The following is a 69,819-nucleotide window of genomic DNA, read 5'->3' as shown; positions in this document are numbered from 1 at the left end:
AGCTCAGATGATAGTCTTTTCATCTCCACCCAGTCGTGTGCTTTTGTTATGTTTCTTCAATGACTTATCCTATTTGAAATTATCTTGTTTATATAATTAGCCTTGAAAATTATGTCTTTCCTGCAGGGTATTAGCTCTACAAGGGCAAGTGATATCTGGATCCTGGTTCCCAGGACATAGGAGAGTGTCTGACACATAGTAGGCATCCTTTAAGTATTTGTTGACTTAGTTAAGGGGTGTTTGTTGCTGGGAGGGATGTCATATACTGCATCAGGAGTAAGATTTACAGAGGCTGTTGGAGTATACGCATTTATAATTGAACAGCAATTGTTGGCACGTAAATGGATATTACGATTGTGTTTTTTGAGTGGATGATTCTCTTTTGTGGGCTTAATCTGCTTCCAGCTACTTTAAAGAGCTCACTATTGCTCTGCTAATTACAAATCCCGATAAACTCTCCATTAAAGCATATCTTCTAAGTGTCTTCAACCTGATAATACTGGAATTAGAAGGAATTATGAATGGTTGAAGGTAGAAAACCATATTTACTTAATAACGATATTAAATTCAACTCGCCTTTCCGATGCCTGTACCTGAACTAGCAAAGCCATACTGCATTTACCTGCTTGCTTAACGACACAGGTCAGATGTTAGCAGGGGCTTGACCCTGGAAATGCGGATGCAGGGGCCACAAAGAATGCTCTGTGTGAAGTCCTTTAGAGAAAACTTGTCTTCTTTTGGGTGTTGGCCCATCCTATGTCCACCTGGCATGAACCTGCTTTGACATGGGCCTCATCGGGCCCAACACTTTGCCGAGGGCATTCAGGTAGAGGCAAGCATGTGTGTGTTATTAATCTCTGTGAGCCTTGATTTCCTCATTTGTAAAATAGATTTATAATGATTCCATACCTTGTGAGGCTCAGAGTTACACATGGGTGTAAGGGACCAAGGAAGCCACAAATTGCCGTGAACATATAAAGACTATCATTGTGACTGGCACCCACTGCTTCCTGCTTAGAGAGAGTCCTGTGTACATGAGATATGTCTCAGTGGTCAGGTTGTAACTGTGTGGCCCCATGAAATGACTAGAATATGGAAGAAGGCAAAACTCAGGCATCTCGGGGTTGGGTTGAAACACTGTGGAAAAGGCAGGATTTTCAGATGCCTGGAAAGCCACAAGGAGCAGGGACAATACCCTGAGGAAGCTGGGGCTGCCAAGAGGGCCTCTGAGCCAGGGAGCAAGTGTGCGTGTGCATGGTTGTATGCATATGAGCACGTGGTGGACCTGAATGACACGACTTAGGTTAGGTTAAGGTTAAGCTTAAGCTTAAGGTTAAAGTCTCCAGCTCCATCTGGGTATGGATCAGCTCCCTAGGTCACCTCCGCATTCATTAGCAGTATCGCATGCCATGTGATACTGCATGCCATGCATGGCTCCTGTGTTGAGCCAGGAGCTCAGCGTCCAGACAGGAAGGCAGGCTTGGGAATGAACAGCTTTGTTATAAGGCAGTGGGTGGAAGACAGGGGGGAGCCCACAGTGCCCGGGATCCAGAGAAGTGGAGCTTTGGGAAGAAGGGAGAAAGCCTGGCAGAGCAGGTGTGTTTGAACAAGAGTGGACACTTACCAGGGGGGTGAAACAGGCATAGAGCTCAAGTGCAAAGACCAGGGTGGGGAATCCAGGGTAGGGGCATAGAGTATACATATGGGGATACAGTGGCATAGGTTGTGGCCAGATTAGGAGGAATGTTGCAGGATAAGTTTAGATGACTGGGCAGGTCCTGAGGAGGGGGAATCTGTGCTGAGAAGCAGTGCAAAGTGCTGGTTCAGAATTGGAGTCCCACTGCCTGTGTTTGTATCCCACCTGCCTGATGACTAGCTGAGTAATCCTGGGCAGTTTCTCTGTGCCTCAGTTTCCCTATCTGTGAAATGGGGCATTGCCCTCTACTTCCAGGGTGTTGAGGAACAGTAAAAGGGCTAACACGTGTGAAGTGCTTAGAGAAGTGCCTGGCACACGGTAAAGTTAGCTATTAACCACCACCATTCCTCGAGGGCTAAGGGAACACCAGGGTTAAGGGATGAACAGAGGGCAAGGAGCCTCTGACCAAGTGTCTGACATCACAGCCATAGGGTTAGGAGGAAATCCAAGAAGGCCTGTCATAGAAGCCACGGCAAGAGGAAGTTTCTGGAAGGGTCAACACGGTCAAGGGTACCAAGAAGTCAGGCAAGACAAAGCCAACGGGGCCTTGCATTTAGCAAGAAGCAGGTCATGGGTGGCTAAAGTTGGCCACTGCAATTTCCGTGATGTCATAGGGTCAGAGTCCAACGTGTGGTGTAAGAAAAGGTGGGCGGGGAGGAACTGGAGCCGGGAGGGATGAAACATTGCAGCTGTCTGGCTGGGGAAGGACGCAAGTGAGAGGCAGTAATGGTAGAGGGGCACGAGGCTTGGTAGTCATCTGTTTTGCCAAACACCCATTGTACCCAGCCATTGTCTCCTGCAGGGCTCATGACCTCTGATCAGCTAAGCAAGGGGAGGATTGGGATCCTTCTAGATAAGGACACTTAGGTTGGCAGAGATTAAGAGCGGCAGAGCTTGGACAAAAACCAAGCTACCCATTTCCTCTCCCTTTTGAAGATGCTGGTAAGATTGTGTGCAAGAAGAGAACGGGCAAGAGGGCGTAGGGGGCTTAGTGCCATCTAGCTGCTTTAACACACCTGGATGTCAAAGGGCCCGTCCAGTGAAGGTAGCAAGGGGAAGTGCTGACAGATCCCTTTCATGAGCACCTAGCATATGCTGGGTGCCCAACGTGTTCCATCTGGCCGAATCACATCACATCTGGGTAGAAGTCTTTGGTGGAGATTTCTAGCTCCAGCTGGAAGTAGTGGGCAGGATGGACCTCAGATCAGCAGAAGGAATACTACCTATTTTCACATCTTCCCCTTCTGCCCAGTCCCTTCTCTGCCATGTGAGATCTGGCTGCTGGCAGTAGTCTTGGTTTTTGACTCTGCTGCAGGGGAGTTGGGGCTGTGACTTGAAGGTAATGTGTCTCTCGGAACATGCTTGTGGGAAGTGAAGTACATGCTTCTGGCTCATTTGGGAAATGTCTTTACATTGAGAACTTTGGAACAATAAAGCCATAATGATATGATTTGGGAAAGTCACCTTCCAAACCTGGGTAGAGGAGACCCAGAGGGGGCTGGAGGAGATTCCAGGGGGTAAACCAACAGATGTCCATCCAACATGCTGCAGAAACACGGCCAGAGGGCTGACGGGGACAGGGCAGCTTTCGTGGCATGCTTTCTGTGCGGTCCCTGCTGTTGCCATCTTGACATGCTTCGTTGTTGAACAAGGATCCCTTATTTTGCACTTGACCCTGCAAATGAGGTGACCTATGCCGGCCATGGGCACAGGTGGTGGGACACACAGACTGAGGACTTTGGCTACATCTGGCAGGCAGCAGCCCTGACTTCAGATGCTCCCCATGTGAACTTGGCTCCTGAAATGCACCCACCTCTGACCAAGCCCAAAGAGCCAGCGGTGGTGGAGAAACAGGACTTGGCCAGTTTAGAATCACCTCTTCAGTGCCTCACACAAAGCAAGCAGGGAGGGAGGAAACACAGAGCGCTCCCCAAAACCACGATAGATGAGTTGGGCTCTGTGCTGGAGGCCTTTGCACACGGGTCCGTATTAACCTCCTAAGACAGAGCATAGTGAATCCAGCTTCAGAGATTATGCCTCAGAGCTTCAAGATGATTAGAATTGACCAGGTGCTAGTAAATTGCAACCTGGATTAGAATGCAGGTGTCTGGACCCCATGTCCAGTGCTCTTTCCATCACAGTAGAGGATTGGGGTGGAGACGAGGAGACCTGGATGTCCGAGCTCTGCTGGCTAGCACGTCCGAGGCATGGCTCCCATTCTGAGGGATGAGGAGACTGGGCTCAGGGCACAATCTGTCGTCAGTTCTGCTCACTCAGGAGCCCAGGGGGCCAGACCCGGTGATGGGAGCACCCTTGGGGGAGGGCCAGCTCTGAGCTGGCCTGGGTTCACAGGGCTCTGGGCACAGGATGTAGTGGGAATTGGGCGGTGGGCCGTGGTGAGGCCCGGGCTGTCCACTTGCCACCGCAGGAAGAGAAAGGCTCCCCAGGGGGCTTTCCCAGCAGTTTATGGGTGTGTCACCTGAATCATGAGTGGCCTTGTTGGTTTTGGTGGGCATACCGTAGAGTCAAATTGCTGCCACTTCCTGTCCCTGCATCTTTGCACTGCAAGGTGGAAATGCTGGGGCATTTTTTCCACCATTCCCTGCAAAGTTGGCACCGTGCCCCGGCCTCCAGGTGGGCAGCGGGCTTTCCAGCATCTTAGGGGCCCTGATCATGCCCACCTTCTCTCTTTGGCCACAGTACAGCTCTTTGAGCATGAGCACAAGGCCAGAAAATCACAGAGGAAGAGCCTGACCTGGCAGTTGAGAGGTGGGTCTGTCTTTGGGCCTCTGTCACTGGGTCCCCATGTAACATCTCACTTTTCTTTTCAGGGCCTCCAGATCCTCGTCCATAATGTGAGGTGACCCACCCCAATTCTTCCTAGGAGCTCTCCCTGCTCTGTGGGGAATGGGGCCCAGAGGGAGAAGGGCAAAAGGGCTAACGTTCCACCAGGTGCCAGGCTATCTGTGGCGCACACCTGACCCATGCCAAGTCCTTGAATCCTCAATGGGGACTTTGCAAGGTGGATATTTCTGATCCAGGGTCAAACAGCTCAGGGACCACGAAACTGAGTCTACCACCCGCTTATGATCCAAGCCCATGTCATGCCTCCCAGGCTTCTTTGAGCTTCTGACTTCTGGGTACTTTCTAAGTTCCAAATGAGGCATTTTAAATGTAGCCCATGACTCCTAGAGTGGGGGGGTGGGGGGCGGTCTTAAAGGGCAGAGGGGCTAGCATTAGCCCAATGAGGCTCTGCTGCCCTGGTTCCTCACCAGAAATCCCACCCCCACCCAGCATAACAGGCTTGATCCAAAGACCAGTTCCACTGGGGGTGTTTGAGGGGGCTATTTGGGGGATGGGTGGGAGTCTGCCTGAACTTGGAGACTCGGAGAGCCATTAAATGCCAGACCAGAGGGGGTCTCAGTGGCCATCCAGGCTAGGGGCTTCAGATGGAGTGCAGCGGTGGGGCTGGATTGCCTGGGGAGGCATTTCGAGATCCTCCAGTTGCCCTGGATTCAGAATACACCCCTCCCTCCCAAGCGTGTGTCTTTTGATAAAAGCTTCCCAAACGACCCTATTATGAATCCCATTTCTGGGGAAAGAGTCCTTGACTTAGGTCAGCATTCTCACTTTCTAGGTGAGGAAATTGAGGCCCAGAGAGAGGCAGTGACCTGCCCACGGTCCCACAGAAAATGAGCAGCAGAGCCCAGAGACCTCATATCCTGATTGTCACACGGAACCTCCTCACCTGTCACCCCTTCTGGGTTCGTTCAAACCTTCAGGCCTCCTGCCTTTTTCTGCTCCTTATTTCCTTTGGCCTCTAACAAAAGCCTTCAGTCCAAACCAAAAATCTGGCTGCACCTTTTTCCTGCACAAAAGATTGCTTAAGACCTTCTCCTGCCAATAGAGTCAAGTCCCAAGGCCCAAGTCTCATAAACAGGATCTTGTGGAACCAACCCCTACAGTCCTGCTGGCTTCCCTCCCAGCCATTCCCTGCAGCCTACATGGTTTCCCCCATGCTCTAGAAACACCAGCCTACACACTGGCTACCCATCGTTGTGAAGCAATTGTTCATTTTCCCTTAAGAAATATGTCACATTTATTTTCATACAAGCCTATTACGATTTGGGGGGGGGGAGGCTCAAGGTTGAGCAACCTGAAAGAAGTCAGTCACACCAGCAGGAGCACAGAAGAGCTGGGAGTGGATACCGGGCATCTCCCCAGAACTCGCTGTACCCATCCTGTCCACCCCCGCCTGGCAAACTCTGCCTTTGCCCTCCCTGCCCCCGTTGAAATGCCGCACGGCACCCCAGCTGGACTGGGCGTGCACAGCCTGTGGCTTTTGCATGATGGCAGCTGTAGCCTGTCTGTGCTGCTTACTGGTTTTCGTGTCTGTTTCCCTCTCTAGGCTCTAGTTCTTGCCGTCAGGTCTCCTCCCAAACCTGACTGCCTGCACAGGGGCTGACAGAGTGGGTCCTTGAAGATGTCTGCCCGACAAATGGATGAACGAATGAATGAATGAACACATAAGGAACTGAGATGTGGCACCAAGGAGTAGTGCCAGCAGCACTGATGCCAACAGCCTGATGCGTATCCATGTGTGTGAGGCAGGAGACAGACCTTACGGGGTGCTACAAACACGCACAGCCCTGGGGCCAGAGCTCCCCACCCTCACTCTGTCACTTGCTCAAACTGTGCAGCTCCTATAAGGCCCAGGGCCAACATTTCTCATTGCTGGCCGGGGTCGATGATACAGATAAGACCTCTCCTTCCTCCTTCAGCAAACAGTCACTGCACACGCGCCCTGTGTTGGGCACTGGGGCATCAAAGGCAGCCCGCAACGGAGGGACCCTGCCCTCCGGGAGCTTCCAGATACGGCAGGTGTGTGGACCGCCAGGCAGTTACGACAGTGAGAGTCGCCTGCCCTGAGGAGCGAGCCCGGCTCACCCCGCGAGCTCAGGTGGGACAGCCGCAGGCAGTGAGCCAGCTGGAGACGGAACAGGCGGCCCAGGCAGCGGGGCGGTGAACCCCTGGCGTGTGTGCAGAACAGTGACAGTGCCGTGCAGCTGGCGCTCTGTCGGCCACTTCGCTCAGGACTTTGTAAGCCGAGCCAAGACATCTGTACTCCCCGCCCCCCTCCCCCCGGCACCGCGGTGCGAGCTCTTGTCAAGCCCAGGAGCTCAGTGGCTGTGGCTGCACGTTGAAAAGCCGGTGATCGTCCCCGCTGTGACATTCCTCGGGCCCCCAAGGTTCGCCTGTTGCTATGAGAGCAGTTCAATGTCTCCTTCACATTGTCGCTGAGAAGGAGATAAGAGAGGCCGCCTTAAAAGAAAGAAAGTGCTGGGTGTTAGAGAGCAATAGGGGACGAGGGGACCTAGGCAGAGTGTAAGAGGCACTGGAAAATACCAGGCAAGGCTGTGAGTTCCAAGGCGTTTGGGTGCTGGGGGGACCTTGCCTGGGCTGGCCTTGTGCTTGCTGATGTGAGGCTGGTGCAGGGCTGGGGCCAGAGGGGATGCTGTGCTCACGGGGTCGACCACAGCAAGCTTGCCTGGGTGTTGGGCAGCACTGATTAGAAGGGAAAGGGACTGGGGGAGCAGCCCTGGGTGGGGAGGCGGGGGCATCACCGGGGTCATGTGATGAACCTCGGAGGGTCCAGGATTGAGGGGTGAAGAGGAGAGGAGGGCGGTTTTACTGAGCACCTTTCACTATGTGTCAGGCCCCGTGGGAAGGATTTCCACCTACGATGCAATTCACAGGACACTGTGTCTCTTTTGGAACATTTACCACAACTTACCACAATTCTCCGTACCTGCCTCCCCGAGTGAGGCTCCCCGTGGGGCTCGGGGCCGGTGTCTGCCTTGTGTCCCCTGTGTCCCCAGGACCCAGTGTATAGTGGGTGCCTCACAATGGTTATGAATGATTCAACTATCTTTTCTTTTCCTCTCCTCCTTCCTTTTCTCCCCCTCTTCCTTTCTTTCTCCCTTGTTCCAAGACCAGGTGAGAAATCTCGTTTGCTCCTTCAAATAGCACAAAGCTGGGTTAAGGTGTTTGGGGAGCCGGTCTTCAAAACAGTGGGGGGAGTTTGTACCGGTCCAGCTGGCAGTGGGTTTCATAAGGATGGAAAGAAGGCTCAGAAGTGTTAAGTTACTTGCCTGAGGCCACACAGCTAACAGGAGGTAGGGCGGAGATCTGACCCAGTTCTCTTAGAATCCACAGTATGCTTCCTCCCTAAGTGAGGGAACGGAGAAGACTGGGCCCCTGAGGTGGACAAAGCTGGGCCAGTATTTCTGCAGCTGTGATGGTAGCAAACGAGTCCTCCCCCGTGGGTTTCTATGTCCTGGTTGGCAAAGATCAGGTAGAAATGTGACTGGAGAGCAAGCAGGCAGGGCCAGGCTGCAGTCCACTCAAGGTCACTCTTGGACACCCCTGGTGGAAATGAACTTGCGAGAGATCCACACCAGCTGAGCTCTGTCTGGTCTCTAACCATCCTCAGTCAATGGGCACCTATTTCACAAAAGATAACTGATAAGAAAGCCTTCCTGCAGGCACTTCCTGGTTGCAAGCTTCTAAGAAAGGGTTGCACCTCTGTGCCATGTTCCTCGGAGGGAATGATTAAGCCTTTCTGTGCCTCTTTTCCCACCCTGGGCTCGAGGTGGCCACAGGGAGGAGGAGGAGGGAAAGTAAGTTTCCGTCCCTTTCTTGAGTGGGCCAGGCAGCATGCCTGGGAGGAAGGGAAGAGGGAGGAATTTTCTGGGTGGCAAGATAGCCTCTCTCCGGGCCCCAAGTGAGTGAGAGCCCCGGGATTACATGGTTACATTCGATACCTTTATCTCCCTTCTCCCCCAGGGAGACTCTGCTAAAATGATGGGAGAGGAATCCAAAAGCATCAGTCTGTAAGGACCAAGGGAATAAGAGAGCGGCAACTGTGGGTTAGTGATTTCTGCTACTTCAAGGGCATTTTGGGTGGCAGGATGGAGGGGAGTTGATGGAGCAGAGCAGCCGTTAGCTGTGGTCCCTGCTGGAAATGTGTTCTCAGAGGCGGCCACGCATGGAGCTCAGATGAGCAGATGACCTCAGCGTCTTCTGTCCCATCTCCACAACAAATTCTCAGTATGACCTTGGGCAAGTCTGTTTCCTCTTTCTGAGGCTCCTGCTGGAGCCATACTGGACCCATGATTCTTCTGGTGTCTGAATGTCCTGGAGGTTTTTTTTTTTTTTTTTTGCCTTCAACATGTAGAGGCACCAAGTTTTGATTCAGATTCTGGTATTTGCATTTTTTTCAAAAGCTGTCCCAGGAAGCTTTAAAAGTGCCTGCTGCAGATGGTCTTTGAGGGCCCATTCAATTCCAACTTGTCAGGACTCCCACCCAGGTGTTAGTTTGGAGAACACACTGGGCTGGGGTGGGAGACTCGCAGGGATATAAGACCTTTGGGGGAGTGATCCAGGAGGCTTTGAAGGAGGCCGAGTGCCCATCTGCTGGGGATGGCAGAGGCTCTATACAGGGACAGTGGCATTTGTAAAGGGCAGAAAGTCCACTGAGGGAGACCGTGAGGACAGCCCTACAGGTGGAAGTCCCAGTAGGAGCAAGATCTTAGCAGTAGGGACACTTGTGGCATGTGGGGGAATTACAGATATTCAAATGTGGAGACAGCACGAGGAGCCATGAATGTCCAGGGGAGCACCTGCGCTCCATCCAAATGACAATGGGAAGCCACGCAGATCTCTGAGCTAGAGGGTGCACGAGCAAAGTATATCAGCCTCACCAGCCCTCTCTGGTTATTTAATGCACGTCGGCCTCATGGTTTTAATACATGGGTTCGGCCCCGCGACCTTTTCTGGAGCAACTACTGTGTGCTGTTTGTGCCAAGCACTGCTCACGGTGTCTGGCATGACCTGGCCACTCTGTGGCTACACAGCCGCATCTCTCTCCTGCCACTTCCCTACTCAGTCCACTCTCCTTACCCCCACACCCTCAAGGAGTGTGGTCCCCCATGCCTCCCTGTCCTTACTCAAGCCCCTTCCTCTGTTGGCATGCCCCTTCCTACTTCAGCCCTTCTGCAGGAGGCTCTGCGTGAAGAACATTCCCCTGGGTGGCCTTTCGGATGCCCTTGGGCAGTTCCTGGTCCTTCCCGTCCCCCTCCAGATGGCACATCCACTGCTGGCCTCACACTGTGTGGCTTTTACTTGTTAATCTGTGAGTCAGGGCAGCCAGGTCAAGATGAGGCACCACCTCTTAGTGGTAGCTGTCTTTCCTGGGGCTCCCTGAGGATTTAGGGCAGAGCAAGCTGTTGAGGAGTGTTGAGTGATTGAAAAAATAGCAATGGCAACGATCTGGGCCAGGCACGTGACATAGCAGATTTACCTCTCATGGCACACCCTCGGGACGTGTGTCACTCTCTCCACCTTGCAGCGCACGTGTGACTTGGGATATGTGAGTTTGTGCAACTTCTCTCCTGCAGAACGGGGCTAAAACACAGGTATGCCTCAGCCCTGGCCCTCCTCTCCACCATGTTCCGGGCCAGCCGCTCTGGCCCGGGCCAGAAGGATGTGGGGTCAGAGAAGCCACAAACAGGCAACTTCCTTTCTCCTGTCTCCACTTCCCACTCAGCTGGGACGGCTCCTACTCATTTTCTCAAGATCCTTATCTGCTCCTGCACTCGGAGAAGTTTCCCCATACCTTGCACACTACCCAGGAGAGGTGGGGAAAGGAGTGTTCCATGTGGTCACTGGGCGTGAGTAAGCATCTCTCCTCCCTGTGACTTCCCCGCCTCTGCACCAGGGGCTGGGAAACCCCACTCAGGTCATCGAATAAAAGCTCTGGGCCTCGCAGCATGGGCAAGGGAAGAGCTCTTAGCTTCACCAGACACATCGAGACCGCTGCAAGGAGGTCTGAGCCAGACCCCCCAGGATGAAGCTCATCACCGTGGCCCTGGTGTGCCTGCTGCTGGCTGGGATGTGGCTGCGCGAGGCGGACAGCAGGAGCAGTGAGTGTGGTTGGCGTCACTACGCTCCTCCTTGGGGAGGGTGCTCTGGGCTTGTGGGCAGGGCTTGCCCTGAACTCAAGGCCTCTGTCTCCCCTCCTCCTGGAAGAATTCTTCCTGAAGAGGGTGAATGGAGGACTTGGATGCGAGAGGGGCAAGGGGCTGGAGGGAGAAGGTGTTTAGGCCAGCGCCACAGCTCAGCTGCCAGCCTCAGCCGAAGCAGGCCCTGCCTCATCCAGGGAGCTCTGAGGCTATTTAGGCAAGCCAGGAGGCCTGAGGCCCAGAGGAAGGACTGGGTCCTGCCTCTACCGGGGAACAGATAACAGGCAGAGTGTAAAGTCAGGACTGAGACTAGAACGGGTGGCTAGTCACTGTCGGGCAAGTGTTGGCCCAGTGACTCAGGCCAGTCACTTTACCTCTCAAACTCTGCGTTCCCTGCTCGCAAAATGGGATTGATAATGCTTGCCCTCGGGGCTCTGGAAAGAAGACCGATCTAATTCCAGGCACCTGAAAAACTCTGCGTAGACAATGAAACGAGGAGGAAGGAGCCAGGATTGGAATTTGAGTCTCTTGGGGGGGGGGGGTGGCAAAGAGTGTGTAAAGTGGCCGAGTTGGGGTGGAGCCTGGACAGGGCTGAGGGCCTGGGTAAAGGGCATCCTAGAGAGGCGGTGGAGAGCACCTCAGTTCCTGAAAGCTCTTCCCTGGTCATCTCATCCGTTTGAACTCCTTGAACCATTCCTAGTCTTGACCGAAAGCCATAGACCACAGTTGTCCTGTGTGCACCAGGCTCACTGGGCCCCCAGAATGTGGAGTCCTGAGCCCCTGAACCCAAATATTGGGCCAGTACCATGCACTCATGGTGGGATGTCAGAACTGGAAGCTTCTTAAAAATCAGTCCAAAAAGTCCTATTAGACAGATGGGAAGTCTGGGGCCCAGATGGGGGCTCATCTTGGTCAAGGCCACACAGCTGGATTGGAGGGAGCTGGGATCTGAACCCCAATGTCCTGACCCTCTGCCTACCTACAGAACTAGGTGGCTGATGAGACAGCACTGCACTGGGCTGGATGTAGTCCCCAAGCCTGGGACTGTCCAAAAGGTTTTGTTTGTTTGTTTGTCTGTTTGTTTGTTTCTAACCACTTGGATAAAAGGAACAATGTCCAGGTGAAGAAATAGATGCAAACCGTTTTTTTGTGTGTTTTTCTTCTAGTGCACGTATCATCCTCCAACTGTTGCTTCACGTTTGTGGAGAAGAAGATTTCCTCGCAGAGAATCCAGTGTTACAAAAACACCAGCTCCGCGTGCTCCCGCAGTAGTCTAATGTGAGTGGCCCTCCCTGGGTCAGTTCCTGACTCCCTCCTCCAGGGACCAGAAATCAGCCCACCTGGAATTAGAATGGCAGACGCTAGATGGCGATGCTCCACCAGATTCTGGTTTCCGAACCTGGAGCGAGGCCGCCAAGATCTAGGTGTGCAGAGCCCAGCATGGGCGCCAGGGGGAGCGCCGCGCTTCTTAGCAGGTGCCAGGAGGGATGCCCCTGCGCTCCCACAGTGACTTGGGTTTCTGGGAACTCCAAGGCGCCAAGTATCATATCCTGATATTTTATGTCCAGAAGAAGGGACTGCTTAAAAGCTCCAGGAATTACTGTGTAGTGGGAAAAGTGAGGGGGTCACAATTATTTCCTGCCTTGGGATTTGCCAACCTATAATCTTGGTTGACCTTGGGCAGGTAACTCTTCTGCACCTCATTGTCTGGGCACTCCTCTGCACTCCTTATCTGTGAAATGGAGTTAAGATGACAGTCGCATCATAGGGTCATTAGAGAGTTAGACTGAGGTAGCTTACCCCCGCTTTTCAGTATCTAGAAAGCATTCACGTATATGATCTTGGCTAACCCTTTTGGGGCACCCATTTTCATTATCATGAACAGTGAAGTTCAGGGAAGTAGAGATATTTGTCTGAGGTCACCCAGATAATTAAAGTTAGAATTGGTCTATAGTTTGGTTGGACAACAGCCAAGTTAAAGAGGTGGGCAGGTTAGAAAAGAAACACACACACACACACACACACACACACACACACACACAGTGAATCTAAAGCAATGACTGAGGGTTCCAGATGGACACAGACACATGAAAAGATGGATCGAGGGCCCTCATAGATAGTCTAGGATGGAAATTTCCATACTAGCTAATCCTCAGAGTGTCTGCAGCCCTTACCCCGCCCTAATACAACAAATCACACTCTCCAGAAAAGGGAGAAACTCAGTTGAATAAGCTCTTCCCGAGGTTTAGGAGTTCTTCCCAGTGTACAAGCCGCAGGTCTTATGCCACAGTTTCATTTTACAGGCCCAGAGAGAGAAGCTTAGGGGAACCCAGCAGCAAGGAGGGGGAGATGGGACTTGTGTGTGGCACCCAGGGGGCAACTCAAGGTGATTCGGCTCCTCCTTTGTTCTTTTCCCACAGAATCAAGCTGAAGGGAGGCAGAGAGACCTGTGTCTTGCCGACAGCCGGATGGGTTAAGCAATCTTTAAAGTCCAAGAAACCGTGCCTGCTAAAGTAAACACGAGCGGATTTCCTTCCATCCTGGACTCTGAAGACCCCATGGCTTCACCTGTCCCCCGCCTCAGCCCCTGACCCTATGCCAGTCCTTCTGCCCAGCTTTGTAAGGTCGTAGAGGGTTGACTCAGTCTTAATAAGCTATGTTGTTGCACTTTATATATTTAAATGCTAGAATCTTCAATTCCTGCCTCCCTGGGCTTCTTGGATCCCACAGGGATTTCGGATGCAAACTTGATTGGCACTGAGAAGCTGGGGCCAGGGGCCAGGTGGGTGGGGGTGGGGAAGACTGGATGGTGCCAGAAGAATTGACTTCTTATCAACAGAGACAATAAATGACTTGCATGTCTCAGCTGACTGCCTTTTCTTGGGGCGTGGGGGGAACATTAATTCAGGACAGTGATGTAGATTCTCTGCTTCCAGGTTTGGCAGCGTGGGGGGAGGGGGGAAGGCACGGTGAAGCGGAAAACGGGAACTCAGGGTTGGGGTTCCCAAAGTCACAGCTGCCCTAGCTGGAGGGGATCTTGTGAGGTCATCTGCCTGTAAGACGTTGCTAGGCCCATTCTACAGATGAGGTGACTGAGGGTTGGAGAGGGACAGAGATAGGCCAGAGGATACAGAGCGAGTCAGGGTCAGGTCTGGTGGTAGAGCCTGGGGTTCCTGCCTCTCAGGCCGGAACTCTCCCGTGTGGCCCAAGATGGCAAGTGACGGCCTGACACAGCATGCAAGGTGGACACATAGGGGAAGCGGAGGCCCCGTCCCTGTCAAAGGGGTAATCACAGGCCCCGACTGGTGCAGTGTGGGACTCTGGGGAGAACAGCAAGGGAGGGATGTGGCTTCTGGGTCTCAGGGTTGGCACCCTTAAAGGAGTGGCCTTAGGGGAGAAGTTCTCATGCCTGCTCTAAAAGAGGCTTCTCTCCTTTCCCTGGCAGCACAGTGTGTGGCCCATTCTTCTTAAACTGCCTCTTCCCTTCTCCCCCCACGACCGCCCTGCTTCCTCCCATCCTCTCTTGTAAGGACCACTGCCAGTAAGTTGCTCCAAGCTCTCCTTTGCCAACTCCTTCCAGCCCAGGGTCACAGGCCACCCGCCCTGGCATGCCTCTGCCCTCTCCATGGCTCTTGAGGCCTTCGGCCCCTCCCTGCTGCCTTCAGAACAGACTCCAAACTCCGCCCGCCCGTTGATATTCCAATCCCTCTACAGCCCCGCCTCAACCTTCCTTTCTAAAGGACTCTACCTTTTCCGTCCCCGGAACCCCAAACTCCAACCCCTCTCCCTTCCTTTCCATCCTGTGCTTCCTCTAGAAGAATCTTTGCCGTGACTGCGCTCTGGCATCCTTCAGGGTCGCTACCAACTAGGACCGGGTCATTTCGTTTTCCCCTGGAGGTCAGGTGCACGTAGTGTCTGTATTACTCTGAGGACCGCTTGGAGCGGGGAGGCATAGTGGCAGAGAGACCAGTTAGAAGCTGATGTTGGGGCCGGAGTAATTGTTCTAGAACGTGCTGGGCTGCTGATCCAGGCCCTCTGCGACACTCCGATGAGCCCAGGTCGGCCAACCACCAACCTCGCGAGGGCCTCCCCAGGTCGGCGGCATTCCTCCAGCGCCCTCCGCCAGCCACATGCGCCTGGGAGCGCCCCCTACTGGTTGGAAGTGACGCTTCCCCAAGAAAACACCCTTAGGAGATTTTAAACAAAATGTGTTTTCTGCAACAAGCCCACAATCTTACCAATGGCCTTCTCCTTTCTGCACTAACCTAGTTAGCTACACTTCACATTCGCAAGGTCTTCCCCTCCCCGGATCGCAGCAACCCAAGATTTGGAAGCCCATACAATGGCTGGGGAGTTAGGCAGAGACAGACCCACACTGCTGGCAGCTTATAGGTCAGGGAACTGGGGCTTATGACGGGAAGCAGCTGGCTCAAGGCCTTGCTTTAAAAAAAGATCACCAATATTAAAAACAACCCCAAGGCCGGCAGCAATTCAAATAACAATAAATATTACTTAAGACCTAGTACTTTTTTTTTTTTTTTTTTTTTTTTTTTGCATCACAATATGGAAAGCACCCTGTTTGAAAATTACAGTAAAATTAGTCCAGGGTATAGCCGGGCAGGCTGGAGGTGAATAAATTGTCGTTTCTCACACTCTGGCTTGGTCTTAGTGTGGCTGGACGAGTTCAAGGCTTCAGGGCATGAGATTTTTGACTGAGCTGTTTCACATACTCCTGGACCCATTTCTCCTTCGGGTCAGCACAGATCTCCTTGGCCAGCTTCGTCTTGAAGCTGTGGATGAAGGAGGGCTGCACAGTTAGATCCAGAGAGGACTCACTGTGCTCTAAACCCTGCGTGACCCACCTGCTCCAGGTGAGGGATCCTCCCCGGGACAGGAGGGAGGGGGGGTTGTGGAAAGAAGGGGACTGTGGAGGTAGTCGCTGTTCTTGGAGGCCCCGGAGAAGCTGGCTTGGCATCAGCCAAAGCAACTGTGAGAATGCAAGCCCATTCAGGGAGCGGGGGTGGGAGGGGGTGTGGGGGGGAAACCAGCCCTCTCTGGGCATATTTTCAGTGTAATCACAGTCTGGTAAAATCGTGCCCCCTGAGTATAAGATCCCGGGTTGGTCTAATGCCTGTCCTCTGGGATGGCACTTCAGGTGCGGGGATGTGGGAATGAGGTGGGGTGGGGTGGGGTCAGGGAGCGGGTGAGCAGCGTTTTTCCACCTACATGACAGCTCTCTGGGGACAGTGGCTGCTGGTGATTCGATAGGTCGTCAGCTTCGGCAAGGGGAACTTCTTATTGTTAAACGTGAAACAGCAAGGGAACAGGGCACTGAATGCACCTAGAGATAAAGTCACAAAGAAAAAGCCTTTTCAGAGGCGCTAGGTTTTTCTCAGCTTGAATAGGGCAGGAAGCATCTTTGGGGACAGGAAAGGAAAGAGGCAGAAATGGATCTCATCCACCCCAGGTCCAGTGCTCCTGCCCGAAGCCCCGAGGTGGGGTGAGACCTGGACCACGTGGCTCAAGGTTCTCTCAGCTGCATGGTGCGGACACGTCATTGCAGACAGGGGCAGGCCAGTGTGACAGGTCCTGGCTCTGGCGCTCCATGTGCCGAGTTTGCGAAGGTCGGCCAGGGTCCAAAAAAAGGCCCTGGATTTCGGGTGAACGGCTTAGGTTTTATCTTGGCTCTGCAATGGCTGGGGGTGGACGCGTAGGACCCCTCTGTCCCCAGCTTGGTCTTCAGCTTTCTGTCTTTAAAATTAGACGTTAAAGTGAAGCTCTGAGGATTCCCAGGGCTCTGATAGGCTCAGAAGTGGGACACTTTGGCTTTGGGCTTCCTAGAAGGAGAGGAAAAGGAAAAGAAGGAGAGAGGGCGGGAAGGAGGGAGAGAGGGGCTTACCTGGCTGGGCGAACGCCTGGAGGCTGAAGGCGGCAGCTGCCAGCAGCAGGCACAGAAGCGCTGCGGAGACCCTCATGACCTCAGGGAGCTGGAGCGTGAGATCTGGAACTTTCTGGGCTGGTCTCAGCCTCTCTGCAATGCTGGTGGCCCTGCCTGCCTTTTATAAGGAAGCAGAGAGGGCAGGGGCCGCCAGAGGGACGACTGCCTGGGCCGTGTCATGGTCAAGTTGAGATGCAGGGCGCTCCTGAATCTGCTGAGCTGGGGGTTGGCTACCAGCGTTTTCCAGGAATTTCAAGAAGGAAGCTGTGGCTGCAGCAGGGCAGGTACTGTTTCCTTCCAGCTGCCCAGGCCACAGAGAGGAAGTGGGAACACAGACGTGGTACCACTCTCCATAGTGAGTGCTCCCAGGAGCTGTTCCAGGGCCTGGCTTTCTCTGCAACCAGAGAAAGAGCGCCGTGTGAGGGCTCTGCATGGGCAATGTATCTAGTCCTGACGAGGTGTATACCGTTATCATCGTGCCCATTTACAGATGAAGATGCTGGGGTGCGGAGACACGAAGTAACTTGCCCCAAAGTCTTGTGGGAAGTGAGTGGCGGCACCAGAAGAGAGAGCTGGTCTGTTTACATATAATCACTGCCACTGAACTGCAGAAGTCTTCCTCTGGGCGGGTTTATGTGGAAGTCTCGTACTTGAGACCAAAGCCAGCTTCTGATGGATGACAAGGGCTCCTCTTGTCACCTACTGGTGCCCCCTTCTGCCACTCAGGCCCAGAGAGATATGGCTTGAAGTCCACTGATTTGTCCAGGATCCCTGTTTTCAGGGAGGACTGTTGAGTTTCTAGAGCTGTTGCCGGGAAGGCGGTTGCAGAGTAGAACAAAGTGGGGTCCTTGCTTCTGGGCCTGGCTCCCCACTGCAGTGAGCTTCTGGCTGAGCTTGAGCTTGGGCGAACATCCCCGTGTGCACGATGGGAGGGGGAATGGGCTTGGACTCTGGGAAAACACCTGCCAAGGGGCGTGGCCTGAGCCTTCTCTTCCCCATGCTTCTTCCCAGCTCCCAGACCTTACTTACTTTTTGGACCTGCCTGGAATGCTTTCCCCTAGGTTTTCTATTCTTGTGGGTCTTTCCACTCCAGCAAGTTGTTTTTCACTTGTGTGCAATGAGGGTAAAAGCATGGAAATAGAGAGCTAAGATTAGTGAAATAGAAAATCAAATCATATATACTGGAAAGGATTGATGGAGCTCAAAGTCGGTTCTTTGATGAACCTACAATGAAGCTAATGCTCTCCTGAGACTCACCATGAAAAAAAAAATACAAAAAAGTGGCACCTGAGTGGCTCAGTCTGTTGAGTATCCAACTCTTGATTTTGGCTAAGGTCATTATCCCAGGGTTGTTGGATCGAATCCTAAGTCTGGCTCCACGTTGAGCGTGGAGACTGCTATAGACTCTCTCTCTCTCTCTCTCTCTCTCTCTCTCTCTCTCTCTCTCTCTCCCTCTCTCCCCTTCTGTCTCCCTTTCTCTCTGTCTGTCTCAAACATACATGCAAAAAGGCACAGATAGCCAGCAGCAGGAATAAAGGGAGAGGTGTCACCCTGGAGCCTGTAGACTCCAGAAGGAAAATTGGACCCTTATGCCAAAAATTTTAATTTAGATGAAATGGATGACTTCCTAAAAAAAATATAACTTACCAGACTGCCAAAAAAAGAGAGTAATTCTAAAACTACTGAAAAAATGGAATCAGTCATTGAAAATCCTCCTACAAAACATCCTCTGGTTCCAAGGGCTTTCGTAGCTAATTCCTTCAAGCATCCCATGGATTAATCTTTCACAATTTTGTTCCAGAGAATATCAAAAGAGTGTGCACTCCATCTCATGGTTTTTTTTTTTTAACTTAATGTTTATTTATTTTTGAAAGAGAGAGAGAGAGCAAGTGGGGAAGGGGCAAAAGGGAGGAAGACACAGAATCCAAAGCAGGCTATAGACTCTGAACTGTGAGCACAGAGCCCGACATGGGGCTGGAACCCATAAGCTGTGAGATCATGACCTGAGCCACCCAGGAGCCCCCACTCCAATTCATGTTGTACATCTTACATAACTTTGACACAAAAATTTGTCAAGAACCACACGAGAAAAGAAACCTGTCCCCCGGACACACATTCCTTTCTGGTCCACCCTCTTCTCTGACCTGGGAAGCCAATCTATGTGGATCTCTAGAGTAGGACTTCAGGTCTGCCGTCTGTGGGCAGCGCTTGCGCACTAGGGAGCCCCTTGGGGCGTGAGAGAGGGAGTAGAGTAAGGTGAGGTCTGCTGCCTCCTCTGGGCCTCAGCGTGGATGCAGTCCTCAACCAATGGCTTTCATTTCTCTCCAGGGGCTGGAGGGAGGGGGGCGCATACCCTGGCCTTTCCTCTTTAGGTTAAGGGTCAGTTCCTACACTGTTATTAGCCTCAGAGTACTAAAGCACCCCTGTGGTTTCTCCACATTCAGCCCACATCTTGCTAAATAGCCTCTACTAATCCGTCCCCAGATCACTCAAATTTAAGTGTTATCTATTCCTTATTAGGACCCTCACTGGCATAGGTTTGGACCCAGTACCAGAAATGGCTCTTGGAAATGGTCCTTCCACATGGGATTCTGGGATTGGGTCACTCATATATTTTAGGAGTGTCTGTTGGCATCATGGTTGCTTAAATCATCACAGGTAAGGTTGTGTGGCCGACTGTGTTTCAACGAGCCCTGCAGGTGATTCTGGTGTGTACCCAAGTTTGGGAACCATGGAGTTACAGCACATCCCATAGCCATCTCCGATCTCTAGTGAAGCCACCAGAAAGCCTTGGCAAAAGAAGCATCCCAGGGCCTTCCCTGGGAGCAAGTAGATCCCTTTCAACAGATCCACTTCTCTGAGACTTTGCACTCCTTCCTAACACCCCAGGGAAGTCTCAGAATTACAGATTAATTAACTGCAGCCTTCTTTGTAAGCCTAGACTCCAATCAGCCAATCTGGCTGAGCATTAACATCATTTCCAGGTACTTGTGCTAACACATTAAATCCCAAATTTTCTGCAAGTACGCCTATGTCAATAAATTGGACGGAATCAGTCTTGTGTGTTATTCTTCCATTAGTGACCACTCCTATACATGCACCCTGAACCCACAAACTGAGTGGGTTAAGGGACATCCAAACCCTCCTGACTGTAGGGACTCCTGTCTGTCCTTCCCTCTGCTTTGGGACACAATATCTCATAGGAGAGTGGGGTTAGGAGCCAGGGATCTGGAGTCAGCCAGTCATGGCTTCAAGTCCTATATCCACCATTGACTGGTTATGTGATTTGGAGTAAATCACTTCCCTCTCTGAGCCTCTAAGAGGAAACTGGTGGTTAGTTATTACCTCACTTTGATGTCAGAGTTGAATAAGATAATCCATGGAAAGTGCTCATCACAGTGCCAACAACCTCCATTTCTAACTAGTGACCAAGTGATGCTCACGCCTCTGGTCTGGGGCCCATGCTGGGGAACCATGCTGTGATACATCTGAGTCTGGATCCCACTGGGAGGAGTGGGATCTGGGATGGCACAGGCTGGACAGTGCTGCTTCTTGAGCAGCAGAGACAAGGTGGGCACAGTTACCCCCCAGGAGCCCCAGGGCTGGAGAGGTAATCTGTGTTTTGGCCAGCAGGGATCAGTGGCAGCGGTTATGAGATCCCTAGATGTGAAATGGATGGGATGCTTACTAAGGGACTGCTTGACTTTAGGCAGAAAATTCTAAGTTTTATGGGCAGAAACCTAGTACAAGTCCCTGTATCCATGGGACTTGAATTCATGGCCTCTTGAAACCCAATACAAGTCTCTGTATTCATGGGACTTGAATTCATTGATTCATGGCATCTTACCCAGTTATCAAATCTAAACAGTTTCATAGACCTGAAATCTTCAGATCAGGAAGACCAGGAAGGGCCCTTACAATGCTAGGCTGCAGGTGAAATACAAGACAGTTTATTAAATTTGAGTTTCACATAAACAGTGAGCAATTTTTTTAGTGTAACTATGCAATTGGCAGTATTTTTGCTAAATCTGGAAACTCAGAGGTCTATACTGTAAATCTTTGCTAAGCCTTCCCCAGAGGAGCCTACTGCCATATAACCAGGGTGACTCTGCCCTAGGGGAAGAAATACTGAGACCTTCTGGGATTATTTGATGATGGCTCTAAATGGACGCTATTCTCTGGATACCTGAAAATTCACCCAGGCTCCCTGGTCAGAGTGGGAGCTTATGGAAACTCTATTGGCTTGGGGTTTCACTCAATGATGTTTAGAGCAGAAGTTCAGCTACCTCTTTTCTAGCTCAATGATCTTTATACGATATAAGTCTCCCAGAACTTAGAATCCTGTAATTTTAGAATCATTTTCTTGTGTAGAGTCTTAGGATCCAAGCCTCCTGCAAACAGTGTCCAGTAGCCCTGGGCAATCTTAGTGCCCTGCTGTCTTAGACTGGAACATGCTGGAGTTGGCTTCACTATGTCATGTTGTGATTTTCAGAGGTTTACCCATTGAAGTCTATTCTCGTGGAATAACTTGTTGGGAAGCCTTGATCTGTCACAGCTTAAAGCTACAACTAGTCAAGGAAGCACCCTGTACTTACGCTTCCCCCTGTCCATCTCACTTTACTCTTCAAAGCTGTCAGGAGTATTGAGATAGTACAGGCTTTCCACTTTACAGAACGGATATTTGACTGCTAGAATGGCGGTCAATGGGAAGGGAGTGAGCCAGCACTAACTGGCACTCTCTGCCCCCCGGGCTGGTCTCTCCAGAGAAAGGCAAGCCTGCAGAGGAAGAGAATAGCACCCTTGTGGCACCAGAGGAGGGAAGTCCCTCCATCCCCCCGCAAACAGTGCAAAACCGCTTGCTTACTCCTTCCTTCACACCTCCTTCTCTCCTATCTCCACATTCACTTATAATATCCCATCCACCTGCAACATTATTCCTTCCATTTGGCCCCCAACAGGAATCATGTGAGGCCTGACTTAAATTGTGCTTCCAGCCCATACAGATTCCACATGGGACCAAACCTTGTTCTGAATGGATGCTTTACAGAAAACAGGACAAATCATAGAGGAACATTTTGATAAATGGACCATATTAAAATTAGGAAGCTTATTTCATCAAAAGGCATATTTAAGGGAGTGGAAAGAAAAACCACAGAGTATGAGAGGCATTTCAATTCACACATCTGACAAAAAATTCCTATTAGGAATACAGAAGTTACTTCTATTAATTTATGATAAAAAAGACAGCCAATCTACAAATGGACAAAATCTAAATCTAAGCATTATCAAAAATGGATAAAAGGCATGGCCTGGGTTCATGAAAGAAGACATCCAACAAATATTTGAATAGATGCTCAGCCTCAGCAGTCATGAATATAATGAAATTTTAAACCACTACTATGTGGATTATGGGAAGTTATACTCATAATCAGAATGGCTAACTTAAAAAGAATTGACAGAAGTGTTGCAATACCAAATGTGGAGCAACTCTAGTCCTTATACATTGCTGGTGGGTGGGAGTGGATGTAAATTAGCACCATAGTTTTGGAAAATACTTGGCAGATTTGAAAAAAGGTTTGGTGGGTGAGCATATATTCAACGTACACATATCCTATGATCTCTGTGTGTATTTCTATCAATCACCAATCATCTATTTATCTATCATCTACATTCTACCTCTGTATTTATCTACCTCTGTGTCTATCTATCTATCTATCTATCTATCTATCATCTGTCATCTACCTGTAAATCCTAACGTTTGCAACAATACCTCCAATTTCAGGCCAACACAACATGCTTTTTTCCCCTAGCTTTCTGACATTCCTATGTTTTGTCTATGGAAACTTCTCCAACAATAAGTGGCTTGACTTCTGTTATCTGCAATATATTTGCTTATTTGCTACACCCTTCTCTATGTCAACATTCTCCTAGTTATGTAGCTAACTTAGTCCCAATCTTGTTGGCCCTGAATTGTGGGCCACCTTCTTGGACCCAATCCTACCAAATATGCTGGTCAAGTTCACGGTCTTGTCCGAGCCCTGGTCCCAAAGAGCACACTGGGCAAGTCCCTGATTCTGGTCCTAGCCCCAGCCCAGGTGAAAACCCCAACCAAATTCCCAGCTAAATGCCTGGCCCTGAGCCAGTGAACTTGTCTGTTGAGATCCAGGCATTGACCAAAGGAAAGGAGAACAAATACTGACTGTATGAAGCCATGACTCAATAAGACAGAGCCTTAGATGAGGACCTGTGTACAGATAGTTCATTTGGAAGTGATCAATGGAAAGGGATCAAGGATCCCAGGGATCAGGACTGAGCAGGTGGCAGAGGTGGAGAAGGAGGAGAAGCCAACACAAGTATGCATAATCCAGGTCAGCATAGAGGGTAGTGGGGACTGATTCCCCTGGGACTACCTGAGAAGCCTATGGAATGGCTCCCAGAATCCACCACTGGAAAGAAGGGTGGCAGGAGTGTGTGAACTACTGCCTCCACTCTTCATTGGCAGTAGGTTGTCACCCTGTGTTCCCTCCCCCACACTTCTGAGCCTTGGGTGAATGTGTAGGCTGAGCCAAATCCCAACATGAGAAGGCACACAAAGAGGAGCCTGTGGGCAGAAAGCAAGAAGTGAGGAGGACACTGGCAGCATATGTGGAGAGACTGAAGTGAATCACAGCCTGAGGCAAGCTGTGACCTGAGGGTGAAATCAGAGGTGTGCCCAAGAGGATGGCCATCATCTTCAAGTGACCTCCCCAGTCTTCACTCCTAGTTGACAAGGGAATAAGTCGGGTTCACAGATATTAACCAATCAATATAAGGATGTGGATTTCCAAAGCACTAATGTTCAAGTTAGGCCATGTAAAACATCAATAACTTAAATGAGATGACACATTACTTATGTGTTTATGTTTAATGTTGTGAACGAAGTTCGTTGTAAGTTGAAATATGATGACACAGTCCTGGAGTGCAGCTAGCTGGGCAAAGCTCAGGGGAAACAAATGGATTGTGTTTTGATTGTGGCCTGGGTGTCATTCTAGGCTGTGTCTTCTTACATTGGAAATTGGATTTGTGGTCAAGCTATTTCATGAAACCCTGGTCCCAGACGTCATCAGCCAGCTTGTCCTTGAGGCTGTGGAAGAGAGGCGAGAAATGGATGGAGCTCTTGTGGCCAGAAGTGCTCCTCTTACCCAGCTGATACTCAGCTGCTTATTGTCCCTGGGGCTTGACTGTGCTACCTTGGACTTTAGTGGAAAGCTGGTCTTTAGACAGGTGATATATCTGACTTGTAATAGGCTAGGCTCCTGGCTGGCTCAATGTTTGTTTTTTAAAATATATATACTTTAATGTTTATTTTTTTGAGAGACAGAGCATGAGTCGGGGAGGGGCAGAGAGAGAGAAGGAGACACAGAATCTGAAGCAGGCTCCAGGCTCTGAGCTGTCAGCACAGAGCCCGATGTGGGGCCTGAACTCACAGACTGCGAGATCATGACCTGAGCCGAAGTTGGATGCTTAACCAACTGAGCCACCCAGGTGCCCCTGGCTCAATGGTTTTTTTTTTTTTTTTTAAGTTTATCTTATTATTTTTTTAACTTTTTTTTTTAACATTTATTCATTTTTGAGACAGAGAGAGACAGAGCATGAACGGGGGAAGGTCAGAGAGAGAGGGAGACACAGAATCTGAAACAGGCTCCAGGCTCTGAGCTGTCAGCACAGAGCCTGACGCGGGGCTCGAACTCACAGACTGAGAGATCATGACCTGAGCCGAAGTCAGACGCCCAACCGACTGAGCCACCCAGGCGCCCCGATGGCTCAATGGTTTTAATCCTGGGTGCTTTACTTCCCCAATCTACCCTAGCTAACAGGCATGGCCAAGATTCCAAGAGACATGGAGGGGGCTTGTGAGGTCATCTGCCAGGTCCCCTCACTTTCTGCCTGTGAAACAGCACAACCTCCCATTTTGTATGGGGCATCTTAATGCCGGAGAGAGAGATCCAATTGTCCTAAGTGACATACAGTCAGGGTCAGTTCTGGGACCAGATCCCAAGTGCCATGCTTCCAAGTGTACTCAGATTGTCGTATCCCTCCACATGATCACAGATTACAGGCCCTGCAGAGCTGGGTCAGTGGAACAATAGTCCTTTTTCCCTCAGGGAGCGGTCTGGTCTTTGTGCCTTACTATGGTGGGCCTCATGTCTGAAAATGGAGCCAGCCATGCTCACGAAGTACAAGACAATCTTGACACTAAGAGACTATTAAGGAAAGGAAGTCCCATGCCTTCAAACAGATGCTTGCAATTTTGGGAGATTGGGGCTGGAGATAGCTTAATTCTGTGTCTCAAGGGCACCAGCTGTCTCTAAATAGTTGCCTTATGAGATTGTAAGAGAAGGTCTATGTTCCAGGTTGAATGCTTTCCCTCTCCAACATTTAACATACCACTCCATCTTGCCCATTCTACCTAACCTCACCCCCACTCCCAGCCTGCTTCGCCTCCCCTGTACCATTACAGTGGCCTGCCTGCCCTCAGGCTCTCCCTCACTTACTCCGACCCCATACTCAAATACCAGGTCATTCTTCCTCATGTGCATCTTGGAATGTGACACTGTCCTTCACTCCTATTTCCAAAACTTTTAGTGCGTCTTGTTTTTCCAGAGTCCAGCCAGATGGGATTTCCCCCTCCATCCACTCTCTTCCTCCCCCTCTTGTACCAGCTCTGAAGAATCTTTTCATTTCCTATTGCATGCCATTCCCATTCAAGACCAGTCCTGTTGAAGATTTTTTAACGAAAAGCCTTGAAAGAGCTTCTAGGTTATAGACATCTAGTTTCCTCTAGTTTCACTACTAGGACAATAGTCTGGGTTTGAGGATTAATTAGTTAGATAAAAGTTGGGGTTATGGAGAAAAGTTTGAAGCAAGAGAGAGACCGGACAAAAGGAGGTGTGATGAGAAAAGAAATGTGCAGGTGATGTTAGAGACTGGAGCCAAAGGCTGGAACACCCTGAACCTCAGTTGAATCTAAAATACTTCTTAGAGGATGGCCCCCAAACCCTAAATTGCCAGCCATTGCTGCCGTTTTCTTCCTCCTAGCTAAATGTTAGCCCATGAAAAATAAGACCAAGTTGTTTCGGGTCACCTGGGTGGCTCAGTCAGTTGAGCGTCCGACTTCGGCTCAGGTCATGATCTCACAGATCATGAGATCGAGCCCCGCGTCAGGTTCTGTGCTGACAGCTCAGAGCCTGGAGCCTACTTCAGATTCTGTGTGTCCCCCTCTCTCCGTCCCTCCCCTGCTTGTGCTCTCTCCTTCTCAAAACTAAATAAATAGGGGCGCCTGGGTGGCTCAGTCGGTTAAGCATCCGACTTCAGCTCAGGTCACGATCTCGCAGTCCGTGGTTTCGAGCCCCGTGTCGGGCTCTGGGATGATAGCTCAGAGCCTGGAGCCTGCTTCTGATTCTGTGTCTCCCTCTCTCTCTGCCCCTCCCCCATTCATGCTCTGTCTCTCTCTGTCCCAAAAATAAATAAACGTTGAAAAAAAATTTTTTTTTAAAAACTAAATAAATAAACATTAAAAAAAGAACAAGTTTAAAGTCATATATTTTTTCTTTGAAATTGCCATATAGTCATTAAATAACATTAATTTCAACAACACTACACAGCAGTACAGGAGCATTGACTTTCTAAGAATTCGGAAGTGTTTCACTCTGATGATCCATGGAAGGACCTGACAGTACTGTAGGCAGGTTGGAGGGAGAACAATGACATCCTGCCATGAACTTGACTGAGTTCACAGGAAAGAAAACATGCCACCAGATTTTATACTTTACATTTGCTAACATTTATATCAGACAAAGTCAAAACATCAATAACTTAAATATAATTAAATAATATTTAAGAAATGTGCTTTAAATTATTATACAAAGTGCTATTGTTGGGATTGTAATAAAATAATATCACTCTGCCCTTGGGGAGGGTTGGGGGAAAATAAATAAGATTTTCTTCAGGCTCTGTCTCTCCAGTCCGGGTATAAAGGTTCAAGGTTTCTGGGTTTGGGACTTTTGGTCCAGGCGCTTCATGAAATCCTGGACCCACTTCTGCTTGGGGTCAGCACAGATCTCTCTGGATGTTTTGGTCTTGAAGCTGTGGAGGGAAGAGAGGGCAGTTAGATGGAGCACCTTGAGGATTTTGTCCAGGAACGTGGCCTGTTGGACCCTAAACCTGAGCAGCTTTTTCTCTCTGGGTGAGGGGGCTGGATGGGGACAGGTGGGGGAGGAAAAGTCCTCAAAAGGAAACTGTGCTCTTGTCCCAGGGGAAGCCCTCAGGTTCCTGGCTGAAAGAACTTGGATGATCTGGCCAAGCTCCCAGAAGGTTAGCCTGGACAGAGTATGGATTCCCTCCCATGAGCTCAGTTTCTCCATGGGGTAAAAGTTCCTTTGGATTAGATGGTATATTTATCTGACTCATTTGGACATGCATCCCGATATCTTTCCCTTGTATGTAACTCAGAACTTTTGGTGGAGGGTTCCAGGGCATGATCTACTCACATCACAGCTTCCTGGGGACACTGGATGTTGGTGATCCTTGTGTAGCTCTCTAGCTTCTGCATAGGGATCTTTCCTTTGACCACACTGAAGCAGCAGGTAATTGGGATGGAAACTGAACCTGAAAAACATTTTGCAAAGAATGATACAGTTGTAATGCATCATAAGCATGCATTTGCAAGGGCAGGTAGAGAAGCTAGGAAAAGACAAAACAAACATACAAGTTCCAATGAACACTGGGCACTCCCAAGTCCAGTGCCTTAGTTCACATTCCACAGATGAAATGGTGCCCAGGAGTCAGTTTCCTCTTTGGGAGTCTGGGGACCCTCATTGTTGACTTGGAATGGAGAAATCTCAAGTGACAAGACTAATCCAGTAGTGCCATTAGGAGGATCCACTGATCCAAAACCACTGACACCAAAAAGATAAGTTCTAAGAACTTGCTTCCCAGCTTTCTGTCCCCATGGGCTCTAAAGCCAACCTCCGTCACATGCTGAGAGGCCCCTGGGTCCTTATTATTCTTACATGGCTGGCTGTAATTCAAAATTTGAAACCCCAAGCACTAATTTTTTTCCTCTGCACTACTGCCTGAAATGTTCTTCACATCCACAATGAGAAATGGTCCTTCCTTCTGTGTCACATCCCCAAACAATGTAAGGGTCATTGAGGTAGTGGCTGCATTTAGTGTCTCTTCTCCAGCTGGTGTCAGGAAGGACCATGGGGACTGGCCTCAGTGGCCTGGGCATCTGGTTCTGGTTCTGGCTAATTGTGCCATGACATCTCTTTTTATCTCTGCTGTTGGTTTCACTTTCTCCATCTCTGTAATGTAGGCTATGCAGCAAGCATGCTGGGATGGTAGTACCTACAACAGTTAAAATGGTAAGCCTTAGGAAGAGAGGGCCTTACCTGGCTGAGCAAGCACCTGGATGCTGAAGGTGGCCACTGTGAGCAGCAGGCACAGAAGCACTGTGGAGACCTTCATGGCAGAGGGAAGCACAGGAGCTTGGGTGGTGTGAGAGATGGAAGTTCCTGGGTTGGTTTCAGCCTCGCTGTTCCTCTGGACACCCTGCCTGTCTTTTATAGAGAGCAGAGTGTGTGGGCGGGGGCATGAAGTAAGACTTTGAATATGCTTAGTAGGCACCAGATCCTGGGGGTGATTTCCAAACGCTGGAAGAAGGAAGCTGAACAGTTTCTATCATTCACTTAGACTATGTGGAGTAGAGGTGAAAGGGTATATTGTTGTACCAAGAGAAATACAGGAAGTGATCTCAATGGAATGTTAAGGAAACGGAAATGGAAATGTTTGAAATGGAAAATGTTCTGTTGGAAAGGAAGAATGGAAGCTGAGGTCATAGTGAAGTGAAGACAATCAAAGATCTGGCCCTCTCTGGGGCCCAGGAGGCCTGAGACTGGGCTTTAAGTCTTTGGCCATACTTTCCATCAGACTCAGGTCCCTGGCATCCTAAACTAGTCAAGCTCCTGTAAAACCCCACACAGGTAGCCTGATAGAACCCTGGCAGAATGGTGGAATCCGGGAAAATCTTCAAGTTTTAATGCCATGGAATCTTATGTTATGGGGCATGAGAATTGGACAGCACATACTGATCTTGTAGGGTGGTGTTTCCAAGTATTTTATTTAGACGCTAAAGTTTCTTTCCAGTGAAATCATAAGGAGAAACTCAATATTTCATGCAGGTAGAATGGGTCTGTTTGAGAAAGGCCTTCAGTTCCCTTTGTTTACGTACAGTGGGGGTAGGGGTGGAGAGGGAAGGGAAGGAGCTAGGTTTGCAAACCACTGACCTCTTCTACTCGCCTCCCTTCATGTATCTGCCATTACGGTATCATGTGGAAATCCCACTGCCCTGAGACTCCCCTGTGCTCCTCCTCTCAAATCTCTGGCTACCACTGATCTTTATAATATCTCTATATGTTTGTTTTCCCAGAATGTCATACAGTTGGAACCATACAGTATGTAGTCTTTTCAAATTGGCTGCTTTCACTTAGAAATAGGCATTTAAGTTTCCCTTGTGTCTTTTCATGGCTCATTTCTTTTTTATTGCTGAATAGTATTCTATCATATGTGTGTATCAGTTTATTTAACCATTCATCTATTGAGGGACATCTTGGTTGCTTCCATTTTGGGGCAATTATGAATAAAGCTGCTGTAAACATTCTTGTGCAGGCCTTTATGTGGACATAAATTTTCAAGTCATTTGGGTAAATATCTAGGAGTGTGATTGCTAGATGATATGGTAAGACTATGTCTAGCCTTGTAAGAAGCTGACAAAGGGTCTTCCAAAGTGTCTGTACAATGCATTGTTCATTCTCACTAGCAAAGAATGAGAATTCCTGTTTTCTGCATCTTCGCCAGTATTTGCTATTGTCAATATTTTGGATTTTAGCTACTCTCCTGGGTGGGTAGTTGTTTCTTATTGTCTTAATCTGCAATTCCCTAATGACATATGATGTTGAATATATTTCATATGCCAATTTTCTATTTGCATATTTTCTTTGGTGGGTGTCTCTGATGAGGCCTGTCACTATTTTTAAATTGGGTTGTTTGTTTTCTCATTATTGAGTTTTAAGTGTTCTTTGTATATTTTGGACACAAGCCCTTTAACAGATGTGTATTTCACAAAGGTTTTCTCACAGTCTATGGTTTGTCTTCTAATGGTGTCTTTCATGCAAGAGAAGTTTTTCATTGTAATGAAGTCCAACTTATTAATTTATTAATTTCATGGATCAGGCTTTTCGTGTTGTGTCTACAGAGTCATCACCAAACCCAAAGTCATCTCAATTTTTTACTATGTTATCTTCTAGAATTTCATAGATTTGAATTTTACATTGAGGACTATGATCCATTTTGAGTTACTTTTTGTGAAAGGTATAAGATCTGTATCTATATTCTTCTTATTTTATTTTATTTTATTTTATTTTACATGTGGATGACAAGAACCATTTGTTGAAAAGATTTCCTTTTCTATTGAATTATCTTTGCTTCTTCAATATTGATTCTTCCTATCCATGAACATAGGATCTCTATTTACTTAGTTCTTTAATCTTTCATTAAAATTATTGTAGTTTTCCACATATTGATATTATACATATTTTCTTAGATTCATTCCAATGTACTTTATATTTTAGTCCTAATATATATAGTATTGTGCTATTAATTTCAAGTTGAAATTGTTGTTGGTATGTGGAAAAATAATTGAATTTTATGTATTAACTTGGTAGCTTGATACCTTGCTATATTTGCTTTTTTGTGCAGGAGGGGTGTGTGTGTGTGTGTGTGTGTGTGTGTGTGTGTGTGTGTGTTTGTGTGTTTCTTTTCCTACATGGACAATTATGTCTTTTACAAACAAAGACCTTTTTTTTTTTTCAATTTCTTCTCAATTTGTATACCTGTTTATTTTCTTGTCTTGTCTTATTGCATTAGCTATGACTTCCAGTATTTTGAATAAGAGTGGTTAGAGGGAACATCCTTGCCCTATTCCCAGTCTTAGGGGAAAAGCATTTTTTCATGATTAAGAATATCATTTCATTGTTTCTACATCAGTAAATATGATGTTAGCTGTAGGCCTGTTGTAGATGGTCTTTATTAAGTTGAGGACACATCTCTTTATTCCTAGTTTGCTGAAAGTTTTTTCATGAATGGGTGTTGGATTTTGTCAAATGCTTTCTATTGGTATCATCATATTGATATCTTTGTGTACTTGGAATAAACCCCACTTGATTATGCTGTGTAATTCTTTTCATACATTGTTGAATTCTATTGGTTAATATTTTGTGGAGTATTTTGTATCTATGTTCATAAGATGGTCTATAGTTTTCTTTTGGTTCTTCCAGGATGGCAGGATTTTGATCACTTTGGGGACAGTCCCCCTGCCAGATATACCATGTATCACTGATCTCTATGGGGCTGTGTAGGCTAACAGGTCAAATTTGCTTATATTTTTAATTTGGAAATAAAATCATTGTCTTACAAAATACCCTGAAGACCTCATTTTTAATTTCTCCTCTGAGCAGTCTTCGTATGGAAAATGCATCTATAAACAAATGACAGAAATAATAGTGGAAATCATAGTTCTTGGGAATCAAAAAGGAATAATCAAATGAATAGAAATAAATGGCATGTCCTGAGTCTAATCCTGATTTAGCCAATAACTAGCTAATGACTTGCCCAATGTGACCATGAACTAATCTTGACTCTGAGGTTCATTGTCCTCATCTATAAAGTATGGATTTTTGAAAAGTTCAGGGATGGCAAATAGTTTTCAATCATGTATTAACCTGATGGATTTATGGTAGGTGACCAGAAAGGTTTGTTGGGAAAACAAATAAACAATAAGCCTTCATTTGAGTATTGAATGTAAAGTCATGATTGATTATTGATGTCTGCCATGGGTACAACAGTGGGAATTGGTACTTCCCATGTAACATAGTTTCTTTTCTAGGGTTAAATCATATTTAAGCTCTTCTGTAACTTAATTTATGTATGATTATCTGCAAATGATCCAATCAGAAACCAGAGAGGCTGGGATGCCAGGAACTTGCAGACAAGTGTTTTCAGCTGTCAGCCCTAGGAAAGACAGTACAGCATGGTAGTTAAAAGTCTGGATTTAGATACTAGGATTACTAGTTAATATCTATGTCAGAGAAGGCACAAGTAATCTAATTTCTTTGTAGTTCAAATTATTTACCTATTCTTTGTTTTCCTTATATGGAAATGAAGTTTATTGAGAATATTAAACTACCTAACACTGAAAATTTACTTTGCAGAGTGAGTGGCGTATGATAATACGTGCAATAAGGTAGCCATTAGCAATAGTCAAATAAAATGAGTGTTCTGTCTAGAACAAGCTAGAAAGGAACTCAAAATGTAGTTCTTGGTCTCTTGTACCAGTTCCCCCCAAAACCATTTCCAAACAAAGATATGGGATAAAGACAGGCCTCCCGAAATGCCTACACTTTAGATGAAGAAAGAAAAAGAGTCTCCTGGAAACAAAGAAGTGACGTCCTGCCATGAAACAGAAGAATGGAATGTTGTGGGGTCTCAGAAGAGATGGGGGTCAGATCCCAGTGTTGATATGCCAAAGAGCAGCAGGCTCCTAATTCTACAGGGAGTTCAGAGTTCTTAGCTGGCAAGTCACTCTGATTATGCAATTTCCCTTTCTTGCTTTGTTTTTAAACTGAAATCAAGAAATCCAAACATAAAAAAGTTAAAACGAAACTTTAGCCCATGCAAGTTCATGTCTGTCCAGCAGCCTGGCTGTGTCGTTCAAGGAAGTGGTCATTCTGCCTCTTCCCTTTCCCTTCTCCACAATGCTTTCCCAGCAAACAAATTCTTGAAGCAGTTTTGACAACCCACCTACAGGTCAGTGGCTGCAAAGGGGAGCTTGATGTCAGAAACCTGTGAGTAGCAGGCAGGAAATGAGTATCCTGGTATGGAAATAGATCTGAATTTGTAGGTGGTTCTCAAGGGATGCGATGGGAATGGGAGAGCATGCGGGAATCAGAATTGCTGTGTTCATTTTCCAGTTCAGTCTCCAGTGTCCTCAGTGGTCACACAATTATAGATTGCATTGGAAGAGCCATTTGCATTTAATTTCACTAATCTTTTCACTTCACAAATGAGGGAAAGAATTATGGAAGTGAAATGATTTGTCATGGATTGTACAGCGACTACATGACAAACCAAGACTGGTCAGTGGTCATGTCTGAACGAAAACCATTTTGAAATTCAAAGTTAGAAGACAAAGCCCAGGTAGAAGACTGCAGTGAGGTGCTCCAAAACCCCAGGGACCATCTAATGTCCTAGTCCCCAGATCCACCTATAATATCAGGATTCTCTGGGCAATTATTAGTAAGATATGCCTTAACCACTTCAGTATAATGAGTGAGAATCTTTGGAGATGATGTCTTAGATTCTGTTTTTGAAGTGCGCTGAGTGATTTTTAATCAAATCCATTAACCTAGTTCAAATGTTTCATTTATGGGTGTATAAACTGAGGCACAGGGTAGGAAAATGATGTGCCCAGAGTCACTTGGAAAATTTAGTTAAGAACTGATACCAGGATTCAGAGATGCAGGCACCATGCTTAGTTATGCACTGGGCATCTTTGGTCCCTGGTACCGGTAGGGTCTCAGTCTAGTGGAGGTCCCCAGATTTCCAATGTTTTGTGTCTGTAAGTCTGTTTTGCAGGGAGAAACGATTATGGGCTCAGCTGGAATGTACATGATTTCAAGGAGGATTACTTGATGGGTCTTAATAAGAACAGCATGAACAGATTCTAGTTGGGCTCGAGGATATGTAGCTTATGCCACCAAGCCCTTAACCATCATTCCCACTCAATGCTTAAGATTTTCTTGGCACAGGGGATCTCTGAGACTCAACAAACTAACTAGTAATGTCTATTCCTGTCCTTTATAACTCCATGCAATCGATGGGATTTTAGGATAAACTCCTGAATGGTGTTTGGGGCTATGGGCTGGATGTGAGAAAGAGAGGTAAGCAGGGTCACTGGACTCAATGTGAGGGCAAGACTGTGCTATTATGGCAACTAGAACATTGTCTTAATAATAGTGAGCTGTTCAGTTGTTCCTGGGTCTTTGCTGGGAGCCACTGGGATGTGGATTAAAGTCTCTGAGCCTGCTCTGCCGGTTATGTGGGGGGCATTTGCTGTGATCCCCGCTTCCTGGCTGGGTTGGTAGTGTGGATTCTAGGTGCTGCCTCACCCTACTCTGTCCCTGCTGGAACAGTGTGGTATAGCACAGCACAGCACAACATCACATGGGGTGCCTCTTACCCAGCTTCCGGGGGTTCCTTCACTAATAAGTGAGTGAAGGGCTTTGGTATTGCTCTAGTCTTTCCTCACTCGGGCTGTCGGAGTCTTTATCACCAAGAATACCCTGGTCACTGTGGCAGGTCAGAGACATGGGGATTCTTGCAATAGCTCTAAAGGCCTCTGCCTTAAGTGACACATGTCACTTCTGCTTATATTTTATTGATCAAAGTGGGTCATACAGCTTGCCTGTCTTCGAGATGGCATGGAAAGCTAATCCTACCATGTGACAGAAGAATAAGAACTGAAAATTTCAGGGGATGTCTCTAGTCACTACCACCTGCTCCGTGGTATCTACCTCAGTTTATTAACTGTTAAACTTTGTAAAGAAGTGACTGTTCTATGTGACATTCTTTGATTAAACGATTTCTTTTACTTCACATTCAAAATAGTCCACTTTTTTTAATTTTTTAAATTTTAACTTGGAACAGATTGGTGAATGTAAATAGTTTCATCATCTACAGTGCACCTCTTGGCATTCTAAATCAAACATGATGTATTATTTTTGTTCTCCTTCCGTAAGTGACTTTTATCTAAATGTCAGGGAACTGTACCAATGACTGTCACACAAGGTTATCCACATCAACTCAGTAAAGTGGGAAATTATGATAAAGCCCTTAACGGATATAGGTGTTAATTGGCCCTTAGAGCAATATTTTTATTTCATTATTTATGAAGATCACAATTAAACTCATGAAGGCTAAGAACCTCTACATTAGTAACTATGAAGCACTGTGAAGGAGCCTTTGTGCTGTTAAATGTTCCACCTCACATACAAAACAGTCGCCGTTTTGTTTTATTAGTTTTTTTTTTTTTTTAAGTGGGACCGTGTAGTCTACCAAATTTAATATTATATTATACCCCATAACATTCTGGACCAAACGTGTTTTGTGATCTTTATGTCAAAAATAACAACTAGTTTTTATTCTAGCTTAAAAAAAAAAGAGGAACGTTAAGTCAATTGTAGAATTGTAGAATTGTAATAACGTTAAGTCAATTGTAGAAACTTCAGGTCAGTATGATACACACTAATGTATTGCACCATATGAATGAACTGAAAACGTAAAACCTCCCTCTCAAGGCATCTGCCAACACGGGTGCTTGGCAGCGGGCGGATGTGATGTCAGCACCGTCCCGGAAGTGCACCCGCACACGCCCACCTGTAGCAGCAATGCTGGCCACCTTCCAGACTACGGATCGCCAATAAGAAATTGTTCTTTCAATTTGCAGCTGCCACGTGTTCAAGTTTGGCTTCATGGTTTTTAATTCAATTGTTTTCCCTATTCTGATCTCCAAGGTGGTTCTCGTTATACAGAATCGGAGGGTTCTGTTGCAACTCTTGTTTGCTAACCAGGGGCTGCTGCCACCCACGGGAATACCGTGCTTCCTCCAGAAGCTGCCCTTGAAATTCAGGTCTCTCATTTGTGGATGGTAGCACACTTCTTCACTCGTCTGCAACATTGCCAGGACTTGTAACATCTAAGAACGACTTCTGGCATGTTTCCCAGGTCCAGACGCTGACATTTTCCCCACCTCAGAACAAAACACTGAAGGACTTTTAGTGATTTTTAATGATTGCACTCTTTTTTGTAGGAAACATAAAAAATATACAGAAGTGCCTAAAAATGAGGACAAAACGTACCTGCATTTAGGGTGACCATCTTGTCCTGGTTTGGCCTAGAATTTCTCGTTTTTAGCACTATAAGTCCACTATCCCTGGAAACCCCTCAGTGTCGTCTCAGTCATGACAGCTGGTCACTCTATTTGAATTTTAAATACTGAGATTGAACTTGAGCTGATATTTTTATTTTATTCCTCTTTTCTCTCTTAATTTCACTGCATGTACATATACATATGTAAACATATATGTATATATGTGTTTTTGTATATCTACACATACATATACCCATATATCCATATACACATATATAGACATAATGCACACATAATGATATTCACAGCTTAACTCACTTAACATTGGTCATATACTCTTTCAAATCATTTGGTATCCCTTAGTTGCTTGAATTTTAAAGGCTTCATATTGGTCCTCTATATAAAGCTCATTATAGTTGGGTATATATATTGTTTATGTTTTCATTTAAAAAATAATTTTAATTATTATTATGATGAAAAAGCCAGTTTAAAAACCCTGCCTATGTCTCTATTTATTTCTGTAGGTTTGGAATTGATATATCACAAAGTATAAAATGCTGAGGCTTTAAATATCACCATAGCACTTTCTAGAAAGTTTTACTCTGGACAACATTTACTATTTGTAGTAAGCAGAATAACGGACACCACCACCGCTCTAATTAGCCTCACCTAGTCCCTGGAACCTGGGAATATGTCACTTTACCTGGCAAAGCGGTCTTTGCAGATGTGAGTCAGGGTATGGACCTGGGAGGAGAGTTTCCTGCCTTCTCCAGCTGGGTCCAATCTACTCACATGAGTCTTTAGAAGTGTGGGACTCTTTCCTGATGCTTCAGTGATAGGAGATGGAAGAAGAAGAGATTCAAAGTGAGAGGGACTTGGTCCACATTACTGGATTTGAAGATGGAGGAAGGGGGCTCTGGGCCAAGGATTATAGCAACTTCTAGAAGCTGGGAACGGCCCTTACCTGACAGCCATCAAGAAAATGACGGTCTCAGTCCAATGACCCAAAGGAACTGAATTCTGCCAACAAGCCAAATGATCAGGAAAATTGATCCTCCTCTAAAGCTTCTGGGAATTAACACAGCTCTGCCAATGTCTTGATTTTAGTGTGATGAGACCCAAGGCCTACCTCCAACCTCCAGCGCTGTAATTTTTATGTCGTTTAAGCCACTAATTTTGTGCTAATTTATTATGACAGTGGTAGAAAACTAATACATTATTCCTTAAAAATGTACGATGCTTTGTTAATAAAATATTATCATGTATATAGGCAAAACTAACGTATAGTGATAGGATTCAGCCTAGAGGCTCCCTTTTATAGATATGAACTGGCAGGAGCATATGAAGACAAAAGGGAGGCTCTGGGGTTGGAAAAGTTCTACAAATGTTGATCTTGGTGGTGGATGTGTGGAATGCATACAAGTATAAAAATGACTTATCTGTATTGCACTTTATGGTAGGAAAGTATTACCTCGATAAGAAAGAAGTAAAGAGGGGCGCCTGGGTGGCGCAGTCGGTTAAGCGTCCGACTTCAGCCAGGTCACGATCTCGCGGTCCGTGAGTTCGAGCCCCGCGTCGGGCTCTGGGCTGATGGCTCGGAGCCTGGAGCCTGTTTCCGATTCTGTGTCTCCCTCTCTCTCTCTGCCCCTCCCCCGTTCATGCTCTGTCTCTCTCTGTCCCAAAAATAAATAAACGTGGAAAAAAAAATTATAGAAAGAAGTAAAGAGAAATCATTCCAGTACCTGCTTGTTCAAATTTTTATTACGGGTGGATATGTTTACGTGCATGTTCAATGGATTACGTTTTTATTTTGTGAATTATCGGATAGCCTCCCTGGTTTGGGAGTTCAGTTATTTTTTCTTATTTATTTACAAGAGACATTAGGACTTCTACCTTTTGTTTATTCTCTGTGTTGAAAACACAGTATCCTCTCAATGATACAGAAGTTCTAGCACTGGAAACATATCCCTGACTCAGGATTTCCTCTTTAAAGAAGACAGAACTTAAGGCCTCTAGGATGACAGCTTTTTTAAAGTGTTTGGGACTGTCCCTGCCCGTTGCGTCACATAGCACTGATCCACACAAAAACCACACAAGGCCACCGTTCCATTGAAAAAGTCCCGGTTATATTTATTCTCCAGTGATGTGGCTTGATAATAAGGGCACATCTGGAAGCAAGAAATAGAAACAGCAGGTAAAGTCCCTTATGAGGACAACGAGTGGGTTTGTAGAAAGCAAGAGGTGAATGTCAAACAGGCAGAATCCTGGCCTGCTTGTTAAGTAGCTATGTGACCTCACTAGATTCCATCAGGTCCACCCTGCCTCATATATAGAATGTGGGAATGCCCAAGATCAGGGATGGCAGGGGGCCTCAGTGCCAGTTTCAACCCAAGAGGGTGGTTGGAAAGACAGTGAGGCCTTATCTCGTGCTATGAGAAATAGTGATCCGATTCTTTACTGAAGTCCTCCACGGGCACAGGTCGAGGGATGACCCCAGTTTTGTGACATGTGGCCCACTTCTAGGCCAGGAGATACTTGTGATCCCTCCTTTTTTTTTTTCATTTTATTCTTCCATGATTATCTTCTTGAAATGAGTCCAGTCTGAGAACTGGATATCTAGGAATTGGCTGGAAAGGGTTCTTTGCTGCTTTGCTCTAGGACCAGTGGGATGGTGGTCACGATAATGCACTCTGGAGCCAGATTGCCAGGTCTTGGATGCATATTTCAACCTGTGTATCTGTTTCCTTTTCAGTGAAATGAGTGTGAGTTAAACAAGTTGACACAGGAAAAGGGAGTTGTTAGCATATGGTAGGTATTTTGTAAGTTACCTGTTATGCATATTCAGAACAAGTGGGTGCAGTGATTAGAGGAGGGGCCCCAGGTGTGGGCTACTGGACAGAAGCATTCCCTTAGCAGTTTTCATGGTTCCTGATGAGGTCACGTGACAGAGGTGGACCACAGCGGGAACTTTGCTGTCCATGAGGAAGTAGTGTGTCTCCTGGATACAGAGAAGAATGAGGGTCCCAGGTCCTCACATGAACCAGAGGCACAGAATGCTCTGGGCGCAGAAGCAATGAGAGACAGATTCCCAGGTAGGACAGACACCAAGAGGCACCACGGCCAAGTTCTGCAGGGAGATCAAAGACTGCAGTCAGTAAATCCCCCTGATTTCACAATCTCCCTCCTTTGCTTTTGGTTTCAGTCTGGATTTGGGAAATCAGTGTGAGAAGCTAAAACGAAACTTAGGATTGGCCAAGTTCTGTGGCCGCTCCATTCCCGGGAAGGTGGTCGCCCTGCCCTCCCCTTCTCTCTCCTCCTAGTTTGCAGTTAGCTGAAGCATGTATGACCACGTGCTTGGACTCCACTAGCTGCCAGACAGCGAGACTGCGGTCTAGACAATAAGTCAGTGGTGGATGGAGATAGATGAGCTTGGGAGAGAAATAGGTCTCCTTCAGTGGAAGCTCTTCTGAAATGACTCCCAAGTAACGTTAAGGTCAGATGGAAGACTGTCCTGGAATTACAAGTCCTGGCCACCTTTTACAGCTTCACCTCAGATTTATTCAGAGGTTGCAATGTCATAGAGACAATGGAGAGAGATGTTAAAAGAAAGAGGTGAAGTGCTTCCCAGCAGGTCACAACGCTAGTCCAATGGTGATCCAGGAGGGGCAATGACCAGCAGCACGTGGTCATTGACCAAGCAGGTCATTACAAAGACTGCCTTGCAACTTCAACACAGGGCAGGTGGGACCAAAAGCTGAGAGCACAGAGGAACTTCAGAGAGCATCCAGTGCCTGGTCCCAGACCAGCCTGTGCCTCAGGTCCCCAGGGAAACTAATTAAAAACCTGAAAGGGGCATTTCTCCATAAGCCAGTGTTCTGAACCAGAGTGTCACAATAAAGCCTGGGAATCTGTGTTTTTAGAAGCAGTCCTGGCAATTCTGATTCACTGCCAGTTTGGAAGCCATCAATCTAGAGTGAAAGCACTCAGCACTGGTGGCTGAGTCTCATGCAAGGAAGATGGTTTGCGCAAACAGTCCTGGTAATGTAGCGCAGAGGCACAGCCTAAAGAAAAAGCTGGGGATGCAACGATCAATTATGTGTCATGCATCTGTGTTTGGTCCCTGCTACCTGGTAGGAACTCTGCATTTCAGAGGTCCCAACATCTCCAATGCGTTGAGTTTACAGGTTCATGGACACAGTGGGAGGGCAATGGAACTGAGGACCATTTCCGAATGAAGAGCCCTGGCTTTACAAGAAAGAGGGGTTGAAATGAATTCTATTGGTGGTTGTGCACACGGAGGCCACCCATACTCTACCTTCTGCCCAAGCTCAGAGTCATTTCTGAGTATCAGGATGCATGGTGACATGTTAGTCATCTGTGCGTGCCTACCCTTGATTGGATCTTCAAGGGTCCCGCTTGATTGGATTTCCGAGATGAGATCTTGGTGGCAGATGGCACACAGAACGACCAGATCTGGCATGAGGATGGAAGAAGTGGCCTGTTTGCCAAGTGCTCCCAGGACTTTGGGTGTCTTTGGGGGCTTTGATAAAAACTCAGGGTCTGGGCAGGCAACAATGGAGCAACGGAATGGGTTTGTAGTAACGCAGGCCCTACATGTAAATTTGAAACACTTTTCCATCCAGCTCTTCCCCAGCTAATGCACATGATAATATTTTGCCAAGAGACACGGTTTTTAGAGCTGAGGGAACCTGGGAGGTCATCTGCCGGATTCCCTCACTTCCTACCTGGGACACAGGATCATTCCCATTTAATGGAGAGGAAAACTGAGCCCCTGAAAGAGAACTTGATATGCCTAAGTGCATGAGGGAGTCCCCAGGCTGGAACTTTTTCAGTGCCCCAGGCTCCTGAGTGTGCCGCTGTCCACAGCAACCGTCTCTCCCCGAGACTGGCAGGCATGAGTCCTGCTCGTTGGTCTTTACCTTGGTGAGGAGGCTGGTTTCCATACAAGCGGGTTCCATTTTGGAAAGAAGAGCTGGCAAAATTCACGTACTACAGTGGAATTTTAGGGGGCACCAAAAAACGCAGACCCTGTCCCTTTAAATATATGTACGTAAACCTCTATAATTAGGGTTTTGGGGGATAGTGATGGAAGAAAATTTGGGTCTCAGGTGGGCATGCTCCAAAAGACCACCTTGTGGTATTGGGGAGCTAGTTCTAGGGTCTGAGTCCCTGGCCGTCCCTCTCTCTCTTCACACTAAATATCTTCGGTAAAATCCCAGTGTTTTCCATCCCTCCTGAAACCGCCTTCCTGTTACTTCTTGGCTGAATCATTGCAGAGACCTACTCTTGGGCCCTCCCTTCCACATCCCATCCTGCCCACAGCCACCCGCTTTCTTTTCCTCAAAACACACTTCTGATGGTGGCATTTCCTCTCCCTGCTGGTCAGTGTCTCCCTATCACCTTCAGAATTGCACCCAAGCTGTGCATATTGACTTTCAAGAGCCTCTAAAACATGACTCCAAGCTTGCATCCTAAACTTTCTAGACCTTTCTCCTGCTCCTGCACAAAAGTTGCCGCCAAATTCTGCTTCTCACCGCCTCTTCTCGTTGTCCGACCTGAGTCAATGCTGCAGAACATTTGCCTCTCACCTCATCCCCTCCTTAAGACAGGTCTTGTGGTGCCTCTTTTTCAGTGAAAAGTGTCACTTGATGATTAAATCGGTGTCCCCTAGCCTTTCTCTGAGGTCTCAGTTCACAGAAGATCAGCATTTCTCTGGGGCTGAGATAGATGGGTGGGAGGAACTAGAGGTCAGGAGAGCACTCTTAAGACCATTGCAGTCGTCCGAGTGGGAGTCTGTCGCTGGTAGAGGGAGAAGTGGTGGGCAGCCGAGGGAAGGGATGGGTGTGAGCTGGCACTGGGCATTGGAACCCTGGTGCTGGAACAGCCCTGCCCATCTTGGACCTGTGTGGAGACCAGCCAGGTCAAAGGGCCACTCATCAGGGCATGGCCCCAACGTCCTAAACCTGGAGGGGTGTCTGGGTTTGTCTCAGCCTCCCCGTTCTCTGTTCTGCTGGTTTTTATAGAGTTGATATCCCTTATTTTGTAAGAGGTAGAGAGTTAGGGGGAAGGGAGGGAAGCCTTTCCCTTGGCAGGGTCATGGTCATAGAATGGTGAAATGAGATCTGGAATCTGCAGAGTAGGTGCTGGGCCCCAGGATGGCTTCCAGGACATCAGAAAGGGTAGCAATGGGCCGGGGCACGGCACATTTTCCACCCAGTTCCGGGGGTGAGATAGGAACGGGAGGTGGAGTCACGCCCAGTCTAAGAATAAGAGATGTTTCATGTTGGCTTATCTTCAGCGCTCCATTTACTCTTGATGGAAACACCTCTGCTGCAGCAAATGGAGGAAGAAGGGAAAGTGGTCGCAAGGGAGGGGAGCCGCTCTTGTTTCCACCTTCTGGCAGCATCCCCGTGAGGGGCTCAGCACCGTGGCAGGTCCCAACCAGAGACCTGAAACACCTCTCTGTTCCTGAAGCCTGCTGACTTTGTTAGAACCCTGGACAGTATTAAACTCAAACTTGGGCTGGATGAAGGACTCCAGGAATCCTACAGTTACGAGGCTGTTGGGTCTCAGCATCAGAGGATGTCAAAGCTGGGTGGCAGATACAGATGTCGGAGTGCTGTGTTTTTCCAAGCTCGGTTTGGCTGGCAAAGCCTTTCCCCGAGAGAGACCACAGTGGGGAATCCCAATCTATCAGTCAGGGCAAGTGGAGCCATCTACGTGACACAGAAGCTGCCGCCCCCCCGTGTCTCACACCCGGAGCTCCCGGGTACGGCATGGAATGTGGTGTGAGATGGCACTGATCCGGCCAAACTCCTCTTCCCCAACGCACACATCAAGTCAGGGTATAGGAGACACTACTAATGGACCAGTGGTGAACACCCCCACCCCCACGTGCTTCCTGGGTGCTGAAGACTGGCTTTCTCTAGCGGACAGTTGGTGCAGACATGGGAAATTGTGTACTCCAGGGCATTGGAGAAAAACGCTGCAGAAAATACTGGCTTGGGTGCATTTTAGGGACATTTGCTCAGATACCCCTGCGTTCTGTGCTCATCCCTGCTTTTGGCCAGGTTCCCTCTGCCCCAGCAGACGGTCGTCATCGAAGACCTATGACATGGATGTGGATGTGGAAATGGCATAGGGACTGTGTGCAGAGGGGACTGGACACCTCTTGTGGATGTCACATCAATAGGTCAAGGGCTATGGTGTTCAAATAATGCGGCCCCTTCCTTCTAGAGGCTTCCTCAAAGTGAAGGTCCACAACACCCTGGCCCCGGGGCTGGGGAAAATGCCTACAGTGTCTATTAGATAAAAGCCCTTTGTTCATCAACCATGGGATATAGGAAAGAATGAGGTATAGGAAGCTGGAGCTTAGTTTCCCCTTCTGGAAAGGGGGCTAAAACAAGTTGTGAGGGTTAAATGGATTGATGTGTGAAAAGGTTTCTTTTTTTTCTTTTAGCATTCAAATGATATTTATTTATTTATTTATTTATTTATTTCATTATTATTATTTTAATATGAAATTTATTGTCAAATTGGCTTCCATGCAACACCCAATGCTCATCCCAACAGGTGCCCTCCTCAATGCCCATCATCCACTTTCCCCTCTCCCCCACCCCCCATCAACCTTCAGTTTGTTCTCAGTATTTAAGAGTCTCTTATGGTTTGCCTCCCTCCCTCTCTACCTTCCCCCCCCCCCCATCGTCTTCTGTTAAGTTTCTCAGGATCCACAGAAGAGTGAAATCATACGGTATCCGTCTTTCTCTGCCTGACTTATTTCACTTAGCATAACACTCTCTAGTTCCAACCACAAAAGGCCGTATTTCATTCTTTCTCATTGCCACGTAGTATTCTCTTTTCACCAGTACTTACACAGCAGTATCTGTGCGGGTGAAAAGGTGTTTTGAACAGTGACTTCTATCCTAGTGGTACACCATTTCCCGCATCTGCACCAACCGTCCACTAGAGGGAACCCATCCTTAGCACCTAGAAGCCAGGCTGCGCTGTTTTCCGCTGGTCAGTATGTTTCCTACATTGTGTCTTGCTGCGTGGAGGGAGAGTAAGTTTACCAGTCATGACTTTTTTTTAAAGGGACTTCAGAAGAAGCTGCTGGGAAGGGACTCAAAGTCTAAGACAATGGAATTCTCATAATTCCTCCCCCAAACGGACTCATGGTTCCAAATGGAGACGTGTTGCTGTGGGCAAACTTTGCCAGAAATGCCTGTGTTATGGAAAAGGAACCACGAGGAATGCCAGGTAGAGGGAGGAGGTCCCAGAGGACAAATGCATGATGCCAGTGTCACAGCTGGGCAAGTGTTCAGTGATGCCAGGCCGTCGGTCTGTTATTTTCATCTTGCGGTATCCTCTCCCAGATGCCAGCGTCACGGTCTCTGGGGAGCTTCTGTGTGAAATTCCTTAAGCCAATCTCTTCCGCCATCTGCGGTCGGCAGCTCTTCAGGCTGGCTCAGCTGCCTTCTGCAGGTAGGTGCTGTTTTCCTTCCGTGTTCTCTCTCGATGATCTCCTGGCCAGCACTTACCCAAGGCAGATGCGATTCACATTGTTGCTGGTTCATGGATGGAAGTGTGTGATCAGGAATGACTCTGGCGGGAGATGAGTCCCCTGTCATGGAAACGGAGCCCCTGGCTCCCATCCTGGTCCCTAAGGAGCAAGAGCGATTAGGTTACTGTGCAACCTGGGAATCCAGACTCTCCGCTTTCTTTTATAGCTCGGACTTGGATTTCATCTGAGACCACACAACTGGAGGAGGAATTAAATAGGACCCAAGAACACCTTGTCTTCTATCCTCTCCTTTCTCCGATGGAAAAACTGAGGCCCAAGGACAGCAGCGAAATCCTTCAGGCCATGCAGGGTATGAGAGGCGTCTGTGTCCCAGAGCCCACATCTTCTGCTATATTCTCTCTCAATCCCAGGGCCTTGGTTCTCTCTCTACAGAAGGGAAACAGCTGGCATGTGCTACCGGCCTTTCCCAAAGTTGCTTGGAACTCCCTTGGAAGAAACATTCTACAAACTCATTTTCCTGCAGGGTTCAGCATTGCAGCTGCTGTGCAGTAAATAACAAACAGTGATGGTTGTTTCTGTCGTATTTGTTCTCCAAGCCAGGGAGTAGAGTTTGTGTGCCTTCTCCAATTTAATCCTCCTGATCAACATCTGAGATAAGTGCTCCTAAGCTGCTCATTAGAAAGATAAAAGAATGGCGGTTTAGAGAAGCTAAATGCTTTCCTTGTGTGGGACAAAGCTCGTGAAAGTGAGAGCTGCCTCTCTGTGCAGACATGCCTCTGAACTAGGATGAACACATACCAACACGCCTTTGTTACAGTGCCATTGACCCAGGATCTCACATCATTGGCTAGTGGCAGGTATGTTGATCTCCACCTTACCGGCGATATTAAGCAATTTTCCTGGGAATACATAGCCAGTGCGGGGCAATCCAGAGCTGAAGCAAATCTAGGAAGTAGAATAGGGGTCCCAAGTCCCCCTCTCCCCCTCCCTCTAACACATTGAACTAGAGTCTTTAGGGAAGATAACTTAGAATCTGTTCTTGGGGTGCTTGGGCGGCTCAGTCGGTTAAGCTTCTGACTTCGGCTCAGGTCACGATCTCATGGTTTGTGGGTTCGAGCCCCAATTTGGGCTCTGTGCTGACAGCTCAGAGCCTGGAGCCTGCTTTGGATCCTGTGTCTCCCTCTCTCTCTGTTCCTCCCTTTCTCGCACTCTGTCTCTTTCTCACTCAAAAATAAATAAACATTAAAAAATTAAAAAAAAAATAAAGACACCATGCCAAAACAACAACAACAACAATGATGACAACAATCTGTTCTTTTACGGGTGCCTGGGTGGCTCAGTTGATTAAGCTTCTGACTTCAGCTCAGGTCATGATCTCACGGTTCGTGGGTTCAAGTCTCACGTCGGGCTCTGTGCTGACAGCTTGGAACCTGGAGCCTGCTTTGTGTCTCTCTCACTCTCAAAAATAAATAAACATTTAAAAAAGAACCTGTTCTTTTAGACATGTCCCTAGTGATTGTGATGCATAGCTGATTGGAAGCCATACATCTAGTTCAGAATTCCGTTTTCTAGTTGGGTAGACTAAAGCTCAGTGAGAAAAATGTGAATTTCTAAGAGTCACCTTACAAGGGAGTTGCAGAACCAAGCCAGGGCTCAGATCATGCAACCTTGGAGGGGATGCCCTGGTGCCCTGCTGGGAGCCCCATCCACCTGTCAGCACTGTTTTTCCCCAGCTGCAGCTGTGTTGGTAGCCGACCAGCCTGCACTGAACTCCTCTCTGGGGAATGCCTTTGGCTGTAGGGAGCCTCCTTCTTCAGGGTCACACTCTCTTTTTCTGGGGACAGCCCACATCCAATGGTTGGTGATATAGGTGTAATAAAGGCATGTCCCCTTCTCGTAATCGTGGACAACTCTGAAAGGGACATCCCAGCTCAGATAATCTCCTCTAAGTAAAAGACTATACGTCTCTTAGCTCCACCATGAAAAAAGAGGAGCGGTGCCTGGGAGTCAGCTCCCCCATCCTCGGGAAGACTGCTCTGATCACATACCCAAAAGGCTATTGTTGTCACTGGGGTGTTGAACAGGAGCGGGTTCTGCACGGGTGCAGGTGTGATACAACCGTTCCTGCGGCTTGCACCACACCACTGGGTAGGCTTCACGGTATTAGAGTTTTCTGTGCTGGGAAAAGAAGCCCACTGCGCCCCACGCAGCCCATGGCTCGGTAGGAGAATCACAAAATGGAAATTGGGATTCCAAACCAAGGCTGTGCCACCTAAAGAGGAGAATTTACATCTTTTGGGGAAAAAAATTCCCAGTGTCGGATGGAGCCCTTGAAGAGACAAAGACGCCAGTCAAAGGAATTCAAGTGACCTTGCGGCCCAAACTGCCCATCATGAGGTGAGTTTTAGTCAGACCACCAGGTTATAATGCCAGGTGGGCCCAGCAGCAATCCACTAAGGTATTAAAACCGCGTATATGGCCTGGGCACCAGCAGGGCCAGAGGGCACAGTAAGCCAGAGAAGCAGGTGACTCAGACCCTGATGTCATCCATACTGCAGTGCCTCTCCCTCGGTTCACACCCATGGCTGCCTGAGAAGTCACTTATGGAGGAACTAACGGAGGAAGAGAATGGTTGAGCTCGGTTCACAGGGGGTTCATGTCACTATGTGGATACAGCAAAGAATGGATGGCAGTTGTTCTACAGCTCGCCTCATGGGTAGCCTTGAAAGACAGAGTGAAGAGGGCACAGCTTTGGTCAACATTCCCGGTCATCCACTCAGGGGGCCTGAGATTAGAATATGTGTGGACTCATAGCCAGTGGGGAATACTCTGGATGATTGGTGGGGAAGGAGAAAGGTAGAAAGATTGGGGAAAAGAAAGGCTGGTAAGGAGGCATGTGGATGGACCTATGGGAAAAGGCACAGGAGGTGAAGACCTTTGTTTGCTATTACTGTCCATCAGAGAACTTGGAGATCAAGAGAGGCATTGAATGGCCAAGCAAACAGAGTGACATGACCAATGGAAATTGGCCACTGCACTATTGGACAGTGGGCACATGAACAGAATAGCAGGGGTTTACGTTACACATCGGCCCTGTAGCATGGGTTCCCACTCATCAAGACCAATGTAGTTAAGTGTCTAACCTACTAGCAACAGAGGCCAAGGTTGAGTCTGTGACATGGCATCATCCATCAAGGACACTACCCAGCTATTTGGTGGCAAATACACATGTGATTACATCGCACCTCTCCTACCCTAAGAAGGAAAGTGATCCATCTTAACTGGAGTAGGCACACACTTCCAGGTATGGGTTGGGTATTATTTCTCCAAGTAGTATCTCAGCCAACATCATTACCTGAAGGTTTACAGAGTGTTCATCCACTGGCATAGAGTACATCTCTATAGACCCAGAGACATACTTAACAGCAAATGAGGGATAGCACTGGGCATATGACCATGGGGTCCACTGATCCTACTACATAACTTCTTCAGCAAGAAGCTTCCAGTCTGGTAAAGTAATTGAATGGCCTATTGAAGGCATAGCTGAGGCACCAGCTTAGAAAAAAAATATGCTGTATGGATACAGCCCCATCCTCTAGGATTCAATGTATACCCTAAATCAACTAATAAATACTCTTGTATCTCCAAACAGATAAAATGTGCATATCCAGGTATCAAGAGGTGGAATTAGGAATGGTCCTACTTACCATCACTCCCAGTGACCCACTTGGGGGAGTTTGGGTTTCCTATCCCTGCAACTGAGGGCTCTGTGGGCTCAGAAGTCCTGGTTCCCTGAGGAAGAAAAACCATAGTTTATAGAGTCTCATTAAACCTCAAGCTATGGCTACATTCTGTCTCTTTAGACTTGCAGGCTAAGAGACCCACAGGTAAGGGGAGGAAGGAGCCACCATCTTGGTAGGGTAATTAACCCAGGCCAGCAGGAGGAGGTGGAAACAGGGACAGAAGAGACTATGTTTGGCTCCCAGGTGATCCACTTGGATATCTCTCGGTACACCTTTACCCAATTTTGATGGTGTCACAGCCTGAGAAGAGCATGATGACCAGGCACTGAACTCCTCAGGAATGAGGGTCTGAGTAATACCCTGAGGTCAAGCCACCTAGACCAGGGAAGGTGTTGGCTGAGGTTGAGGGAAATCTAGAATGAGTGTCAAGGAAAGAGTTAATAAGTATCTAAGATTCTGATCTTGATTTCAGTGCACGCATGCGTGTGTGTGTGTGTGTGCGCACGCGCGTCTGCGCGCACGCACACGTGCGTGTTCCAAGCAGTTCTCCATCACTAGCTGGATGTCCTACAATTCAACTCGCTCCTGACACCATCTAGCCGGAGATAGCATCAGATGACACGTGTTAGGGTTCAGTCCTACAAGACTGCACCCACCACCCATCCACCCCTAACCCAACATTTCAGACATCAATTGCAAGTCCAGATGGTCACCTGTGCTTCTGACTGACCGGCTCTAGATTGGAGGTTCCAAGACGCCCTCTTTGGGTTTGATTAATTTGTTAGAGCAGCTCACAGAACTCAGAGAAACATTTTACTTACAAGATTACTGGTTTATTATAAAAAGATTTAACCCAGGAATAGCCGGATGGAAGAGAGCCATAGGGCAAGGTATGAGGAAAGGGCATGGAGCTTCTGTGCTATCTTACAGGGCACCATTCTCCCCAAATCTCCATGTGTTCAACAACCAGAAGATCTCTGAGCCCTGTGTCCTTCTGAGTTGTTATGGAGGCTTCATTACATAGTCATTGGTCATTGGAGATGCCTCATCTCCAGCCCTTCTCCGCTCCCTAGTGCTTGTAGAACTTTCAGTCCCAACCGTCTAGTCATGTGGTTGGTTCCTCTAGCAACCAGCCCCCATTCTTAGGTTTTTTCCAAAAGTCACTTCATTAACGTAACAAAAGACACCTTTATAGCTCTCATTACAGGAAATTCTGAGGGTTGTAAGAGCTCTGAGCCAAAAATAGGGTTGAACATCATATATTCTTATATTTCTTATTATAAATCACAACATCACGGTATTACTTACAGTCTCAAGACCAGCTGCAGCAGTGAGGAGGGGCACTAGTTCACTCCACTAGCCTTGCTCTTACAAGCTGCCTGAGGAAAAGAGCCTCAACAGATTCTCAGATGAGTTAGGATCTATCCTATAACCGAGTGGATGAGCAGCAAAAGGGCCAGGGCCCAATGGATTCCCTGGTGGGTTGCCAGATCCTGCCTCCCAGAACTGGTGTTTTCGTTCCCCAGCTGCTGAGTGTGTTGGCAGTCAACGTGCTCTAAGCCGTTTCCTTGTAGGAACTGCCCTTGGCTGACAGAGCGAGTGCTGTCTTGCCCAGGATCATGCCCTTTTCCAGGAGCAGCCTGCCTCAATGACAGATTCATATGGGGTATAAAAGCCTGAGTCTTCCTGCCCATTTGGGTTATCCCAGTTCTAAAACTTCCTGATTAGCACACGGGGCTGAAGTGTGCTAGGCTGCAGGAGAGGCTGGGAGACTTGCTGTGCCTGGACTGTGATCCAGGGATTACTCTGGACAGGAGCCATTCTGCAGTAGTCCCTAGAACATCTCTGATGGCTCCTGGAGACCATGCTTCTACCCGAGGCTCTCACAGAGAAGCTTCTGAGAAAGGTTCAGTCTGATGGACAGTAGCCATGCCAGCTTGTCTGACTTCGGAGTGGCCGGCCTGACTTGGGAGCATGACTGCAGAACTTGGTGCCCAACCTTCCCTGCTCCAGGGTGGAGAACTGACATTTTCCAAGAAAAGTGCTCTCAGAGCAGATTTTATGAGGTCATTTGTTAGGTCCCTTAGTTCTTTCCCTAAAACATGATTATTTCCAGGGGCGCCTGGGTGGCTCAGTCGGTTGAGCATCCGACTTCGGCTCAAGTCATGATCTCACAGTCTGGGTTCGAGCCCCACGTCGGGCTCTGTGCTGACAGCTCAGCCTGGAGCCTGCTTCGCATTCTGTGTCTCCCTCTCTCTCTGCCCTCTCCCGCTCATGCTCAGTCTCTCTCTCTCTCTCTCTGTCAAAAATAAATAAACATTAAAAAAAGTGATTATTGGGGCGCCTGGGTGGCGCAGTCGGTTAAGCATCCGACTTCAGCCAGGTCACGATCTCGCGGTCCGTGAGTTCGAGCCCCGCTTCGGGCTCTGGGCTGATGGCTCAGAGCCTGGAGCCTGTTTCCGATTCTGTGTCTCCCTCTCTCTCTGCCCCTCCCCCGTTCATGCTCTGTCTCTCTCTGTCCCAAAAATAAATAAACGTTGAAAAAAAAAAAATCTTAAAAAAAAAAAAAAAAAGTGATTATTCCCAAATTATAGATGGGCAATCAAGGCCCAATGTAACACCTTGGGAGAGACCAATTCTGGGTATGAATTGGAAGTCACCTGCTTCCCAGGTCAGTACTGTTTCTAGTGCCTCATGCTGCCCTTTATGTCACCTTGTGCCACAGCCACAACACATAGTGACCCAAGGGGACTTTGGTGTGAATTGTACCCCTTGGAGCTATGTAATGCCGTGGACTGCTGGATGGAGTGTGATGGAGTGGGCCATTATCCCTCCAGATTGGCAGCCTCAGACTATGTGGAGTTACACCAGCAGGGCACCCAGATGCTAGGGTGGCCAGATGTTTGGGACAGTTAATTTATATATATATATACTATATATATATATAATATATATATAATACATATTATACATATATATAATATATATAATACATTATATATAATATATAATGTATATATTATAAATATATATTAAATATAATATTCAATATATTTAATATATAATATTTAATAAATATATATAAATATAATATATATATGTATATATATTATATATATATATATATATATTGTCCCAGCATAATTTTTTAAAATTTAAATTCAAGTTAGTTAACATATAGGGTAGTCTTGGTTTCAGGAGTAGAGCCCAGTGATTCATCTCTCTAATATGACACCCAGTGCTCACCCCTTAAATGTGCCCTTCTTAATGCCACCCGTTTAACCCCAATCCACCTCCCCTCCAGCAACCTTCAGTTTGTTCTTTGTATTTGAGAGTTTCTTATGGTTTGCCTCCCTCTCTGTTTTTATCCTATTTTTTCCTTCCCTTCCCCTATGTTCATATGTCGTGTTTCTTAAATTCCTCATATGAGTGAAATCATATGATGTTTGTCTTTCTCTGACTAAATTATTTCGCTTAGCCTAATACCCTATAGTTCCATCCATGTTGTTGCAAATGGCAAGATATTATTTCCATCACTGAGTATGATTCCACTATATATATATATATATATATATATATATATATATATATATACCACATCTTCTTTATCCATTGTTGATGGACATTTGGGCTGTCCCCAAAATTTGGCTATTGTTGCTTCTGTAACCATTGGGGTGCATGTGTCCCTTTGAATCAGCAATTTTTGTATCCTTTGGATGAATACCTACTTGTGCAATTGCTGGAGTGTAGGGTAGTTCTATTTTCAATATTTTGAGGAACCTCCATACCGTTTTCCAGTCGCTGCACTACCAACATTCCTACCAACAGTCGTCTCAGCATAATTATTAATGGTACTTCCTTTTTTTCTCAGAAGTGTCCTAATTTGGGCAATAAAAATGACGTTGATATGACATGTTCATCTTACTTCTTACTATATGAATGGAGCACAACTCCTCACCTTCCTAGACTGGCCTCAACCTTCCTTCCCAAATTTCCCCACTGCTTCACACAGATGCTGACCCTAACGCCTTCCCAGTGGGCTTCCACCCAATTTGATAAACACGTCACAATCATCCTTACTTCCAGACATTTGCTCAAATCATACCTGTCTCCTATCAACGTAGCCTGAAATACCTTTCAAGAAGCCCCTGCACTTGCCCATCCATCAAGAGCTGGCTTAAGTTCTAGGATGAAGCCTCTCTAAGTGCCTGGAAAGCCTTAGTCTCAGTCAACTTCTTGCCAAGGGCCATCTAGCCTTCCTCTGGTTTCCAATGTTTGTATTAGCTGTGTATTGGGAGCTGGAGGATAATCCGAAGAAGAAGCTCAGGCACAGGGATGATATCACAGGCTACCACAATAGGCCACTGGAGAGACTTGGGGCAAGTGTGAGGTCTGCCAAGAAGGGAATTGTGGTGATGGGGTGAAGGTGTTCCTGAATGAGGGGCTAAAGTACTTGGGGTCTGGGAAGCTGCTCTTAGGTACCACAATCAGAGGGATGGAGAGGATGAGGTCCTGAATCTCATTGAAGACCAGTGGAACCAAAAGGCTATGTGTCAGGCACACAATTTCCACCCCATAACCATGCCTCTTACCCCTACTTCTATCTTTCTCCCTCCCAGTTCAATATAGAACCCCCCACAAATATTACAACGACTGACTGTAATAAAAACTATTTTTGTGTATTCCTAAAATAACATGTACTTTCACTTTATGAGTCATGCTTTGATTTACAAAGAGCAATGTTTTTTCTTAAAAACACAAAATACCTTCATATGGATGATCTTCACCAGGACTTCTACAGAATTCTAGGGAGGTAGGGAGGAGAGGAGTCCCATTACTCATACTTTGCAAGGGACTGAGTTGGGGGTCACAAAGAAGAAGGGAGCTTTCTGCTTTATATTTTAAAAACAAGGCAGACCCTCATGGCAGATAAGTTTAAAGTTTTTCAATAACTTAAACACAATATGTTTTATTAAAATGATTAAAAAGAGTGCTTGGGTGGTTTAGCCCGCTGAGTGTCTGACTCTAGGCTTCAGCTCAGATCATGATCCCAAAGTCATGGAATCAAGCCCCACTTTGAGCTCCATACTGAGTGTGGAGCCTGCTTGAGATTCTCTCTCTCTCTCTCTCTCTCTCTCTCTCTCTGCCCCTCCCCCCTCTCTCTGCCCCTCTCCCCCTCTCATGCTCTCTCTCTAAAATAAAAATATTATTAAAATAAAATAAAATGATGAAATAAGGGGCACCTGGGTGGCTCAGTCAGTTAAGTGCCAACTTTGGCTCAGGTCATGATCTCGTGGTTCATGAGTTCAAGCTCTGCATTGGGGCTCTATGCTGACAGCTCAGAGCCTGGTGCCTGCTCCAGATACTGTGTCTCTCTCTCTCTCTCTCCGCCTCCCCCTTGCTTGCACTCTGTCTCTCTCTCTCTCTCAAAAATAAATTAAAAAAAAAATTAAAAAAAAATTTTTTTAACATTTATTTATTTTTGAGACCGAGAGAGAGAGAGCACGAACAGGGGAGGGTCAGAGAAAGAGGGAGACACAGAATCTGAAACAGGCTCCAGGCTCTGAGCTGTCAGCACAGAGCCCGACGTGGGGCTCAAACCCACGGACTGTGAGATCATGACCTGAGCCGAAGTCGGACGCTTAACCGACTGAGCCACCCAGGCGCCCCCCAAAAGTTTTTTTTAAATGATGAAATAAAAGCTATTCCTTTTGGAATGAGGATGAGATTATTTTGGAATCAATCTTAGGAAGACCGTTGAAAATGAATCAGGCATTTCTCAGGCTCTGGTCTGGCTTCAAAAAGGTGAATATTTATGGCTTTGAAGTTTGGGGTTTGGGGCCAAGTACTTCATGGCATTCTAGACACACTCCTCCCTGGGACCACCTCCTTGGCCTGTTTGGTGGGATGGAGGGGAAACAATGAGAAGGATCCTCTACAAAAATTGTGTCCATTTAACTGAATTGTGTCCTTTTAAACCTTCCAGGACCATTTGCCATGGGGCAAGGGGGTTGCCATTGGACAGGACGAAGTGGACAGAGAGAGGAGGGGAATCTGGGGGTTATCTGCCACTCTTGATGGCCCAGTAAAGCCATCCTTGCTCTTGACTCAAAGAAACTAGTGTGAGCTGAACAAGCTTCTAGGCAGGGAGTTAGGCGTGAAAATTTCCTGTTGTGAAATTTCATGGATTGAATTTCCATGGATCGAACTCTTTGAGTCCATGACTCCAAGTAACTTTGAAATAATCCTGTATTGCTCGCTGCCCTTGAGAAATGAATTTTGGGGCCGGGAGAAGGGGAGTATTGTCAGAGGCTCTCTGCTGCTGGTGATTCTTCTGTAGCTCTATGATCACTGAACAGAGAACTTCCCACTGGCCACATTAAAGCAGCAGATGGTTGGGAAAGAAGCTGAATTTGGGGGAGAAATAAATAGAAAGGATAAGCCACTAATGACATGTAGATATTTAAAATCATGATTTTGTAAGAAAGGAAGGATATTTCAGAGAAAGCAAAGAAATGATGTAAGAGGTGCAGGTAGAATCCATCTGCTCTGAGGTCCTGTGTCTCTGCCTTTGATTCACTGTCCCCATCTGGGACCCACCACCCCTGGCAAGGGTATGGGAAAATCTTGGTCAGTGCAATAAGTTCTATTTCTGCCGTTATGAGGAGCTATGTGGCTCTGTGATAGTCATGATACAGTTCACCAAATATTCTGCATTCTCTGCTTTCTGGAAACTTGGTAGACTTGCATTTCCTGGTTACTTTTGGTTGGTTGGAACCATAGCTAGTTTTGATCAATAAGTTAGAAAACAGAGTGGCAAGTGTCATCTCTGAGCCAGAGTTTGTACTTGTCCGTGCAAGACCCCCAAGAGCTTTCTTTTTCTTTTTAAAAAAATTTTTTTAACATTTATTTATTTTTGAGACAGAGAGAGAGAGAGAGAGCATGAACAGGGGAGGGTCAGAGAAAGAGGGAGACACAGAATCTGAAACAGGCTCCAGGCTCTGAGCTGTCAGCACAGAGCCTGATGCGGGGCTCGAACCCACGGACCGCGAGATCACGACCTGAGCCGAAGTCGGACGCTTAACCGACTGAGCCACCCAGGCGCCCCGAGCTTTCTTTTTCTTTATCACAGTAAGCAGCAATGTCCCCAGTGCCAGCTGCTCCTCGATCCAGGATCCTGAGTATATGAAGCTAAAGCTTTATCCAGCACATTAGAGATAATTTAGTACAGTGAGAAATTAACCTTCATTGTTTTAAGCTGCTGATAACCTAGGATTGTTTGCAACCACAGCATGCATTATCTTATTTGGACTGAAACATGCAAGAAATGTAAGTCATCAGAGGATGGAAAAATGAGTTATGATACAAACACCTACACGGTTTCCCAGAGTCAAAGCTTGTCACCTTGAGATTCTGTTGGGACCTCATTCCCCTCTTCAAACCACTGTTTGCGAAAGCCATCTCAGTTCGGTAAAAATTCTGGTTCTACAATCAAAAGATTTCTTTCCCCTCCGCTACGGACAAAAATACCTTCTGTGCCACAGTACAAGAACATCTCTTTTGTGAGCCCCATCACCAAACACTGCAAGGGCAGTCAGATCTTGGACGCACATGGTGCCTTTCTCAATACTCGTGTCAGGCAAGAATGTGAGGACTGGCTTTGGTGACCTGGATTTCTAGCTTTGGTTGGGACGTTTCTTGTCCACTCATGGCACCTGTTTGCCCATCTTTAAAACGCAGGGTTTGTAGCAAGTCTTTGCAGATTCTTGCTGATCTGATAGTTCTGGAGGTGGTTAGCTTTTCCGTAGGGAGGGAGGGGTTTACTGGCTGGGTGAGCACCTGGGTGCTGAAGGCAGGCACAGAAGCACTGCAGACACCTTCCTGTTAGTGAGGATGCAAGTTTCAGTGCGACAGCGGGCATTTTCTGGGTTGGTCTCAGCCTTTCTGAGACACTGGCTGCTCTGCCCACCTTTAAAAAAGAGCAGAGAGGGTGGGACCTTCCAGGGAGGCTTTTGGTTGGCCAGGGTCATGAGCAAGTCATGAAGAAGGAAGCGCTTAACTGCTGACCAAGTTCCAGGTCCCAGCAAATGAACAAGACATAAGAGGCAAACTAGGGTGTGTGTGTGTGCGTGTGTGTGTGTGTGTGTGTGTGTGTGTAGGGGGGCACATTTGTCATCTGTCCTGGGGCTCAAAGTATAGAATGTGTGCATATGGAATGACTGAGCTTGGATAGTAATTCTTAAAAGCTCTGCCTTTTCTCAAATGACACATCTGTAGTTGGGGAGGGAAGTGGGGAAACAAAGGGCATGATGATGAGGACATCCAGGAACCCCCCTGGTCCCTGTGTTCATGTGGTGGCCTTTAGGATTTGCAGGCCAGGAAGGGTTCCTAAAACTCCTGCTAGGCTCCCTCCCCTGCCCCGCCAGAACTGTAGCACATGAGAACCTCGTCCTTATGTTTCAATCTCATGGTCATAGGCTTTGAGACCCTGGGATTTTAGTGTCCTAGGACATGACTAGATTGTTCTTATTGATCTTGACCTCCTGTGAATTCCTGCCCCAGCTTTACTGAGGCATCAGCGACAAATAAAGATTGCATATATTTAAGGTGTACAGTGTGACAGTTTGACATATATATATATATGTCACATATATATGTCACATATATATGTCATATACACACATATATATGTATATATGTCATATACATACATATATACATACATATATATATATATATATATATATATATATATATATATATATATAGTGATCACGGCAATCAAGTGAACCCACAGGCCCATCACCTCACATAGTCTCTTTTCGGTGTGGTAAAAGCATTTAAAATCTAATTTTCTTAGCAAATTTCAAGAATACCGTGCAGTATTATTACCTATAGTCCCCATGCTGTACAGTAGATTCCCCACAACTTACTCGTCTTACAACTGAAAGTTTGTACAGTGTGACAGACCCTTCCCCAGAAAGACAAATCAAAACCACCATGAAATACCACCCCACACCTATTAGGATGGCTATCGAAAAGACAAGGCATAACAAGTGTTAGTGAGGGCGTGGAAAAAAGGAAACCCTCGTGCACCGTTGACGGGAATGGAAATTGGTGCAGCCACTGTGGGAAACAGTATGGAGGTTCTTGCGAATCTGTAAACTATTTGCTTAGCTGCTAACTCTCTTCTTCCCCAAATGGAATGAAATAGCAAAAGCCTATACATCAAAGACACGGTGGTGGAGGTCTGTTTGAAGCAGAGGGGGGGCTCCCTATGCTCTCACCCCGCAAGTGTTCAAGAAATACTTTCGGAAAACCAGCAATCTGTTTCGCCCTCGCTCCCTGAGCCCATGTTCCAGACCAGACGACTGGTAGCTAAAAATATCAAAGAGAAAGAGGAGACAAGAATCCAACACGTATCCTTTTTGTGCACAACGCCAAGCCCCTTAATGGGAGATGCTGCAGGGACAGGCAATCTTTCATGGTGTCACTGTGGTGAGTTACAGAATTGAATATTGCCATAGAGACACTGCAAGGGTCGCCTGGGTTTTCCTGCACACTTAAATATCAGGTTGATTGATTGGAACAGGTCATAGAGAGGTGTGTTGAGAAGGATTCTGAGGCCGACTGGTGATGTCTGTCATGGGCATGGGATTAAGAGAGTGCCCTTGCTGGCCTGCATGGTCTCTAAGCTCCCATCTGGAATAATTGGTCTATAATTACTCAAAAAGGGACCAAGTAGGAACCAGAAAACCCGGACCTTCATTGTTCTCTCCTGCTCAGTTCCAGGTGAGATGGTCTAGTGTGGACCCCAGAATCAAGATCCTGAGTTTGGATGGTTCTGCCACTAACTAGCTTTGATGCCATGGACAGCTTACCTACTCTGCTAGATTAAGATGGAGGGAATCACGCTTACCTTAGAGGATTCTTGTGTGCATTAAGTGAGTTAGTATATATAAAGTGCTCAGAAGAGTGATCAGATGGCTGTAGTTGCTCTGTAAGTGGAAGTCCATTATCATCGTCTTTGTCGTTCTTGTTGTTATTAGGAAAGAAGAAGGATTTTGCCAGCCAGGGGATGCTAGAAAATGACTCCGAGTCTGGCCAGATGGCTTTCTCCATATCTTCTCCCCAGGTTCCCCCAGCTTCTAAGTAAAGACATGCAACCCCGGGATGGTTTCCAGAAATGCCTGAGTTGCACTTATGGGAGATGCAGAATCTCAAAAAGTGTGTCCAAACAACATGTTTGGAATGTTTTTGACCTCAGAGGCGTTAGGCTGACATGGTTGAGTGATTATATTCCCTTAGTAGAAATAATTTTGTAACTGCTGGGTGTCTTGAGGGCCCTATCAGCAAGTGATTTTCCATTTTTGTGTTTTCCTCCCAGGGGTTTGGATTTAACCTGGACCACAGACACTTCAGTGGGAAAGAATAAACTGAATCTGAGACATCCAAGTTTAGCAGCTGTTCCATCCAGCTGCCTGGCTGTCTCTACAGTGGGGGCAGCTTCACCAGCTGTTTTGTCTCTCTTCCTGGGGGTTCTCTCATGGACAAGTGACCTGGGCTAGGTCCACTACTTTTTTTGGTCTGGTGCCTGATACATGTGGGGTGTTGGTGGGGAATGACTCTGAGCGATGGGCAGGAAATGAGTCCCTCATTGTGAAAACAAAATCCTAGCTTTCTTTCCAAGGATGAATGATCAGTGGAAAAAAGGATCCCAGGAATTAGGACTCTTTTTTAGTTTAGTTTAGTTTTGTTTCTGTTCTTGTTTTGCAGCTGTGCTCTAGACTTCCTCTAATAATGCAAAGTTATACACAGAATTGAAAGAGACATTAACATTCATTTTATTCCAACTCTATCTTAAAAAAAAAAAATAGAGACCTGAGGACCAGTGACAAAATCCCTAAGGCAATGTGGTATGTTTTGAAACGCCCAGAGTCTAAGAGACCCCCAAAAACGAACCACCAGAGTCCAGAGTCAAAGCTAAGCAGCAAGGGTCATTTATTGCAGGTTCGAACCTGGACCTCTGCGCCCCCGTTGCCGGTGACGCCAAGAGGCCCTGAGAGAGGTTTTTACACCCCTTTTATAGACAGGTACAAACAAGTCATGGGGAAATCAGGAATTTTCCACAGGTACAGAGCTGCGATTGATTGGTGTTTAAAGTTGGACACTTAACAGTATTCGATTGGTTCCTGCCTTTAGGTCAGACAACAACCGGGGGTACGGGTATCACAATGATTGATCAGGAATACACGGATGTGCCAAGCAACAATGGTTGATCAAGAATATACGGATGTGCCAGGCAATAATGATTGATCAGGAATACATGGGCGCGCCAAGCAATTGTACAGAAGCAGAACAAGCTGGTTAAGCTTGGTTAGGTTTCAGTTTCCCGTAACTTAAGCTTTTAAGTTTCAATTTTCTCAGGCCTCTCAGTTTTAGGCTGAGTCTGATTCTAGAACCCCTGACTCTTGACTCCCTGCCTTGTGAAACCTTCACTGCACAGTAGCCCTTAGACTCAATTTTCCCTTGTGCCAAACAGAACCATGTAGGGTGTGCTGCCTCTCTCTCTCTCAAGTCACTGAAGATGTCTGCAGTTTCCTGTTACTTTTGGAGGAAGGTTACCCCCAATATATGTTAACATAAAAATTCTAACAATGTGTCTAAGAAATAGCACGTTCTCCACAGCAGTGCTAACTTATTCAATGTGAGCAAGCACTGTATTACTTCACTTATTTAATCATCCCAATAAACCCACAAAGTAGGTTTTCTAACTAAGTTCATCTTAAAAATGAGACAACAGAGGCTTAGGGAAGGCAAGCAGTTTCCTCTTCTGCAAAGTCATTTCTAAAAGTGAAGTCTGCCAGGGGCCCCTGGTTGGTTCAGAAGGTTGAGCATCCAACTTGGGCTCAGGTCATGATCTCACGGCCCGTGACTTCTAGCCCTGCATTGGGATCACTGGTGTCAGCACAGAGCCTGCTTTGAATCCTCTGTCCCCTCTCTCTCTGCAACTCCCCCATTTGCGCTCTCTTTCTCTCCCTCTCTCTCTCTCTCTCAAAATAAATAAACATTAAAAAAAAGAAATAGAAGTGAAGCCTGCGTCTCAGAGTTGCCCTGAGAAAAACCAAAGCTCTTTTATTTAAAATATTCTTACTGGGGCGCCTGGGTGGCGCAGTCGGTTAAGCGTCCGACTTCAGCCAGGTCACGATCTTGCGGTCCGTGAGTTCGAGCCCCGCGTCGGGCTCTGGGCTGATGGCTCAGAGCCTGGAGCCTGTTTCCGATTCTGTGTCTCCCTCTCTCTCTGCCCCTCCCCCGTTCATGCTCTGTCTCTCTCTGTCCCAAAAATAAATAAACGTTGAAAAAAAAATGTTTATAAAATATTCTTACTGTTTATTACATGATCTTGCATAATCCTCTTGGGACAATCGACTTTAGTCCTTTGTATGGTGAACACGGAGGCAAAGGATGGTGAAAGTATTTCCTGGAACCAGTTGGTCATGGTAACACTGGCCTCTGCTTCCAGAGCAAGGACAAAACTCACGGCGGCTCACTGCGACAGGTGTTTATTTCTGTGTTGTTCATGTCACGGCTTGATGTTGGTCAGGCAGCTTGCCAAAGGCGCTCTTCTCTGAGGAGTGACTCAGCAATCCAGCCTTCTTGTAAATCATAGCCAGCATCTGGAACACGTGGCCCTCAAGTTCACTGAGGCCAGGGAGAGAGGGTTGATAGATTGTACAGGGAGCTTTAAAGAACCAGGCATGGAAGCCTTGACTACCACATCTGCCTACGTCCTGTGGCCCTAACTTGTCATATGACTCCAAGTGCAAGGAGGCTGAGAAGTAAGGAGAAGATCCCGGGTGAGGGCTAATAGTTTCTATACAGTCTGCCCTTTGTCACTGCTTCTCTACCTAGGTTAACGCAATTGACCAATCCCCAAGAGAGATCAACCCAAAGTCCTATACGGCCATTGCATCAAATTAAATGTCCAGGATCTCTGGATGGCAAGTGGTCTTCTCTGGCAGGTGAGGGCATTGGATTCACTGTCCAGAGACCCGTGAACTGAAAAGACCAGTTATTTGCCCTTGACGTAATATATCTGGTTTGGAGAGGACAGGTGCTTGCAATCAACTACTTCATTCATGGAGGGGAAGATGGTGACACCAGTGGCCAGTGCTCTGTAGCGATCCTGAAATCCTCCAGAAAGATGTTGTGAAAGTCCCTCACCCTTGGTTAGGCTAGATTCTGCAATCTGGGGACGCTCTTTTGTCTTGTTGACCCTGGTGCCTGATTGCTTTTGTGAGGTCTCTCCTTCTACATCTTTGAAGGTGGCTTGCTGCACTATAGAGCTTGAAGTTTGTTTTTATTTGGAACGGCCAGTGGTATCTTGTTTTCAGGCAGACTCATTCATGGTTTTATTGGCCATATGGTCTACCGCCCTTGAGAACGTAGCAGGTTTCTAATATCTTCCCACCAGGCTATTCGATATATGCCAGCAGCCACAGCCTGGATCTTTCTACATATACTTCTCACATTATTTTTTTACCTTTCCCTCTCTCTCTCCCCTCCTCTTAACGAGGCTTGAAAAGGCAGAGCGGCAACTTCAGTCTGATTTGTGCCCTAAGTTATTTCCTCCAACTCAGTTTTTTCCTGAATGTTTATTACTGAAATCCTTTTACTTTTTCCCCTTAAATTACCTTCTCTTAATGTTTGAGCCTAGAAACAGATGGCTTTCCAACAATGTGAGATCCTGAATTTGTGGACTTTATTCCAGTTCATTTTACGTTAAAACCAGTCAGTTCTTGGGGCGCTGCATGGCTCAGTCAGTTAAGCATCTGACTCTTGATGTCAGCTCAGGTCATGATCTCACAGGTCGTGAATTCAAGCCCCATGTCAGGCTCTTCACTGACAGTGCTGGGCCTGCTTGGGATTCTCTCTCTCTCCCTCTGTTTCTCTGTCCCTTCCCCCCGCTCATGTGTGCTCTCTCTCTCTCAAAAATTAACTAATTACTTAATTAATAAAAACAGTCAATTATTTCCTGAGTTCATCTCTTTCTTGCAATACCCTAACAAGTGCAGAGAAAAACAACCAATGCATTATGGATGCATATTTTTAAAACTCTCTCCTTGGAGCTACAATTTCAGCAGACCAGGCCTGTCAACTCTGGCACTTTGTACCAAGATTCTCCATCATTTCAACCTGAGATAGCTTCCTCACTGCCTCTGCCAAATGTCTAGTCAATGTTGCACATTTTAGGTTTTTACTGGCAACCCACGATCATGGTACCGATTCCTCCATCAGTCAGGGTTAGGCCAGGGTCCTAACTTCAGTGGCTTAACCCGATGAAAGATTATTTCTTTTGCATGTCACTGAACAGGGGTAGGCCAAGTGGCTCTCCTCTGACGGCTTAAGGATGTGGGCTGTCTCCATCTGAAAGCTGAGGTTTTTGGAGCACGTTGCCTCCAAGGTCAGCACAGCAGAGGAAGAGAAGCCCTAAAGTGTGAGCTGTTTATAGGGAAGTGGCTTCCATCATTTTGGTCCTCACCTTCTCGGTTAGAATCCAGTCACATGGCCCCTCAATAAACACAATGTAGGCTGGAAAATGTAGACGAGCACACGAATATGTGGTTGGCATTTTCAGCCTCTGCTATTTCAAGTCTAGGGAATGGGAAAGTTCAGACTCCTCATGTCTAAGCCAGAGGCATAGGTCAAGCCCAGAGACTGCAGGACATCAGGGAACTTCAAAGTGTACCCATCACTCTTCAGCAAGACAGGGCTGGGAACCAGTTGCAAAGATGGAAGGAGCACCTTGCCCGCCCAACACTCTGTATTAGAATCTTTGGTGATGGTACCCGGAAATCTGCTTTTTTATTAATGTCTTAGAGATATTGAGGCCAACATGAGAGCCATTGATGTACTATAAATCTCCATGGATGCGGGCTCAGTCAGGAAAAATAACTTGCCCTAATTTACCAGGCACATGAGTGGTATAGCCAGTCAGATTTTTGAATACCATTAAATTTTATGTCCAGTTATGTATCAGCTTCTGTTCCTGGTTGTCGTTTGGAATTTCTCTTTAACACTCTGGGTCCAGAGAGGCCCATTGAGAACAAGTGAGTTCAGCATTCCTTGAAAATGAAAAGATAGGCTTGACAAAGAGAGTGTGATCAGATTCTGTTTGGGCTTGGGCACATGGAACACATCTCTCCTTGCCTGTCTTACTACCTGACACTCTGCTTGTATCTGGCTGCACCACATGACTTTGCTGTGTCTCATTGCACGATCGCATCTATTTCCCTCTTACTCCTGGTCATCTCCCTGTCATTCCCCATTGGTATTTGAGATTATGCTCCTTATTGATGTTTGGAGGTGAGGACTATTGGGCTGGAGGAGGGGGAAAGGGCTGTTGGACCTTGGTCTAAGCATCAACAAAGGCAGCAAATAGTCACCAGTAAATTGTCTGCTTGCCACCAAAGTGTCTGAATTCTCCTGACCCCTTGAGATTTCTACTGCAATTTTGATGCAAACCGCCCCCCCTTCCAAGAAGCTCAGCTTGAGGTTATCAAGGGTTTGTCAGTATGCTGCCTTGGATACAGGATCCTGACCCTCTTTGCTCTTCTTCAACCTCTGGAGATAGATATCTTTAAGACATGTGTTCCTAGGTGTGGAAGGGAACTTCTGGGGTCATCTGTTGATCCCCTCCCTGGTTTCTTAATGCAGGGGATACTTGTATTATCCTGGATTCAAAGTTGATTACAAGAAAGAAAACCAACCAGCCACAAGGCTGATGCAACAACTGAGAGGAGAGACCACTGGGTAGGGCACGGGATGGTGAGAAAAGAAAGGACTTTGGAAAGGAAGAAGGTATTTGAACAAATGACTGAAACTGATGTCAGATCTGGAGCTGTGGAGCTGGCTAACCCTGGCGCCAGCCAAGCTGACTTTCCTTGACATGCAGGTGAGCCCAGCTTGGGGGCAAGCCCGGAGTCTATCATATACTCATTCCTCCAGAACACGAGCCCCACCTTCTGAATCCAGCCCTCCTTTCTCTGGCACTCCCACCAGCTTTATCTTATCCTTTAAAAAGGCATCAAAGTCAGGTTTTACCCAAAAACATATTTTATGTGAAAATTCAAGAGCTGTACATATAAAAAATATTCAGTTCTATAATAATATTATGTTTCATAAGGACATCCCCTCCTAAAAATTAAATATATGTATATTTGCATTGATTCATGCACAGATACTCACAACACTACAGTGAGGTAGAGAAGAAGGAGCATCCTGTAGTTTTGAAGGGTCTGAAGTGACATGTGTCCAAAGGTTTGCATTTGAAACACGTCCAATTCCAGAGCCCATTAAATTAAAATATTAACAACTTAGAAGACATAATACACTACTTAAGAAAAACCATGATTCACATTATTACACAAATTTCGTATTCCTTAGAATTGTAATAGAATAGTTTCAGAATGCATGTTGGAAAGAACAGGGCATATACATTAATTGTTCCCTGAGTACTGACTTGGGTTCATTGTGGGCATGAAGGTTCATAGCTTTGAGGTTTGGGTTTTCTTGTCCAGGTACTCCATGAAATCCTGGACCCACTTCTGCTTGGGGTCAGCACAGAGCTCCTTGGCCTGTTTGGTCTTGAAGCTGTGGGTAAAGAGGGCAGTTAGATGGAGCACCTTGAAGGTTCAGCTTGGGAGTGTAACTACTCTATGGAAAACTTGCCTGGCCCATTAGCCTGAGGTTAGGAAGGGGCCTCTGGGGAAGCAGCTGTTTTTGCTGACCTAGGTGAAGCCATCTTGGCTCCTAGATGAAAGAACTGACATCTGAACCAATGTCTGGACAGGGAGCTGAAAATGGGAAGTCTCTTTACTTTCTTGAATTCGCTTTTCCCATAAAAAAAAAATTCCTGGGATTGGATTAGTCTAAGCATCTGAGGGTTAAATTCCAACTCAGTCTTATCATAGAACCCAATCCACTGCCTGGGAGCGGAGCTCAAGATCAAGGGATGAGTGTGGGTGGTCATGGCTTCACTCACATCACGGCTTCCCTGGGACAATAGCTGCTGGTGATTCTTCTGTAGCTCTTCAGCTTCTGGATGGGGATCTTTCTAACAGTAAATCTATAGCAGCAGGTGGTTGGGCTATTAATCCCCTCTGTTGAAACAACAACAAAGGCTATTGAGGGTGTGTGCTGGGACTTTCATTTGAAAAGTAGGGAAGAGTAAGGAGGAGGAGTCAAAGGAAAGGGAAGCCACCCACCGTAAATCCCTAACGACTAGGTCTGTCTTGAAGAACCTAAATCTGTCTTGAAACTCTCTCATTTGCATGGACTGTAAAGTGGAAGGATACCACAGCTCATTAAGAAGAGAAGAGGAACTGGTGACAAATCTGGGTATTTCTAGGAGAGGCTCATAGAATAGTCCAGTTCCTCAGGTCAAGGGGACCCCAGCTATAGGTCCCCCTCTAGGCTCTGAGCAATCTGTTCCTAGTTGTCAGTTTCTCTGATACCTGCAGCCTCTGCAGAACCCTGTCTCTGGATCCTGGGCTGAATGAAGCAAAGACCAGATTCTGGGTCTCCTCCTTTCCCCTCCACCATATCTGGAGATACCCTGCACACTCTCCACCAGAGTCCCCTTCTTTTTGATGATCCAAGTCCCCAAACCCTGTTGCAAGGAGCTGGGGCAGTAACTACACGGAGGGTGTGATTACAGAGCTGGAGTCCTGGGAGGACTGGATTTGGGGTCCACGGCTGGAATTCTCATCCAGGTTCTGCCCTGGAGCAGCTGTGTGATCCGCCTCACTCCGTGTCCTTCTCTGACTTTCCTGATTATGAGAACCCAGAGATGGGGTGATGGGCTTCAAAGGGAAGGAGAAAGGGGCTTACCTGGCTGAGCAAGTGCCTGGAGGCTGAAGGCAGCAGCTGTGAGCAGCAGGCACAGAAGCGCTGCAGAGACCTTCATGTCTGCAGGGAGCGAGGAACTTGGGCGTGAAAGCTGGAGGTTTCCAAGCTGGTCTCAGCTTCTCTGCTCCTCTGGGGGTTCTGCCTGCCTTTTATAGGGAGAAGACAGGAATAAGAAGAAAGTGAGTGGATGACAGGGCTTTGTTCTTCTGAATGAATCATAGGATGGAATAGTAAATCTGCTGAGCCATTGCCCTCCCCTGAGGAACATACTAGGAAATGAGAGAGAAATGTGATTGATGCTGGCCTGCTTTCCATTCAAGCTCTGGTGTGTTGGTGAGGTGCTGGCTATGCCCAGGCAATGTGTGATCTATGACTGTTACCAAGGGCTCCTTTTTTTTTTTTTTTTTTTTTTTTGAAATGAAACACTTTATGTAGAAAAAGAAAGGAAGTAGGGTTACCAAATCAAAGAAATGTAAGGGATTTCCCCAATTTTCCTTTCAGACAGCATCTCCAGGACCCCAGTTTTCAGAGAAAGTAAAACTTTGGCTGGGCTTTAAAATGGACTAAAAAATCCTTTACGGTTTAAATCCTGGTGGCTTTTCTTAAACCCAAAGAAGAATGTGATAATAGGACATTAGCAGAAAAGTAGACTTCTCTATTTTTAGAATACCTAAAATTGTATATCTAGTAATTAAATGCTATAACAACCCATCTGAAAACAGTGATTTAAAGCAAGAACAATAATTGATTTTGCTTTTGGATATGGGACTTGACGGGCTCAGCCAGGTAGTTCTTGCTCAGGGATTTTTACATCATTGTAGTTGGATGGTGGCTGAGACTGGGGTCATCTCAAGGCTTTCACTCAGTGTCAGGTGTCTGAGCTGGGAGGTCTTAAACAGCTGGGGATTGGATCAGATGGAAGCTTCTTGCCCCCCACCCCCATCTTTCCAGTGGTCCCTCCACATAGCTGGATATGGATATTTTACATGATGGTTTAAGACTCCCAGGTACAAAGTTAGGGAACATAGACTACATCTCTTAATTTGAGGACCATAAAAGAATTTGCAGACATGTTTTTAAACCACTATCTGTTTCATAGGCTATCTGAACTACAAAGCACTTAATAAGATCATGGGATGCTGTGGTTTTTAAAATATCGGATTATCTATGAAAATATTATTACAAGTAAAATAACAGAAGGGATGGGGTGCCTGGGAAGCTCAGTCAGTTGAGTGTCTGACTCTTGGTTTGGGCTCAGGTCATGATCCCAGGGTCCTGGAATTGAGCCCCACGTCAGGCTCCGTGCTGAGTATGGATCATGCTTAAGATTCTCTGCCTCTTTTTAACTCTGCCTCTCTCCCCTACTCACACTCTCACTCTCTCTCTCTCTCTTATAAAAAGAATAGAGGGGAAGCCAAACTTATGAATAAAATCAAAGTGGACTTGCTCAGTTGGAAGCTAAGACAGGAGTCTTCACAACCTCTCTTCTTATACATATCTCAAGGATCTAAAGACTAGATTTTGAAAACCAGTTGTCCGTTTGCTGTTTCAACCTGCCCTTGTTTATATGCACACACTACAAGCTCATCAACCAATCGCTGATGATATTAATGAAAAGGGGGCTTGATGAGAGGCCCTTGGCTTTGTCCATCTTTTCTATTGTTGTTCAGTCTTTATTTAATTTACTTCTGCTCTGATATTCATTACTTCCTCCCTTCTACTAACTGTGGGCTGAGTGTGCCCTTTTTGTTGTCTCTTGAGGTATAAAGTTAGGTTTGTTATTTGAGATCTTTCTTTTTTTCTTAATGTTCGCATCCATTGTTACAAGCATCCCTCTCGGAACTACTTTTGATGTGTTGCATAAGTTTTGGTTGGTTGTGTTTCCATTTTTGTTACTTTCAAGATATTTTTTATTTCCCTTGGATTTCTTCTTTGACCCATTGATTGTTTAGGATGCACAGATGTGCATATTTTCCAGTTTTCCTCTTGTTATTGATTTATAGTTTCATACCATTGTGTTAGGAAAAGATACTTGGCATGAATTCAATCTTTTTAAAGTTTGCTAAGCCTTGCTTTGTTATCTATCATGTAACATTGGAGAATGTTTTGTGTGTGATTAAGGAGAATGTACATTCTGTATACATTCCATTTGATTGGATGGAATGTTCTATATATGTCTGTAAGGTACATTTGATCCAAAGTACTTCAGGTCCAACATTTCCTTACTGATTTTTGTTTGGTTGATCTATCCATTGTTGAAGGGGGTATAAAAGTCCCTTACTATTATTGTGATCTATTTTTCCCCTTTGATCCGTTAGTATTTGCTCAATATGTTTAGTTTCTCCAATGTTGGGTATAGTTATATTTATGATTGTTATATCCTCTTGATGAATTGACCCCTTTATAATTACATAATGATCTTCTTTGTCGCTTACAGTTTTTGGCTTAAAGTCTATTTTTTGCTACATGTATAGTTATTCCTGTTCCCTTTTGGAATATCTTTCCCATCTTTTCACATTGAGCCTATGTGTGTTTGTAAAGTCAAAGTGAGTCTCCTGTAGGAAGCATATAGTTGGGTCTTATTTATAATTTTTTAATGTATTTAGCCACAGTATGCCTTTTCTGGAGAATTTAGTTTATTCACATTTGGTGAATATTGATAGGTAAGGACTTGATAATGCCATCTTACTTTTTTCTATTTTGTAGTTCCCTTGTTCCTTTCTCCTATCTCACTTGCTCCCTTCATTTGTGAATTGATGATTTTTCATAGTGGTATTCTTTGATTCCTTTCTCTTTCTTTTTTGTGTATTCACTGTAGATTTTTGCCTTAAGGCTATCATGAGGCTCACATAATACATCTAATAGATACAACAAGCTATTTTATGCCTGGTTGCTTGACTTTGACTGCATACAAAACCTTACCTTTATATCTTTCCTTTTATGTTTGTTATGCTACATTACCTCTCTTTACATTGTGTAACATTTAACAGATTATTGCAGCTATTATTTTTAATAATTTTGTCCTTTAGCCTTTATAGTAAAGTGGTTAATACAGTATAATATTACAGTATTAGACTATTCTGAACTTGACTATATAATTACCTTTACTAGTGTGATGTATATGTTTTCATGTTACTAATTAGTATCCTTTCATTTCAGCTCGAAAAACCCTTTTCAGCATTTCTTATAAGGCAGGTCTAATGGTAATGAAGACACCATCCCACTCTCTCCTGACTGTGAAGTTTCTGCTGAGAAATCCTTTGATTACCTTATGGGAGTTCCTTTGTAAGTGACAAGTTTCTTTTTTCTTTCTGCTTTTAAGATTCTCTTTTTGTCTCTGTTTTTTTTTTTTTTTTCTTTTTTTTTTTTTTTTTTTTGACAGTTTTATTACAATATGTCTTCGGAGAAGCGTTTTTAAAGTTGAGTTTGCTCGGGGCGCCTGGGTGGCGCAGTCGGTTAAGCGTCCGACTTCAGCCAGGTCACGATCTCGCGGTCCAGGAGTTCGAGCCCCGCGTCAGGCTCTGGGCTGATGGCTCAGAGCCTGGAGCCTGTTTCCGATTCTGTGTCTCCCTCTCTCTCTGTCCCTCCCCCGTTCATGCTCTGTCTCTCTCTGTCCCAAAAATAAATAAACGTTGAAAAAAAAATTTAAAGTTGAGTTTGCTTGGGGACCTATGAACTTTATGAATTTGGATATTGAAATCTCTCCCCAGATTTGGGAAGTTCTCAAACATTACTTCTTTAAAGAAGCTTTCTTGGGGTGCCGGGGTGGCTCAGTCAGTTGAGCGTCCGACTTTGGCTCAGGTCATGATCTCATAGTTCGTGAGTTCGAGCCCCGCATTGGGCTCTGTGCCGACAGCTCGGAGCCTGGAGCCTGCTTCAGATTCTGTGTCTCCCTCTCTCTGCCCTGTTCCCGCTCATGTTCTGTCTCTCTCTGTCTTGCAAA

At 46.6% G+C, this 69,819-nt stretch overlaps 4 protein-coding genes across 4 annotated transcripts; 1 reads left to right on the top strand and 3 right to left on the bottom strand.

The window, feature by feature from the left end:
- The first annotated feature begins 10,254 nt into the window (after positions 1-10,254).
- On the top strand, positions 10,255-13,539 carry CCL1 (C-C motif chemokine ligand 1). The gene is made up of 3 exons (XM_045490997.1): positions 10,255-10,680; positions 11,886-11,997; positions 13,140-13,539. Exons 1-3 carry the CDS (start codon positions 10,605-10,607, stop codon positions 13,234-13,236), a joined length of 285 nt encoding a protein of 94 aa, XP_045346953.1. The 5' UTR covers positions 10,255-10,604; the 3' UTR covers positions 13,237-13,539.
- A 1,728-nt stretch (positions 13,540-15,267) lies between these two features.
- LOC123604666 (C-C motif chemokine 13-like) lies at positions 15,268-16,941 on the bottom strand. The gene is made up of 3 exons (XM_045490996.1): positions 16,619-16,941; positions 15,946-16,060; positions 15,268-15,509 (listed from the first exon to the last, which is right to left on the bottom strand). Exons 1-3 carry the CDS (start codon positions 16,692-16,694, stop codon positions 15,404-15,406), a joined length of 297 nt encoding a protein of 98 aa, XP_045346952.1. The 5' UTR covers positions 16,695-16,941; the 3' UTR covers positions 15,268-15,403.
- Positions 16,942-26,222: 9,281 nt separating this feature from the next.
- Positions 26,223-28,228, bottom strand: LOC123603334 (C-C motif chemokine 8-like). The gene is made up of 3 exons (XM_045488097.1): positions 28,090-28,228; positions 27,187-27,304; positions 26,223-26,782 (listed from the first exon to the last, which is right to left on the bottom strand). The coding sequence occupies exons 1-3, from the start codon at positions 28,163-28,165 to the stop codon at positions 26,677-26,679; spliced, it is 300 nt and encodes a 99-aa protein (XP_045344053.1). The 5' UTR covers positions 28,166-28,228; the 3' UTR covers positions 26,223-26,676.
- A 35,842-nt stretch (positions 28,229-64,070) lies between these two features.
- On the bottom strand, positions 64,071-66,013 carry LOC123604665 (C-C motif chemokine 7-like). The gene is made up of 3 exons (XM_045490995.1): positions 65,859-66,013; positions 65,011-65,128; positions 64,071-64,619 (listed from the first exon to the last, which is right to left on the bottom strand). Exons 1-3 carry the CDS (start codon positions 65,932-65,934, stop codon positions 64,514-64,516), a joined length of 300 nt encoding a protein of 99 aa, XP_045346951.1. The 5' UTR covers positions 65,935-66,013; the 3' UTR covers positions 64,071-64,513.
- Between the last annotated feature and the right edge of the window lie 3,806 nt (positions 66,014-69,819).

The sequence above is a fragment of the Leopardus geoffroyi genome, chromosome E1, assembly GCF_018350155.1.
Source record: "Leopardus geoffroyi isolate Oge1 chromosome E1, O.geoffroyi_Oge1_pat1.0, whole genome shotgun sequence".
In the NCBI taxonomy this organism is placed as follows: domain Eukaryota; kingdom Metazoa; phylum Chordata; class Mammalia; order Carnivora; family Felidae; genus Leopardus; species Leopardus geoffroyi.
This window is presented reverse-complemented; position numbering and strand designations above follow the sequence as displayed.

Bases quoted from the DNA above. Each gene is read 5' to 3' on its own strand.
- CCL1 (XM_045490997.1), top strand. From the start codon at position 10,605: ATGAAGCTCATCACCGTGGCCCTGGTGTGCCTGCTGCTGGCTGGGATG. The intron at 10,681-11,885 runs GTGAGTGTGGTT...TTTTTCTTCTAG, and splicing joins CGAGGCGGACAGCAGGAGCA to TGCACGTATCATCCTCCAAC. The intron at 11,998-13,139 runs GTGAGTGGCCCT...CTTTTCCCACAG, and splicing joins TGCTCCCGCAGTAGTCTAAT to AATCAAGCTGAAGGGAGGCA.
- LOC123604666 (XM_045490996.1), bottom strand. From the start codon at position 16,694: ATGAGGGTCTCCGCAGCGCTTCTGTGCCTGCTGCTGGCAGCTGCCGCC. The intron at 16,061-16,618 runs GTAAGCCCCTCT...CTTTATCTCTAG, and splicing joins CCAGGCGTTCGCCCAGCCAG to GTGCATTCAGTGCCCTGTTC. The intron at 15,510-15,945 runs GTAGGTGGAAAA...CTTCATCCACAG, and splicing joins TGTCCCCAGAGAGCTGTCAT to CTTCAAGACGAAGCTGGCCA.
- LOC123603334 (XM_045488097.1), bottom strand. From the start codon at position 28,165: ATGAAGGTCTCCACAGTGCTTCTGTGCCTGCTGCTCACAGTGGCCACC. The intron at 27,305-28,089 runs GTAAGGCCCTCT...AATGTTTTTCAG, and splicing joins CCAGGTGCTTGCTCAGCCAG to GTTCAGTTTCCATCCCAATT. The intron at 26,783-27,186 runs GTGAGTAGATCA...TTCCCTCCACAG, and splicing joins TGTCCCCAGGAAGCTGTGAT to CTTCAAGACCAAAACATCCA.
- LOC123604665 (XM_045490995.1), bottom strand. From the start codon at position 65,934: ATGAAGGTCTCTGCAGCGCTTCTGTGCCTGCTGCTCACAGCTGCTGCC. The intron at 65,129-65,858 runs GTAAGCCCCTTT...TTGTTTCAACAG, and splicing joins CCAGGCACTTGCTCAGCCAG to AGGGGATTAATAGCCCAACC. The intron at 64,620-65,010 runs GTGAGTGAAGCC...CTTTACCCACAG, and splicing joins TGTCCCAGGGAAGCCGTGAT to CTTCAAGACCAAACAGGCCA.